We start from the raw sequence: 62,673 nt of genomic DNA, 5'->3' as shown, positions 1-62,673 counted from the left end.
CACACTGTTATAAACTGTCCTTGGAGATTACTGACAAGCACGGGGTATCAGCCCCAGAAAGTTGCAGCCTCGCATCTTTCCCAGAAAGGAGGAAGGGCCGGGAGATCCGCATCAGCCTTCTTTCTTGGAGGACGAGCTTACTGTCTCATTGGTGTGGCGTAGCAGAAAGAACATGGCTCCTAGAACAGAAAGACACCTTTCCTCACTCCCCTGGGCCCTTTACTAAAGTTCTCTGGTCCTTGGTTTGCTCATCTGAAAAATAGGGATCATTCTAATTACCTCTCAAGGCTGTTGTCAGGCCCCAAAACCATAGTTTATAGGAACATGTTTTGGAAACTAAGTATCATGCAAATAATAGAGTATTTCCATTATCTCTTTGAAAGGCAGAGAGAGGCCGACCACAGGGGAGCTTTGGGGAGGGGACAGTTAGCTCTGATGACCCTAGTGGGAGTCCAGGGGCATTCTAGACCTGGGTGTCGAGGGTCATCAGGAGAGCCCCGAATTAGGATGGGTAGGGCACGCTTCATCCCGTACCCATGAGGGAGTGAGATGGCACTCAACAAATGGTTGACTTTGAAGATTTCCTTCAAGCTAATCCTATATGTGACAAGATGATTTTTGTTAAGAGGCCCAAAGCACACATGCAGGTTGGCAGTCTCTGGACAATGTTGCCCCAAGACATGCCTTTACATTGACCTTCTGTGCTTCCCAAAAGGGTCCAGTGCCTCTTCTGGAGTCCCGGACGTGACTCAGCCCCTGGCACACACAGCCCAGTGGGCATATATTGGGCCTCTGTTGCCCAACAGTGTAAGGAGGACCATCAGAGGCCCAGGCCTGCTCTACGACCCCAGGTGCCTTCAGAACCCTCCTGCAGGTGGGGACCCCCTGGAGCTCAACTTCCAGCTGTGACTACTTCAGGGCCCTTCGAGCTCAGGTCCCAGAGGATGAAAGTCTGGGGAAGTGGGAGAGCCTGTGATGAGTGGGTCCCCATGGGAGGCCTGCTCTGAGCACTGTCTCCCCAGCATCAAATGGGCCCAGGTGGCAGACTTCAGGTGCCCCTCCTTCCAGGAGCAGAAGCATCGCTCACAGGCTACCTGCTCCTCTGGAGGCTTATTGCAAACGATCCCTTATCTCTGCCGGTGTCAAGCAGTGGCCAAGAGGCGAGAATGGAATTGCCCCCTGGGCCAGACCTGTGACATAGCCCCCCACCCCAGTACCCCCATCCGTGGTACTGAAGGAGGTGACGATGAAGCCCCTGATTACTTCCCATTTACCAACCTCACCACCCCATCTTTCCTTATGTCCTGGTAGACAGATGTCTAAGTCTATCCTCTGGCACATTCTAGAGAGGAAACAATTTTCATGACTCTATTCTTCCTGAATATGGAGCAGACAGAAAAAGAAAGAAGAAAAGATGGGCACGATTACTAAAGCCCGCCCTGTGCCAGACCCCTGTTACTTGTCTCCAAATACTATTTTCCCATGTGGGCTGTGTGTGGTCTACATACAGGCATCTTGTCTATTTTTAGAATAATGCTCTAGACACCTATTCTTTCTGTTTCACCTGTAAACTTTGAGATGAAGAGTTGAAAGGTCATGAGTGTTCCCCCTGCAAGAATGGGCCAAGGATGGGGGTTACTCAACTCCGTTCCCACCCCAGGGTTTTTATTTTTTAATGCAGAGCCAAGTCCCAAAGGAAGTATGCTTGTGACTATTAGAAACTAAATAGAACAAACCCAGGAGTCCAGGAAAAAAAAAAAAAAAAAGGCTTTTTCTCAGCATGAAAAGAAACAGGAATTGATTGGGCAAGTCCTGGGCAGACTGCTGTCACAGCCCACTTCCCAGGATCCAGGGATGACTCTGGGCCCCGCCTTCTTGGAAACTAATTTTAATGGGTACCATCCTGGGTCCTCCATCCTGCCAAGTAGCCCCAACCTCCAGCAGTGGTGGCAAGAGGCGTCTGATTTTGATTCACTGAGGAATTTCGTACATCCCTTTACTGCTTTTCTGGAACTGTGAGCGCTTCCCATGCCCAGAGGCGCTCTGTTCACAGCTGTCCTGGTCAGGGCAATCCTGACGGGATGGCCAGCTGGGCTGATGAGTGACAGTTGGCCTCCAAGCTCCTGCTCCTCCCCAGCAGCCCGCCAGCTTCTCCTGAGGCTTGATCACCACCTGGTGGTCATTAGAGGAAGCGCCTCCCTGAGCCCCTTGACAGACCCTCAAAGGTGTGCAGCTACTGTGGGCCCGTGGATGAGAGCCTGGAGGGCAGCGTGCAGAGGACAAGTAACTCGGGACTATGAACAGAATGACAGAAACCAGGCACGAAAGAATCACTCTCTGTCCCCACCTCCTAACACTTCTATATCAATATTATGGGGCTTCCCTGGTGGCGCAGTGGTTGAGAGTCCGCCTGCCGATGCAGGGGACACGGGTTCGTGCCCCGGTCCGGGAAGATCCCACATGCTGCGGAGCGGCTGGGCCCGTGAGCCATGGCCGCTGAGCCTGCGCGTCCGGAGCCTGTGCTCCGCAACGGGAGAGGCCACAACAGTGAGAGGCCCACGTACCGCAACAACAACAACAACAAAAATTATGATCCTTGCAGGAGGAAAAGAAATGATGTAGAAAGAGATGTCAAGGTATGGGGAGAGCCAGCATTCCAGGCACATAGTTCCAGTAGGTGTGATGGGTTTTACTGGCAGGTGTACATTTCTGCGAGATACTAGCCATGATAGCTCCCTCCTTCTGTTTTTTCTCCTTCCTCATGGACAGAATCTTACTTATAGACCTAAAGGCAAAGCTAAAAGCAGCCCCAGAAATCACCCAGTCCCCCCATTCCAGACAGGAGTGTGGAAGGTAGTTTGAGAAATAAACATGGGTGTCTTCCATGTTTCACAGGACCTTCACACATGCCCATCAATGCACCTTCAAGAGGATGAGTCAGAATGGTCTTATTCCCTGTTCTCATTCACCCACAGTAGGCAGAAACCTACTGGCGGGCTGGGCTTTCATTTTCAATCTGTGGTGAATCCACAGCTGTCCTAGGGCTAAGTGACACACCAGCCAGCAGCTGGTAAGTTTCTAGTCTAGTCTCCAGACACACGATGAAGAGGAGACTGCTGGCTCTGCCAGCTGAAGTGTGATCCAAGAAGATTCAGGAGAAGTAAACAGTACCACTGCCAAAAGGGCTGGCCCTTAGGGCAGAGGGACAAGCTGACCTGGCCTTGCATAAGAGGCATATGACTTCTGACTGCGGGAGAGTGTCATATGCCTGGGATATTACTCATACCCTCAGGATAGCTCTCAGCCCTTCTCACTTACATGGGACACCCCTCTAACAGAAAACAAAATCACAAGGAGAGATGAGGCTTAACATGTGCCAGGCTCCAGGAGAGGGACACAGCAAATGACATGAAATTTACCCTCCACTGAAAATGGCTGTTAACTATCTATGTTAACTAACATTTATTGAGTTCTTACCATGTGTTCGGTGCTGTCCTAGAATCTCATTCAAGCCTGACAACAACCCCTTCTAGGGTTGAGTAAATATTCTTTTTCTCTTTATTTTACAGATGAATAAACTAAGCACAGAGAGGTTAATCACTTGCCCAAGGTCACACAGTTCAAGAATGGTAGAGTCGGGCTTCCCTGGTGGCACAGTGGTTGAGAGTCCGCCTGCCGATGCAGGGGGCGCGGGTTTGTGCCCCGGTCTGGGAGGATCCCACGTGCCGCAGAGCGGCTGGGCCCGTGAGCCATGGCCACTGAGCCTGCGTGTCCGGAGCCTGTGCTCCGCGACAGGAGAGGCCACAGCAGTGAGAGGCCTGCGTACCGGAAAAAAAAAAAAAAAAAAAGAATGGTAGAGTCAGGTGTTGAATGCAGAATGTCTGACCTAGAATGTGTGCACGTCACCACCACACTGCTGCTTCCCTGTGATGCACGCAGACTCCCATGGCAGGGAGAGCTCTGAGCACAGAAAATGAGAGAGGGACAACGTGGTGACAGAAAGGATGGAGACGTTAAGGCATCTCCAGCCTTAATCCTGCTTAATAATTTCATCTCACGGCAGCCCAGAGCATAATGACCAGTGTTCTGGGCAAACATGGAACTACTTCCTTTCCTGGTCTCTGATGGAGCATGAAAGGATGCCAGCTATGTTGCTTTATTGAAAGTAGAGTTGCTCCACCATGGGAAATAGCTACATTGACCCTGGATGAAGCCATGAAATGGAGCTTTTGACTTTGCCACATCTTGCCGTCAGTAACCCAACTCCTAAGTGTTCATGGCCCACCGTCTGCCCTTACCTGTCTGGGGAATCTATCAAAGCACCTCCATACCATCCAGACATTTTTAGCCTGTGTCCCAGTGTTCTCAGGACGACATTAGCTGGCAGATATTTTAGGGCAATAATTAATTTTAATTCATCCACAAATAACTTACCTAAATTTCATAAAGACCTCTCAGACACACAAACACAAAGTTATGTTAGCAATTTGGGGGCAGTTATGCCTTCTGGCTCTCTTCAAATTACATGCCATAAGACATGGCTAATAATTTGCAGTTCTACTTTGTTTCTTATATTTATCTCTTTCAGATTTCATAATAACTCTCAAATAAGAAGCCAATGCTTGGAAATGATAAAAGATTTATCTAAAGACACAGAGAACTAGAACCAATTTAAGAAAAAAGAAAGTAGATCCCCCATTAGCCAACTGGTCGACTCCCCAAAGGGAGCAGCTTGACCACACCTGCCATTTTAATCTTTACTCTTCATGCAAAAGAGTTTCCATGGGGTTCCACTGACCAGTGGTAGTATTTTTATTCTTGCCACAGAAAGAGCAAGCATTCCCAGAATGCTGGATGCCATTTAGACACATAGGAGGAAAATACGATTTCCTAGGGATGAAGTGTATTCCCGAGGCTGTGTCTGAACACACGTGGACCAACTGACATTGGTCCTAATCAACTTGGCTACATCGTGATTTCCCACGTGATGGGCAGACTGAAGCAGCAGCTGATTTGCTACTTGGATTATTTGAATGCTCGGCTTCAGTCTGCAGCGTGAACACATTGTGTTGTTCGTCAGTGTTGACTGACAGCCGATTTGGTTGTGTAAGTGATGGGGAAGAGCTTGCGTTCTGGAGCCAGACCCTGTGCTTTCCAATGGTCAGCCCAGCATGTCTTAGCTTTGCGACCTTGGGTAAAGTCTCTTGTGACTCTATTTCCACAACACAAAAGGGGATAATAACTGGACAGGTCTAACAGATGGTTGTGAAGAGTTGCTTCTTATAAAGCCCCCAGCAGAGTATCTGGCACACAGTGACTGTTGAATGAATTTAGCCATGATTATTTTGTATCAAACTGTATGTATATGTTTAGAAATTATACACACACAGGAGAGAGAACCCAGATTTAGGTACAGTCTCTACTCAAGATCAAAATACATACACCCTCTACATTTTTGCATTTAATTCACCATTAGGAGTTTTTGAAAGTAACCCTGAAGATACATGACATCCACAATCATCCTTTTGCCAAGGTTTGACTTTAAAATCATGCCCATTATGAAGCCATAAAGGAAGAATAAGTCACTGAGCAAAATAAGGGAGGCTGATTAACTCACCAGCATATGCATCTCAATTCAAGTTTATAATCTTATGTAATATAAGATTTTATTTAATCCTTAGACTCATCCCAGTTGCTTCCTCTCTTTACAGATGAGCCAATTATGTGCTGCAGCAGTTGAGTCACTTAAAGATCTCTCTGTTACAAATAATGAAATCACAACTCAAACTAGTTGAAGCAGGCATGGACATTTATTAGCTCCTGTAACTGGAGAAGATACTGGATTGGTACACCTTCAGGCTCAGCTGGATTCAGGGGCTCAAACAATGCTCTCAGAGTTCTTTTTCTCCCTTTGTGGCTTTGTCTCCCTCTGTGTGTTTATTTCATTCCAAGACAGATCTTCAAGGAAAAAAATCTATGGGGCCTATGAACCAGAGTCTCAGATCTAAAAGGAAGAGAAACTCTTTTCTTCCCCAACAGTACATGTGTCTACAGCAGAACAAGGAAGTGTGATTGACTTAGCCTGAGTCATGTGCCTACCCCACAGAAGCCATCTTAACAGTGAGGACTACGTTTTCTGTGAGCAACACAGATTCAAAATAATGGCCACTTAAAATTCAAGTGTATTTCTCTAGCCAAAAAAGCATGTAGGTAAGCAGTCCAAGACTGGTATGGCAGGCTCGGATCCACGTAGTTCTCAGGGATTCAGTACTTCCTGTCTTTTTTTCTGCCCTTTCCAGGGTACCACATAGCCCCACATGGCAGGATAAAGAATAGGGTGGGGGAAGCATGAGACATTTTCAGACTTTCAAATTACTCTGATTCAGCCCCACTACATAAGACCAAGGAATCCAAGTAACCGCATACAGAGAGGGCTTCCCAGTTTTTCACATTGCTTAGCTAAATCCCAAGTCCCACACTGCCTAAGGATGTTGAAATGCTTATTTCTCTATCCACCTCCCCATGACAGATGCCTACTCATCCATCAACTCCTCAAAAGAATAAAGTATCTGCTAATCCTCCTGGTATGATGGAGAACTTCAGGCTCAGAGAAAAGCTAAATACACTGTTTGATCTAAGATGAGCCAGGTTCCTAATCAATCATGCAATCAACAGGTGACCATACATCATACATACATTGATGACCATACATCATCAATGGAGATGAATCAAGATGGTGGGTATGGTGCTGGTGCTGAGAAATATCAAAATGCTTTACCCTCAGCCTGATACCTCCTTGTCATTGTTTTAGCAGTTTTCATTTCTAATACTAGATCAAAATTCTAAGTTACCCTTGAAAGTTTGGCTTCTGCTTCCTTCAGAGAGAACTCAGGTGTACAGGAAATGTTGTCCTCTGTTTAGGATGGGGCTTCTCCTCTGAGCTGGACCAGATCTAAGCCAGGCATGGCCCAGAGCACATTTCCTTCTAATAAAAGAAAAACAATAGCAGCAACCACAGTGCCTGGAGCTCCCTTCTAAGGAGAGACACAGGGGTGGGGAGGGAACACCTTCTCCAAGCCCAGCCTTAAGGTCAGTTGTGGATTTGCAGGGCTGTGAAGCATGTAGAGAAGCAAAGCTGGAGGTTATTTCCAATTTGGTTTTTGGAGATGAAGACTGGCTGGGTGGCCGGGTAGCTTCTCATCTACTCTGAAAATTAAACAGCACACTTTGCATATACTTTTAACTCCACCTTCTTATCCATGTCCCATTTTATTACTCTGTAACCCTGTAGATGTTAAAGTGGGCTGGGAGGAGGTAGTCAACTATCACTTTCATTTGACAGATTAGGAAACAAAGACCAAGAGCATGTGTGATTTTATGATAATTGCAGAGCTGGTTAGATGGCCCATCCAAGCCTGCAGCCAGGGAGCCTGATGTCCAGACCTCTTTTCTATCCACTAAAGCAGCAGTTCTCAGCATCAGCATCACCTGGGAACCTGCTAGAAGTGCAAATTCTTAGACCCTACCCCAGATCTACTGAATCTGAAATTCTAGGGTGGTGCCTACGATCTGTGTCTTAACCAGCCTTCCAGGGGATACTGATGCACCTCAGGCTGGAGAGTCAGTGCTGGGACTGGAGGTTGCACGTGCTCCAAACTCTTCTCACACCTTTGCATTAAAGGGACTCTTCTTAACCCCTCGCATTTGTTTCCAGAGTGGTCATGAAGTATGTACTTAGAAAGCTGGTAACCGAAAGCCTGGACCATTCAGGCTCCTTGAAATATTTTCTTTTAGTAAACTTCGAGAGCCAGCTCTCTGTGGGGCTTGTGCTGATTGGGGATGGAAACCTTAGCTTTCCTTCTTACTTGATCTCTCTTGGAACTTTCTTGCCTCGGGTAGTTTTGTCTCCTAGGAACCATGGAAAGAAAGTGTGTCTACAAATACTTCCTTTAAATTCTCTTCTACCTGATACTTTCAATTTGTTAATAATTTTATACATGAACAGTATATAAATATACTTTATTTTTTAATATTTTATTTACTTATTAATTAATTAATTAATTAATTTCTATTTTTGTCTCCGTTGGGTCTTAGTTGAGGCACGCGGAATCTTCGTTGCAGTGCGCGGGCTTCTCTCTAGTTGTAGCGCATGGGCTCCAGAGTGCGTGGGCTCTGTAGCTGTAGCGCGTGGGTTCAGCAGTTGCAGCCAGGCTTAGTTGCCCCGCAGCATGTGGGATCTTAGCTCCCTGACCAGGGATCGCACCTGCATCCCCCACATTGGAAGGCGGATTCTTTACCACTGGACATGGACTTTAAAATTTGAAAAGATCGGATAAAGAGCTTTTGGTTGATTCTCCGCCTCCATCACACACACACACACACACACACACACACACACACACACACACACAAATTCACATGCAATTCTGGACCCTTTGAGGGTACTGACGAAATAGTTATTGAATTTATTAAAGACTTTCCCTTAGAATCAGAGGAGGAAAGCAAATGCTGCTGCTAGGAGGAAGCTTTATTTGAAATTCTTTAACACACAAGACCCTAAAAGAATAATAAACCTATTGTGTCTGATGGAAAACAGGTATTTGAGTGTTTGATTCTAGTACAAAAAACATATGTGTTTCATTGTATACATCTTACTTGCAGTAGAAAGGAGAGAGTTTCTATATCTTAGTCATTCATTCAATTACTGGCTCATTTATTCATTTTTACCGAGTGACCATGCATGCCGGGCCAGGCAGACTCCCAGGCACTGGGCTAACACAATAAAGGTGGGTCTGCCTGCATAGAGCTTACGGTCTATGGGAAAGACAGTCTATTAAACAAGGGATTTACAACTAAGGGATAAAAGCATCATCACAGGACACACTAGATACATTTGGAGCACAGAGCAGGGTAACAGAACCATGTGAGGGTGGGGACAGGAAAGCCAGAAGGGTCACACAAGAGGCTGGAGGCAAAGCAAGGTCGATAGAAGCTGCCCCAAACTGCAATGAGCACTGGAAGGAAAGGGAGGGCCAAGGGCAGGAGGTACTTCTGCAGTCTAGTTGATGTCAGCGGGCATCACTACCTGGCCTTTGGCGAAGGATGGAGATGATGGTGAAGGTCAAGAAAACCATGCTGGCTGCGCCTCCGATCATCAGGCCCAGGAGGCTGCCGTGCACCTGCATGGCCTGACATCGCTCCCCAGTGTAGAAGAAGGCGTGACCAGAGACGCATCTGGGGAGACAGGACACAGGGGCGTGTGGGAACCACCTGAGCCCCAAGGGCTTCCTGACAACAAGACCAACACAGCAACAATGGCAGAGGACACTCAGCAGTTACACGCACCTGGCCTCGTTCAAAGTGCTTTATGGAAGTCAATTAATTTAATCCTGGAACAACCCTTTGAGGTGGTCGTTATTACCAGGCCATTCTCATCATCCTTATCTTTCAGAAAAGTTAGATAACTTGCTCAAGGCCACGCAGTTAGTAAGTGTCTCACTCTTGAAGTCTAATCTCTGAAGGTCTGTCTCCAGACCCTGTCCTCTTGGCTACCACGTGCAAAGTTCAGGAGGAAGGTTTGAGACACTTAAAGAATGTGTTTCCTGACACACAGTAGTGATGGTTCAGCAAACTCCACCAACAGATGCTGAAATTAGTGGGTGAGGGTTTGAGGAAAGGCAAGATGTCTGCATGGTCTCTGAGTGTCTCTCCCAAGACATGTGTTAATTAAAGAGTGAGGAATGGTAACTTCTCAGGAGACAGGGCTGGCAGACACCCTCTTGTCCAGATGTCAAGGTTAACATCACCGGTAATAACACATATTGACATCCGGTACCCCTCACAGGACACACTGAGAAGGTCATATCACGTCTTGGTTCTTACCCAAAATGTACAACCTCAATATAATCATGAGAAGACATCAGATAAACTCAAATTGAGGAACAATTTGTAAAATAACTGATCAACGCTCTTCAAAAGTATCAAGGTAATGAAAGACAAGACCAAGGACCCGCTCAGGATTGAAGGAGCTAAGGAGACATGAAAACTAAATGGAACAAGGGGTCCTGAATTGGATCCTGGAACAGAAAAAGTGTACTGGTGGAAAAACTGGGGAAATCTGGATAAGGTGTGTCGTTTAGTTAATACTATTTTTAATAGTATTTACCTTTGTTAATGCTCACTTCTTGCCTTTGCTAATGTACGATGGTTATGTAAGATGTTGACTTTAGGGTATGGGGAACTCTGCTGCATTTTTGAAATGTATCTGTAAATCTAAAATTATTTCAAAATAAAAGTTTTAAAAAGAAAGAACAGGGACTTCCCTGGTGGCGCAGTGGTTGAGAGTCCACCTGCCGATGCAGGGGACACGCGTTCGTGCCCCGGTCTGGGAAGATCCCACATGCCGTGGAGCAGCGGGGCCCGTGAGCCATGGCCGCTGAGCCTGCACATCTGGAGACTGTGCTCCGCAACGGGAGAGGCAACAAGAGTGAGAGGCCCGCGTACCGCAAAAAAAAAAAAAAAAAAAAAAAGAACAGTTGGGGGCTTCCCTGGTGGCGCAGTTGTTGAGAGTCCGCCTGCCGATGCAGGGGACATGCTTTCGTGCCCCGGTCCGGGAAGATTCCACATGCCGTGGAGCGGCTGGGCCCGTGAGCCATGGCCGCTAAGCCTGCGCGTCCGAAGCCTGTGCTCCGCAAAGGAGAGGCCACAACAGCGAGAGGCCCGCATACCGCAAATAAAAAAAAAAAAAAAAAAAGAAAGAAAGAGCAAAGCGGAGATCAAAAAGAGCTGAGAAGAAATGTAGGTGTTTTGAGCCAAGCAGACCGGCTCCCACATCTGCTACTATTTTATCAAATGAAACTGATGCTTCTGTCATCACATACACCCTTTTATGAAATATTTTATGCAATAACAAACATTATAAAAAGAACTATTAAATATAGCAAACTGTGCAGACAGACAGACCTGGATTGCAAGTCTAAGCTCCAGAATTTACCATCTGGATAATTTCAGACAAATTACTTACTTCTGTAAGCTTCAAATTTCTTATGCCCTAAACGGGGATAAGAAGGACCTTTATGTCACAGGGTGGCTGTGAGGAATAATTTAGATCATGAATGCAAACTGCTCGGGGGAGCACATGACACATAGCAAGCAGCCCCCAAATATCAGATATTCTTCTTATTATTATTGAAAACATAAATATGATAATAGTACAATTGAACTAATGGACAATAGAAATAATAATTAATAACAATAATAACACTTGGAGTCAGGAAAGGTTTAAGCTTTGTCCTGAGTCCCTGTGGTGGAGCCTTGATGCTAAAAGCTCTGGGTCGGGACTTCCCTGGTGGTGCAGTGGATAAGACTCCGCGCTCCCATTGCAGGGGGCCCAGGTTTGGGCCCACATGCATGCCACTAGGAGTTCTTATGCCATAACTAAGGAGCCTACAAGCTTCAACTAAGGAGCCCACCTTCCACAACTAAGACCCGGTACAACCAAATAAATATGTAAATGAATAAATATTAAAAAAAAAAAGCTCTGGGTCATTTTTGAGCCCTGCAGTGGAGTTCAAAATTCCAACAACATTCAAGATGATGTTGACAATGTCCCAGAGGTAGCTAAGGGATACATGTGAAGAGACAGGGGATTTGGGACTCTTCTGCTCTGGCAGGACCCCTGCTCTGCCCTCTGATTCCAGGCACGGCTTTTTGGAGTCAAGGACCGACACGGTTGACCATCTGATGGCGTGGATGCCCTGACCTGAAAACTGTGTCTTTTAGCAGAGTAAGCAGACATAGGGCTCCCCTCTGCCGACCCACACCTGCCGCCCCAGGCCACAGAGCCTACCTGCAGCTCGCCATCCCCTTCACGTTCACACAGATGCCTTCGTTTTGACAAGGGTTCGGGTCACATGGGTCTCTGAAGTACTGTGGCCAGTTGTGGTCCTCCATGGGGCCCGTGTTATCCACCGACCGCTTCTGTCGGCTGTGCTGCTCCTGGTCCAGGCTGCCCAGTAGGGCTTTCTCTAAGGAGGCCTTTCCCGAACCTCCTTCTGAAGCCGGCTGCTCCTGGCCTTGGAAAACGAGGCTTTGGGGGATCAGCCTGCTGTCTTTAATGTGAACTTCAGTGTGGTTAAGGTGGGTGATATCTCGAGGAAAGAGACAAAGGGTGGTGAGGAAGATATATGATTAAATCTGACAACAATTCACTTCCACTCCTGGAGAAAGCTCCCTGGGCTGCCTCTACCCTTCTTGGTCTTCACCTTTAGTGACGTAGAAAAGTGGCTTTGAATCCAGCAGATTTTCATAATGCCAACTATTTTACAGATTGATTATTTTTTATTGAAGTATAGTTGACTTAAAATATTATACTAGTTTTAAGGTGTATAAATAGTAATTTGACATTTTTATAGATTACACTTCATACAAAGTTATTATAAAATATTGACTATATTCACCGTGCTGTACATTACATCTTTGTAACTTATTTCATACATAGTAGTTTGTACCTCTTAATTCCCTGCCCCTATTTTGTCCCTACCCCTAACCCTACCCCTACCCCTTTCCCCTCTGGTTTGTTCTCTGTATCCGTGAGTCTGTTTTGTTATATTTGTTCATTTGCTTTGTTTTTCAGATTCCACATGTAAGCAAAAACATACAATATTTGCCTTTATCTATCTGACTTATTTCATGAAGCACAATGCCCCTCAGGTCCATCCATGTTGTTGCACATGGCAAGATTTCATTCTTTTTTTGCTATGTTTATGTTTAAAGTAGTCCAATCACGATTTTATTTATTTAACTTGAGAAGAGAAGCATAAAGTGAGTATGGATAGACTGATTGAAACTAAATTGAAGTCAGCCAACTGTCACATTTGATAAGTTATACAAAAAGGTGACACTAAAATTTTAGTTTCTCCCCAGGACAATTAAAATCGAGATGGGAGTCCTTGAATAAAAGAGTACAACGTGGTTCTCTTAGAGCACATCTTTTTTTTTTTTTAACCTAGTCACCCCAAAAGATCCCCACCTTCCATGAGATGCTTTAAAATATCCATGTAAAGTCAATAGAACACCCAGAACATAGGATTATTTATTCAGGAAAACCAGCAAAATACCTTCAAAGTCCACAAACATTATAAGGTCGTCATTTTTAAGGAAACTCCTCCTTTTCAGCATTTGGTGGGAGATGATAGCACCCCAGCCCCAGTCGATGCTTCTAAAACAGGCACAGCTCTTGTCATAGGACCCCGTGACAGACGGCCTGTCCCAGATGACGGAGCCTTTTATTGCTGCAAAGTTACAGATTACAGAAAATCACATTATCGCTTTATTTTTCACTTTCCATTTGTCTTTAATGAGTACAGAGAGCTTTTTTTAATTGAAGTATAGTTGATTTACAATGTGTTAATTTCTGCTGTACGGCAAAGTGATTCAGTTATATGAATAAATACATTTTTTTTACTATTCTTTTCCATTATGGTTTGTCATAGGATATTGAATATAGTTCTTTGTGCTGTACAGTAGGACCTTGTTGTTTACCCATAAGAGCTTTGTTAATCAGAAAAAATGTGTTGAAAAAAATCAGGTTATTTACTCTTTCCAGGAGAATTATGCTGGAGAGGATGTGGAGAAAAGGGAACCCTCTTGCACTGTTGGTGGGAATGTAAATTGATACAGCCACTATGGAGAACAGTATGGAGGTTCCTTAAAAAACTAAAAATAGAATTACCATATGATCCAGCAATCCCACTGCTGGGCATATACCCTGAGAAAACCATAATTCAAAAAGACGCATGCACCCCAATGTTAAGTGCAGCACTATTTACAATAGTCAGGTCATGGAAGCAATCTAAATGCCCATTGACAGATGAATGGGTAAAGAAGATGTGGTACATATATACAATGGAATATTACTCAGCCATAAAAAGGCACGAAATTGGGTCATTTGTTGAGACGTGGATGGATCTAGAGACTGTCATAAACAGTGAAGTAAGTCAGAAAGAGAAAAACAAGTATCGTATATTAACGCATGTATGTGGAACCTAGAAAAATGGTACAGATGAACCGGTTTGCAGGGCAGAAGTTGAGACACAGATGTAGAGAACAAACATACGGACACCAATGGGGGAAAACCACGGGGGTGGGGGTGGGGATGGTGGTGTGCTGAATTGGGCAATTGGGATTGACATGTATACACTGATGTGTATAAAATTGATGATAAATAAGAACCTGCAGTATAAAAAAACAAACAAACAAACCAAAAACACAACTAATACTAAACTCCCTTTGGGTTATTTGTATGGAAATATGTTAATATAAATGTTTCAGACATTACATGAAATTTCTAAAAATCTTATATGTTCTGGTGTAATAAGTCATAATTCTAGTTATTACTTTAAAATGTATATCTCAGAAATAACTAAATTTCCTTGTCAATTGCATTAGTATGAACTTTCGTCAAATCTTTAACCATGGTCATTTTTAAGTCTTTTGTCATTTATAGACAATTCTGGGTGTACTCTGATGCTTTTGCTAAAATGTTCCTATAAAAGGTTTTCATCTTCAAGGAATTCATGGAAAAGACTCTGACAAGTACAGGTTTCTGGTAACTGACTATACTGCTGAACTGAATGAATAAGCATTTTCAGAACTCTAATGGAAAACTGATGAATTCATAAAAGTGTTAACAGAAGATCAAGATAAAAAAATTAATTACATTGGACTGAGTGAACTGATGAGGATGATTATAATTTTTGTGACTTTCTGTTTGAATAATAACCCCCCCCCAAAAAAACCCCAAAAAACCCCTGAGAATTGGAAGGGGGTGGAGCAGAGAACCACCCCTGTGAAGGGTCATTGTCCACTACTGAGTGACTTCTCAATGAAGGGGAAGAGAGAGTTATAGCTTCTTCCTTTTAAGGCTTAAGTCTCTTCTTTTGAAAAAAAAATAGTTTGCCCATTCCTTTGTTCATGCAAGTTTGTTTCATGGACCTACTGACAATGAGTAATATTTTAGGACTCAGTGCGTTAGTTTTGCACAGAGCCTTGCAAATTCTGAGTATTTGATAAATGATTACCTGGATCTGTCTTCTCGGACTGAGCTCAGTGAGGCAGGGACTGGCTGGTTTGCTTGTACCCTAAGGAACTGGCAGAGAGCTTGGCACCTTGCAAGCCTTTACTTAGATGCTTGATGGATGAATTCAGGAAAGAGAGAGAGATAAGATGACACTGAAAATTTTCACTTACATAGAAAACAAACTTCTGGTTACCAAAGCGGAAAGGGGGTGGGAGGGATAAATTAAGAGTTTGGGATCAGCAGATACAAACTACTGTATATAAAATAGATAAACAACAAAGTCCTACTGAATGGCACAAGAAACTGTATTCAATAGCCTGTAATAAACCATAATGGAAAAGAATGTGAAAAAGAATATATATGTATATCTGAATCACTTTGCTGTACAGCAGAAATTAACACAACATTGTAAATCAACTACACTTCAATGAAAGAAAAAAGAAACAAGGACATTTTAACTTAATGCTCCAACATTGCTGTAGATGTGCCCAAGGAGGAAATGTGAGGAGAAAGTTACTCTCTCCTATACAGATGAGAACTGTGTCTGTTGGCCCTTCCAGGTGGAGGGGCAGGTCTTCTAACCACCTACCTGTATATGTCTGGGACTTGGAGGTAGTGAACACCATGCTGGAGGACATTCTCTTCCTGACATCGGGTTCCTGGTCAAGTATTGTCATTATCACCTGTCTGTTCTCCACTGGCCACTCCAGGACAGCATCATTCTCTCCACTACACAGATGAAAGGCAAGTCCCAAGTACTCAGAGCTCCTGGAGCTCGTTCTGCCATGAGGGTACAAGGTCAACCCCAAACCGTAGCCCTCTGAATTGTAGAATCGAGGGCTCTGAAGTTTGTCCCCTTTAACCGTGTTCTGCAGGACTTGAGAGAAATTCCGGACCGTCCAAACCCCTGCGGGGCATGGGGTTTCTGTCAAAGTGATGTCATCCAGGTAAATTCCCCCATTCGAGTTCTGGGGGTCACCCTTTGTGCCCTCGAAAAGGTAGCGAAACTTCTTTTCCTCTCTTAGTGTAACATGGGCAATTTTCCAATTTTGGTCAGAATCTCCTGAGGACAGAGAATAAAATTGGTGACAACTGTGACCAACATTTTTGGAGAACTTACTTGGAGCCTCGTACTGTGGCAGGTGCTTTGCATGAACGATCTCATGTAATCTTCACAACAAACACAGGAGAGAACTGCTATAAACTTGTTAAGGAACTTTTCCAAAGTCACATATCTAGTATGGGAAAATAGCTAAAAAAGAAAAATTAAAAAAGACACACTCTGATTTATCATAAGAGTCTTAATCACAAATTTGTTTTCCATTATTCCATTCTGCAGGTTCTGGGCTTTCCCCTGGGTTTGTTGGTATAAATGCACCCCACCCCCTTAATGTTAGCACTGAATGCACAAGTATTGGGCTGAACCATATAAAACAGACCTTTGATAAGTCAAAAGTCAAACAATGGCAATTTCATATGTCCATATTTACAGTCCTTGGTGACACAGCAAATTCTCAACTCTTAAAGGGCACCTAGCTGTCATCCCTCTATTTGAAAAAGATGCTCTGTAAATTTCAGCCAGAAAAGTGAACCCCTCAAAACCATTATTTGTAGCATTTTCTACCCACAGAGTGACCTGGGTAGAGACAATTTGGGCTCCCGTCCTTCTGAGTAGGCTTCACTAAGGAAGTCTTCACCCTTCAAGAGCAGCAGCTTCTTCTAGAAGTACACAAAGAATGCTTTCCTTTATCTCATTTTAATTGAGAAATTCTTTGTTGAATGGAAAACTAGAAAAATACGTCTCTCCTTTTCTGTTTATGAACAAACTACCACCACAATAAAAGAATGCAAGCGCTTAGCTTTTATAACCCTGGATCTTGATTTTCAGTCAGATTACTCTCACAACCAACTAACTACCTTAGCATTTTAAGGTTTTCATGATCTTCTTATAGAAATACGTAAAGTATCACTAAGGAATATATAAGTGACTTTAGTGAAGTTAATGTATACAAGTCACTTGCTTGCCACCAACTTCACAAGTAGGTTTCAAGTTACCTCAGTGTATTAAATAATGGCATCACTCATTTTGCTGAAACAGATGCAGAAACACTTGTGGTCCACTATTTAACCACTTCTCTCCAGCAGCATCAATCCCTGCTTCCCTTTTCCCTTCCAATCTCCACCTTTGAATCACCAATTTTCTCTATTCTGGCTTTCTCCAAAGCTCTGGTGAAAACTAGATTTTTATATTCTGATTGGCCTTCTTTTTTCTTTCCCTGATTGGCCTCTTTCAATTGTATATTTCAGCCTCACCTGAGCCCGCAATTTCTGAATGGTTAAAACATCCATTGAGTGGTTAAAACATGCCAGGCGTTATGCATTTCAAAGAGGCAGAAGGGAGGTGGAGGAAAGGAAGGAAGAGGAGACAGAGGAGGAGGAGGGGGAGGAATGATGAGAGGGAGGAGGGCGAAAAGGGAGAGGGAGGGGAAGGAGGAGAAACAGCACAATCCCAAATATGAAGCCCAATCAGTCCTCGCAGGATGCTTTTAAGTACCTTGAAAGGTCTTCACCTTGACCAGCTTGCGAACGTTGCCCGTACTGTCATCCCTCCTGACCCAGACGACGAGTCTGTCTGAAGGGCTTCCTGTCATTTTATAGAAAAACTGCAGGCATTGCTGCTTCCTCTTTGGGTAAAGAATCCGAGACTCCAACAGGGCTGCCTCCTCTGCTATCCCCAAGCTGGTACTGAAGTACATGGAGTAGCCGGCACCTACGGAGAGAGGAACTTAAAGTCCCACCTCTGGCCACAAATACCCCAGGGTGCCCTCAGCCCAGGCAAAGTGAAACTGAGCAACAGCCATCCTCCAGGCAACAAAGGCTAGAACTCTTCTGGGGAAAATAAAAAGGTTGTTTGTCAGTAAATATTCTGTCTGTCTCCACGGACAGAAATGCTGGTCAAAGTCACAGCTCTCCACTGCCTCTTTTGATTGCCTTTGTTCCCAAGGTTGTGAAATGTACACCTCTGACTTAAGGAAATACAGGCTTTAAGCAAAGTTGATGGAATCTAATGTCTGTGAGACGAATTCCATTTTCTACATTAACTTTGTTGTTTAGAGATTCATTCCAAGGAAAAGAGCTGACCTCCTAGCTGTATAAGAAACTGTGGGATTCAAAGTTTTAGGAATTGGATTTTAAATATTCACAATGAGAAGGGTTCAGTTTCACCCTTTTGTAGCCTAATAACTGGGTGTACTATCAGTGGTAAAGAATCACCTTTACTGTGTTCTAAGAAGGGGCATTCGAGGCATATTAGGGACCAACTGAGGATTTCTCCTGAATGTAAAGAAAGCCTTGGAAGAACACTAAGAAAGAGGGGATAAAGGGTCTACATTTATGCCAGAGGCTGGGTTTACCCAACTCATGTATCTCAAAATTCTCTCCCCCAAAACAAGAGCAGGTGGCTAAACAAATACATCACTTGGAAAGCCAGCACACTTTTTCAAAGGCAAGGGCAATGAACAATTCTTGCATATAAAGAAGTCATCTAAACTTACTCCAATACTCAACCTCTTACCAAATGCTCCACTCAAAGCATTTCATCAAGTAAAAATGAAGTGAGCATCTACAGTTCCAGGTACTTTGACAGCATGAGTCCTTGCCTCATCCTGCCTCACATATGGGGCATGAGGAAGGATGTTTAAATAAGCTTTCCACAAAGCTGAAAAATACCATATGTCTTTAATATATCATCAGGATAAATTATATTTGCCGGTATGTTCTTCTCAATACTTTATCTTACTAGCCTTAGACTTTTGTGTCGTGAATTGCTGAGGGCTTCGGTTAAGGTAAACAAGAGCTCACAGGGCTAAGAAGCTCTCCTGGTTATCCTTGCTCAGGAATTCCACCAGTTGAGGTCAGAAGTATGAAGTGCAAGTCCAATAACTCAAGCTGAGGAGTCAGGAGACCTGAATTCTTGCCCTAGAGCTGCCACTAACTGGGTATTCATTCATCTCTCTGGGATTCAAGTGGGAAGTGGCTTCTATCCTTCGAGCTCTTTGAGTCTATGCATCTACCTGAATAAGGCAGTGCTCTCTAGCAGAGGAAACCCCATCCCATTATGTGCCTCCTGTGGAAGAAGCATAATGGCTGGTCAAGTTAACCTGAGAAAGCTTTTCTAGTTACCTCTCTGGGCTGTGGTCCTTTCCTTTCCTACTAAAATGCTAGAATATTCTTTCAGCAGATTCCTCTCACACGGAGATCACCTTTCTGTTTAGCTGGAACTTGCACATTAGCCTAGCAGCAAACCCACAGGAGAGATTAGATTAGAGGCTATGATGGAAATTTAAAGAGAGCTTCAGGCGTAGATCACCCTTTGGACACTGGAGATTATATGTTTAATAATCTGATGTGTAACAGAGACTTTCGCTCTTTGCCAAGGCGTGAGAAAGAGTGGCAATTGTTGACAACCTCTGACATTCTCCCTGGTGGCCTGGCATCTGGATGATAAGCTGGGTCTCTTCTGTGAAGGAACTCTTACCAACTCTCCCACAGGCAGAGACTAAGGGACTTGATGATAGTTCAATCTTTAAAACGCTATTATAATCTATAACCCCACCTGCTTCCAAATAGGGTTGGTACAATTTCAATGACAAGCACATATTAAAAGGGTGTTAAGATAGGAATTGAAAAATAAATACAACCTCTGGAGAGAAAGGGACGATGGGGGAAATAAGTAGGGAGTAAGGCTGCTGGTCTGCCTTTGAAGATTCTATATGCATTATCTCTTTCCAAGCTCGCTGTGAAGGATCAATAGCTTGATGGTCAGAGAGGCTTACAAAAAGCCAAAAGACTTAAACAGCAACAACGACAAAAACAATTTCCTGGAGTCACAATTAGCAAGTGGTGGAGCCAGATTTTAAACCCGGGTCTCTCCTGACTTTATGGCTTTTTCACTGCACAAACCATGTACAGGAACTATCTGAAGCTGTTATCCAATATGGCAGCTACCAAACATATATGGTGATTGAGCACTTGAACTGTGGCCAGTCCAAAGTGAGATTTGCTGTAAGGATAAAATATACACCAGATTTCAAATACCTACTGTAAAAAAGTGTGAAGTATCTCATTAATAGTTTTTATATTGATTGCATATTGAAATGTTAAGATTTTGGATATATTGGGTTAAGTATATTACTAAAGAGAATTTCCCTTCTTTTTTTTTTTTTTTTTTTTTTTTTTTTTTTGCGGTACGCGGGCCTCTCACTGTTGTGGCCTCTGCTTTCCGGAGCACAGGCTCCGGACGTGCAGGCTCAGTAGCCATGGCTCACGGGCCCAGCCGCTCCACGGCATGTGGGATCTTCCTGGACTGGGGCACGAACCCATGTCCCCTGCATCGGCAGGTGGACTCTCAACCACTGCGCCACCAGGGAAGCCCTCTCTTGTTTCTTTTTTATGTGACTGTTAGAAATTTTTACATTACATATGTGGTGCACACTGTAGTTCCACCGGAGGACACTGCTGTTAGAGACATTGCCCTAATTTACAAAGTCATATATATATATATTTGGCTGCACTGGGTCTGCGTTGATGCCCGCAGACTTTCTCTAGTTGTGGCGAGTGGGGGTATTCTTTGTTACAGTGTGCAGGCTTCTCATTGCAGTGGCCCCTCTTGTTGAGGAGCAAGGGGTCTATGCATGCGGACTTCAGTAGTTGTGGCTCGTGGGCTCTAGAGCGCAGGCTCAGTAGTTGTGGCACACGGGCTTAGTTGCTCCATGGCATGTGAAATTTCCCCAGACCAGGGATCGAACCCGTGTCCCCTGCATTGGCAGACTGATTCCTAACCACTGCACCACCAGGGAAGTCCCACAAAGTCATATATTTTTTAAAATTAAAAAAATTTTTTATTGAAGTATAGTTGATTTACAGTGTCGTTGTTAGTTTTAGGTATACAGCACAGAGATTCAGATAGATAGATAGATAGATAGATAGATAGATATAGATATTCCTTTTCAGACTCTTTTCCCTTATAGGTTATTACAAAATATTGAGTACAGTTTCCTGTGTTACACACACTCTTTATAAACTAGATAACCAACAAGTACAAAGTCATATCAACCATTATGTCTGTATCAGATTTGTCATCGCTTAAATGAAACTTTCTTTTGCATGCCCAGAATGTGGATGCTTTTTATTGCGTTAATAATAAAGATATGTTGGGCTTCCCTGGTGGCGCAGGGGTTGAGAGTCCACCTGTCAATGCAGGGGACACGGGTTCGTGCCCCGGTCTGGGAAGATCCCACATGCCGCGGAGCGGCTGGGCCCGTGAGCCATGGCCGCTAAGCCTGCGCGTCTGGAGCCTGTGCTCCACAACGGGAGAGGCCACAACAATGAGAGGCCCGCGTACCAAAATAATAATAATAATAATAATAATAAAATGAAATAAATATATGAGAAATGGTTTTTGTCCTCATTCAGAGTTCCAGGTTTTATAACTAGCATTCCAGCTGAGGCCAAACATGCTGGCTGCCATTTCCCTTTGAACCTGGAGAACCTCCTTAATGTACTTCCCTGCTGCCTTCACTGACCTGTGCATTTTCCCTCCAAGGTGTGATCCGCTTGTCCAGGTGGAATGCTGTCCTCATGGACCCAGTCAGCATCATCTCTGGTACTCTGAATCATCCCACAGATGTTTGCCTTCTCAAAATCACAGTGGTCCAAAAAGGTGTGAGTTGTGGCTGCAAATGATATTTTTGTCACCTGGTTAAAAATTTAAGGCCTCTCATGTCAAATGCCTAATGACTTAGTCTACTAAGATGTCATTGTTTTAGCAAGATTATGAGCCTTTCGTTGTCTTGATTTTTCTCAATTGTAAGTTCTACCGTCATGCATTAGAGAGCAGAACCTGCCAACACAGATGCAGCCCTACACACTTCACAGAGTCAAACTATAAAAAGGCTTACCATCATGCCTTTCTGTAAATGCCAACTGTCGACTCCTTTAGATCAAGAATGAGGTACCTATTATGCTAGGCTTTGTTCTTAGTAGATCTTCTCTACATACATATTGAACAGGATTAAAGAATGTGTCTTTGAAAACCAGTGGGGCCATTTTAGAAAACATCCCATCTCTGAGCATTAGAGGACTCCAGGAACCACTAACCTGGACAAAGAATTTAAGATACAAAATACTTTCAAGCCTATAACTATCTTGGGCTTTACATAAGGAGGCACTCTTCAAAGGGAAGCTGAAGAAGTTGGACAATTCCAGCTCCTTACATTGGCCCAATATTTTCACTTTACAGAACAAAAACACATAATTGTGTAATGACCATCTTGTGAGGTAGGTGTTACAATTTTTTCTAAGGATAGGGAAACTAATGTCCTTAATGAAATGGACAAATTAACAAAATTAACAAATTAACACAAAGGAAAATGTACAGGAAACCCATAAGGTCAGGGTGTTTACCCAGTCCTCAGACCCAGAGGTACTCACTGCAGTTGTACATTCGGTTCAGCCTCTCCAAATCGATAGCACTGAAATCCAGGCGCTGCCCAATGATGGAGTTAAACTCAGGGATCTTGGCTGTGATGGTGGGGACACTAGCATTCTTGTTAAATGAGAAAGGCTCGTAGTGCATCAAAGACTCATAATCATAGGGTGTGTTGAGGTCTGTGATGAAGTTGTCATCATAGGTGTTAAAGTTGTGCTGATAACCTGTCAGGGAGGGAATCCACAGGTCCTGATCAGTCATGTCATTTCCCCATCCTACCCTCTTTGACTAGATACTCAAGCAGAGACCAAAATAAGGGAGGGGGGCAGAATAATTCATCTTTGATTTAAATATATATACATATTTAACATATTTTATAATTTGCACAATGTATATAAAATTAATATATATTAATTTTTACTAATAACATTGTAATGTACTAATATATTATATAATAGTACATACAATTATTTTAATGGATATTAAATAGAGAAAGCCTGTGTGCAGCAACAAAGACTCAACACGGCCAAAAATAAATAAATTTTTTAAAAAGTAAGAGGAAGCTGGTTTGAGTGGGAAAGAGTCATGAGCTGGGGCCACCTTTCCCCAGGTCAGGAGAACTGATTCTGAGAATCTTTCCCTAACTCCTTGTTCAGTAAAATTGTGTGGTAGTTTGAAACTGGCATAGTAATTAAATAAATGGGTAAATACTCCCAAAGAGAAAAAAAAATACGTTATAATTAATAATAAATATATACATATTGTTAAATATATGCATAATATATACATATATTATAATGCAAATGTAATGTAAATATGCAATGCATGTTATTAAATGTATATTTAAATCAAAGATTCATTTTTATACATATAAATAAATAAATAAATGTGTGTGTGTATGTATGAGGATTTAAGAAAGAGAAGAGAAGATATCAAAGTGGAGACAGGTATTCCTCATGGTAGGAAAAGGAATTTTTGAACTCAGGAAAATATTCAGGACTGATGCATCTTGCTAACAGCCAAGTACCTCATCCACCAAGAGCTGTACCTGGCCAGCTCTCCAACAATTTAGGGAAAAGAAATCTAAGGGCAGAAGGAAAGTTTAGCACCTGGAGAGAAAGTGGCATCCTGTCAATCAAGGCTCACACTCTCCTGTTCTAGAAATTGCCCCATGGTGAGAAAAACAAAATAGGAAGAAAACTGATTTTCCTTTCAAAATAGAAAATGAAAATATTTTAAATGAGATTAGCATAAGTAAGAGAATATGCCCTGCAATGTGAAATGCTGAAATGAGAAACCACCCAGATACTCTTTTAATCCAGCAGCCATCAGGAATTTACTGGTTCAGCTGCAATAATGGGAAGTTCACAGGTTTTTAATTCCCTTCTTAGGGAGTGATAGAAAAACTGAATGAGAATACTCATAACTCTCCCAGTCAAAACTTCCCACCTTCATCATCTCCTTCTCCCTTTCTAGCTTCCCATCCAACTGTTTTTAATAATTAGAAGAAAATGTGACCAACTTTCAAAGACATCAACTCAGGTACACTCAGGATTGGAGAAGTGTGGTACAGCCTGGCAGTGGTCCCCAGATGCTTTTGGAAAAGCCCATGAACCCCTTTGATCAAGCAGCTGCATAGCACAGGGAGATCAGCTCGGTGCTTTGTGACCACCTAGAGGGGTGGGACAGGGAGCGTGGGAGGGAGGGAGACGCAAGAGGGAAGAGATATGGGAACATAAGTATATGTATAACTGATTCACTTTGTTATAAAGCAGAAATTAACACACCGTTGTAAAGCAATTATAATCCAATAAAGATGTAAAAAAAAATCAGTCTCCTAAGATAAACATAATGAGCTAACAAAAATTTCCACTGTATTCTAATAAATGTATAGTCTCAAGTTTATATTCCAATATCCATAGAACTATTAAATAAAATTTTGAACATCAAAAAAAAAAACTTGTTTTAACTATAAACCGACAATACTGATGTTACATCCTCCGAACTCACAGGGGTTTTATGGGGACTAAATCCAAGAGGGATCGAAGCATTTTCAAAGGTGGGATAGAACTGCAAGAAATAAATAACCCCAACAGGGAAGGAGGAAAGTCATTCCTTCCAGAGCACGTGGTCCAGGGATGGCCGTTAAGGGGGCAAAATTATAAAAAGCATCAAGGTAGTGTGAGGACTTGGGCGTGGGTCTGGGATCTCCTGGTAACTCTCAGTGGTATCTTAAGCAAGGCACTTTCAAGTCACTGGCTGTTTTCCTTAACTTGCAATAAAATCATCAGGTTAGAATAGATCGTTTTATTCTTTATTATCCAATGATACTTATCAGAATGCTTTACCAAATAAATGTTTTTAATACATTTTAAAATTTAACTCAACACATTTTTGTCATGCCTACTATTTACTGGGATGTGTGCTAGGTGAGTGGTAGCCCCTGGCAGTGACTAGGACAGGCATGGTCCTTCAGGGAACTCACAGCCGAGAGCTTGAAGAGGAAGTGATCTTGTAAACCAGAGCTCATGGGCAAACCTTTTGTGTAAAGGGTCAGATAGAAAATACTTTTGGCTTTGCAAGATGTATGGTCTCTGTCACAACTACTCAACTCTGCTGTTATAGCACAAAACCAGCCATAGGCAGTATGTAAACAAATGGGCATGGCTATGTTCCAATAAAACTTTATTTACAAAAGCAAACAGATATGGCCCACAGACTGTAATTTGTAGACCCCTGCTAGACCTCAGAAGTGTTTTGCTTAATAAAAGGAAACAGATCCAGAAAACACAATTCTGACTTTAAAAACAGAGATGGATTTGGGGAGAGAACTATATTGCCAATAGAGTATCTTCCTAGATTAAATAATAAGATTGCCATCAACTGAAGATGAGATGCAATAAAGTCATAAATTACCCTGAACAATAATACTGCCCTTGCTTATGATCTAAATTGGATTTGATGTCTCATTTGAGAAGAGTTCTCCAGTGATTGCAAGCAGTTTAGATACATGAAATTACACCTAATGAAAACACAGACAGGAGATGAGCAAAGATGGTGAGTCATTCATGCTCAACCCAAAGCTGAGCATGTCTGCAAATTATCCTTGTAAGTGTACAGGAGACCTCATATGAAAGTGAAAGGAGACCTCATATGGCCTAAAACTATCTTAAAAGCACCTAGCATTGTGTTCTTCAAGACTTAAAAATGCGAATGTTTTCTGCTTCCTCATGTCATTTTCAGCAGAGTTAAGTATATAAGAGAAAGTAAGAAATTCAGGCCTCTAGCAAATTCAGACGAAGTCTAATAGTGCCCGGAGCCTCCCAAGCAGAGATTCGGTCCTTTGATCTTCATTCTCCTGTCGCATCTACACAGACCCAGATATAAGGCAATTACCCCTGGGAGACAAATGTACTGTCTTTGATCTATTATTTCATACTTGGGTGAATACTGTCTAGAACTTCTCTAGATTGTACCGGGGAACAAAGAAGAATATTACTTGGCCTCTAGCTCAGTGGTTGAATGGTAGGATGAGTGGGAGTATATGTGTGGGTCCAATCCTGGTAACAGATTAGGCTTTTACAAACCACATAGTTTCCCCTCCTCCCACCACTACTCCACATTCATGAAATATCAGAATAGGAGGTGCCGGGAGGGACACAGATTTAGAAACCCCAGAGGTGATTTTGATGGGATTAGCCATCTGTACCCCTGCCTCCTGTGAGATCCATGGTTACAGCTTACTCCAAAACGAGCTAGTTCTGGCAGGAGTCTTTTGGAGACCGATATTTAATGTTAAAGTATGGCCAGTTCCTCCAAGTCCCTAAAATTATTAGAGATGCACTGCAATCTGTGAACTCATATGTTAAATTGGGATCTAAATGAAACATAATTACAAGGCAATGATTTGCTTCATGAAAACCATGTGTGGTCATAGTTAAGGCACTTCCAATACATTAAAGTTTCATTAAGCTATCACTGCCCAAAATAATGCTTTTCCACTTCCTGAACTAATTCCTAATCAAAAATGAGGTGTTGGGACTTCCCTGGTGGTCCTGTGGTTAAGATTTCACCTTCCAATGCAGGGGGTGCAGGTTTGATCCCTGGTCAGGGAGCTAAGACCCCACATGCCTCACGGCCAAAAAAAACCAAAACATAAAAGAGAGGCAATATTGTAACAAATTCAATAAAGACTTTAAAATCAAAAGAATCTTTTTTAAAAAACTAGGTGTTTTCAGAAACACAGCATGGAATTTTTTCCCCCACCCATTGGGAAACTGAGTTATAACATTTTCATCAGAATTGTTAGAATAACTACATAATAATATGTGAAATAAAACTGTGTTATCCTTTACTGTGTTATCCTTTATGAGCTGGGGGCAGAAGGAAAGAGGTGCTTAGAAAGGAGAAAGAAAAGACTTGTACATTTTGATTAATCAGAAAAACTATTAGCTAGAATTAACACAATTGGGAGTGCAAATTCAGATAAAAGTTGGTTTTGTTTTGTTTTTTGCTGTAGTTGTTGTTTTGTTTTTAAGCACCTATTGTTGATTTCGTAAAGCACCAAAAAAAAATTCTGGAGCATGTCTTAGGATTATCATACAGTCAACTAGACCTCATGTAGTTTTCTAGAGCTACACAAGATTTCACATGCAGAAAAAGGACCCTGCCATCCTCAGAGACCTAATTCATTTTACTCACTAAGACAGGAGAATAGAATTTTAGATAGATTTTCAACAAAAACATTGAAACAAAGCAAGAGGTTTTGATTATCAGTTAACCCTACATTTAGTTAACCACCATTCACCTTTCCCTGAGACACTTACATGGGATCAGTTGTGACCAGATGAGCACAGCCTACAGGAGAGGTCATATTTTGTGTTCCTTCTGGAGAAATTGAAGCTCCCATTCATACATAGGTTTGGCTTGGTCATCCCAGGGTTGGGCTGAGCAAGTGATAAAGATAATAGTACCTTGGGTTCATACACACCTGGAAGAATTTCATCCCACCAGATGGTCACATAATCATCCCGGTCCGTCCTTGACTGCTCATGGTAGAACCCCAGAGCATGCAGGATCTCATGTTCAATGATGGCCTTATAGTCACATCCCTGGCCAATGGAAAGGTTCTGTCCTACGTGTTGGTCGCCAACCTCAGACCAGCACCTTTAAAGAGAAGAAAGAAATTTTCTTCTAGAGAATTCTTAAACAGCTGTAATTCATAGGATTCCAAAACACAAATTAGGTTAGGTTTGCAGAAATTTAGGTTTGATTTCCAAAAGAAACTATTAATAGCATTCTCATCAACATAGGGCACTGGTGAAAAAAGCAACATTCCCTGGAGAGAATATTATGCAGGCTTTAAAAGTGATAGGCCATTATAAAAGTGGCCATTTTTTTAACTGATAGGCCATTATAAAAGTATGCCTACATACTCAGAGGCAAATCAATCCTAATAATGCATCAGGTAAAAAGAAGTAAAAATTGGCATTTTTCTTCACCTTCACAAACCCATGGGGCATTCCAAAGAACAACACTATTGCTTTTATACCACAAAGCTGTCTCTGAGCAGTGGCTGTGGTTGATTTACATCTTCTCCTTTACATTTTCATGACTTTTCAAATTTCCTGTAATCAGCAGGCATATATTTTATGATCATAAAAAAGAACCTCATTAAAAATGCAAGTTAGTCAAGTTCATTTCTTGGGGTATTACCCAATCTGCAGCATTATGACAACACACAGCAGGTGGCCTAACTTATGTCTGAAGAGCTCCAGGCAAGAAGGACCCATAAATTCCCTCAGAAAATGGTGGACTCAGGAACTGCTAGCAGATACTCTAAATTCCTCATGTGCAGCCTCTTTCCCTCTTTTTCCCAATTATTTTTGTCTTTTCTCATAAATCTGATTTTCCACCTCAACAAGGATCTATACCTTAACCAATGCTCAACAGAATAAGAGATCTGACAATAGTTTAAATGCTACCAGTGAATTGTGAGTTCCTTGGTGACAATCACATTAAATTACCTGCCACTGTTTTCCCAAGATTGCTAACATCATAAAAGTTCAAAGGCTAATAGGCTTGATTTCTACTCAGAGAAAAACCTTAGTTATTTTCTAACAACTTTATTAAGGTATACTTTACATACCATAAAATTCACCAATCTTAAGTGTACAATTCAATGATCTTTAGTTAATGTACTGAGTTGTGTAAACATCACCATTATCACATTGCCTGATGGTAGCATTTTGTTACCAATTCAGAGTTTACTCTGCAAAATATCCACAATCCAGAGGAAGCATTTATTATTTATCTTTTTTTAACATCCCTCCCCAAAAGAAAGGTGTAAGTTGCAAAATACCATAACTCCACCACTCTGTAAATCTTTGACCTTGTCCTTCTGAAAGAGTCCAGTTAACCTCCAGCTTCAGAGGAGCAGGATCCTGAAGGGTTTGGGGCACTTTGGGCCAGCCCCTTCCCTGGACCCTCTTCCTCCCTTTTCCCCTCCCCTAACTTAAATGTAATAGAGACATCTCCCGACTGCAGTCAATGAGTCCCTCAAATTCGGGTTTTCCCTCTCTTTCCACCTCCCATTTGTCCTTCCCTCTCCTCTGCCTCTACATCCTTCTCCTTTCTTCATCTCTCTGACACTCAGTTTGGCTCTGCCTGATGCTTCACTTCACACTATGTTAGAGGTCCTGCTTCTGCGGTCACCATAGCATACTAGAACTATTCACTTGTTATTACTCCACCACCCCTACTTGCCAAGCTTACACCTTTTGAGGTCTAAGACTCTTCTCGAGAAGCTAAAACGTGCTAACTTCCTTCTTTACGTCTGTTATCCATCCATGATTAACAAAATCCCCACCTTCGGAACTAGATAACGAAATCCAGGCAACACCTAGAGGCCATGTTGGGAACTGCAGTGTGAAGAGATACCTCCAGCTGGGTCTTGAAGACACAGACCTACAGAGTCATGGCAGATGGTGGCTTTGCTTCCCAACTTCATCTAGCTCAGACTGGTTGACATAAACACCGCTGAAGACAAAGGTCTTCTTTCTTGATATACCATTTATTTCTTCTTAGAAATAAGTAACTCTGAAAAGCAAATCTACATCTAGAACTTTTCAAAGAGGTCCAGCCATCAGAGTACTATAATTTAAAACAGAGCCATCAAAAGGATGCATTTTATACTTTAATAAACCTGACTTTAAAAAAAAAAGGACTGTAATTTAAAGCATAACCTCAACTCAGGAAAAGAACTGAGATGAGTCTCCCTGGTTCCCCATGGTATCCAAACAATTCATTCTCTACAGAGCTCATTAAAAATGTGATGCCACTTTAAAAAATTCACAGTGAAAGATTTGATTTTGCTTTTAGTTTCTTTCCAATTTATTCTTTTAGCCTTTGAAAGAGATGTGTCACTTTTTATAATCAAAGGATGTGTGATTTTCACACTCTGTAAAATTTCATACTAACCCATCAAACTTCTGAAAGATGATGTATGAGCTCTCTCCTTCATAGGGCTTGAAATCCACACAGGACTTGAGGCGGAACATTTCAAAGGCATAGAGAATAGCTCCTTTCGCATTCAGTGCTGCAGAAAGCAATAAAAATATCAATGAGCCTTAGCTAGCTCTTGGATAATATATATAACCTATAAATATAGAAATCACGCCACCACATGAAATCCACTGGGGTCCATGACAGTTTTTTTTTTATAGTAAATAAATTCCTTGAAAACTAAAACTGACAGATTATTTGTGGATATAAACACTAAGTGCATATGTTAAATACATAATGTATATATATCTACAAAATAAGAATACAGTTACGTATGTGTGGCTGAACAAAATCATAGCTTCCCCACTTTCTCCCTTTCCTTATCCCCCATTTAAGCAGAAGTTCTGAGTACCTTCCCTCAGGACAGCTGCATGGCAGAGCACAAGACAGAAGTAATTCAAGCCATTTCTGTCTTCTGGATAAAGTGCTTTGGAGAGCATTGAGAAAGGGATTCCTTCCCCCAATCTAAAAAGTCACCCCCTCTTGCTAGAGGAAGAGAGCAGAGCTTACAGAGGTTTATGGCTTCTGAAAGCATAAGAAGTACATGTAATATTTATGCTGCTTCCCTGTAGGACCCCCAATAGATGGCAAGCCTAGACAGGCAGCTCTGCAGGCAGCCTTAGAAAAGATTTCTGTAACCCAAGTTTGGAACCAAAGCAGCAGAAGCCTTATGGACCTATAGATGCCTGTTAGTAACCTTTGTGGATCAATGACCAAAGATCAAATATCATTCCTTTTCCCTAATCTGCACGTGTACATACCTTGGTATTGCATAAGACAAGGATGGGTGGGGTAGAAAGATACTCCAAAGGAAAGGTGATTGTTTCTTACCGTGTGTGTGTGTGTGTGTGTGTGTGTGTGTGTAGTTTTTAATCCCATCAACTTGTTGGAGGTAGGTCTCTAAGTTACAACTTAAGCTAAGTTCTATAAAATTAAATTATATTCTTGCACATTTGATTTTCAGCATTCTTTCAAAGAGTTTATAATTCTTGGCAGTTTACCACATACTTATCTCATATTTTTCTGGCCCTTATTTAATAAACTACTGAGTTGGAGACTCCACCACTCAGATGTCATAAAATCATATTCAGGTCATTAAAGAAAGTCATTGGAACAATTAGTAAATTAATTGTGGAAACAGCACACACAGCAACAGCAAGAGCATGCATTAAAACTATTGGACAATGTTCACGGACTTTTACCTATTCTTACTGAGAAACATCTATAATTTGAAGATATGTACCTAAGACAGCTTGGTTGTTACAAAAATATAAGGAAAAATGTTTGATTATAATGAAAGTCATACTTTCTATAAGATTGTGTTGCTTTTGTTATCTTCAAGCCAAATAGTGGAAACACTGAGAGTGGTTGATTTAAAAATCACATCTATTCTGCCTTCCCTAGATCTGGGTAGGTTGTGAAAGGGGAATTAAGCAACTCTGTAATAATTTTGTAAAAACTGTCCTGACATCATTCAAAAGAAAAAAACCGAAATAAAGCCCACCTGAAGTCTCCTTCTTCACCATAAAGCCAACCCTGAGTGCACTTCCTCTGAAAACCACACTTGATGTTTTGTGTGTTGTCTTTACATAGGTGATTTCCTCTCCTTAAGACACTGTTAACTCCTTGAGAGAAAGGACCTTATCTTTTGCCTCATTGTTTCCTAGCTCCCAGTTCTTTACTCTGCCCTGACCTGGTAGGTTTTACATGGATCTGTCTTGAACAATCATGTTAGTTTTGAAAACCACTAGTCTTTTTTATACCTGGATCAAATAATATGAGAAGAGTTCAGTTCAGATACCAATGACTACATATTGGAGGATTAGCGTAGGAAAGCTAACTATATTTGGTTTAAGAATCCTTTGAGAGGGGAAAAGTGGGGTGAAGGAATAAATTAGGAATTTGGGAGTAACATATACACACTACTGTAAATAAAAATAAACAACAAGGACCTACTGTATAGCACAGGGAACTATACTCAATATTTTGTAATAACCTATATGGGAAAAGAATCTGAAAAAGATTCTTTTTACATATATATATAAAATGAAATCACTTTTCTGTACAACTGAAACTAACACAACATTGTAAATCAACTGTACTTCAATAAAAATAAATAAATTTTTTAAAAAAGAATGCTTTGAGAGAGTTTTTCATTCTGATAATAGGGGAGGAATTTGAATCTGACTAACCCTCCCACAGTTAACAATTATTAAATTTAGGAAAAATTAAGAAAGGAAACTCTTTGAAAGGATACACATTAGGCACTGGAAAATGCCTAAAATGGGCAGAAACTGAAGGAGGGTTTATTCTTGAAAGAAGGAAATGTCATTGGTTAAGATTCCCATTGATACAACTTTGTACATGAGAGCACAGCTTAATATAAATATTTATAAATATACATACATAAGTATTTGAACAACACCAACAATCACCTTGACCTATTTGACACTGATAGGCTAATATGACCTAAAACTGTAGAATACAGGTTCTTTTCAAGTGCACATGCAATATCACCAAGCTAGATCATAAAGTAGATCACAAAACATATCTCAGTAAATTTCAAAAGACTGAAATCTTAGGGAACTGGTTCTCTGACCTCAGAAAAATAAACTTGAAATCAATAATAGAATATCTAGAAAAATTCCAAATATTTGGAAAATTTTAAACACACTTTTAATTGACCCATGGTTTTAAAAAATCATAACTGAAATTAGAAAATATCTAAACTAAATTTGAATAAAGATACAACATATCAAAATATGAAGAAAGTAGTCAAAACAGTGCTTCAAATAAAATTTATGGCTTTAGATGTCATATTATAGCATTGTATTTTATGAGGAAAACAAAGACTTAAAAATATGATACAAATTTCCACCTTAAATGTAAAAAAAGAAGGGCAAATTAAACCTGAAAAAAGTAGAAGAAAGGAAATCATAAAGACAAGAGCAGAAAGCAAGAAAATAAAGAGTAGAGAAGCAAGAGAAAATTAATAAGTCAAAAATTGGTTCTTTGAAAGGATTAAGAAAATCAATACACTGCTTTTTAAAAAGAAGGCAAGTCACAGACTGGGAGAAAATATTCATCATATATACCTGACATAATTTATCCATAAAATATATAAGCTCTACAAATAATGAAAAGACCAACAATATAATTTTAAAAATCATGAAAGAGTTGGACAGACACTTCATAAAAGAAGATATGTAAAGAGTCAATAGCACATGAAAATGTGCTAAATATTATTAGTCATTAGGGAAACTCAACTTAAAATCACAGTGAGATACCATTTCACAACCACTAGAATGGCAACAATTAAAAAGATTAACTCCACCTATGTTAGTGATAAGGTGGACCAAAGGGGACACAGACATTGCTGCTGAGAATGAAAAATGTCACAGCCAATTTGAAAGATTGTTTGGCATTATCCTATAAAGTTAAACATATATTATTTACCATAGGATCAAGCAATGCTATTCCTAGACATTTATTTACCCAAGATAAATAAAAAACACATATCCACGCAGACTTGTACAAGAATGATCACAGCAGCTTTCTTCACAATAGACTCCAAACTTGAAACAGCCCCACATCCATCAACAGAAAAATGGATAAACAGTTGCAATATATTCAGACAAAGGAATACTAATGAGTAATGAAAAAGAATTAACTACTGGCCCACCACAATACAGAAATATTTAAACATGGTAAGCAAAATAAGCCAGATACAAAAGAGGACATACTATGAGATTCCAGTTATCTGCAAATCAGTTGTAAATCAGGTAAAACTAATCTATAGGGGAAAAAATTAGAATGGTAGTTGTCTCTTGGGGAGTGGAGGTGGGGATTGGCTGGAAAAGAGCACAGGGGAACTTTCTAGAGTATTGGAAGTGTGGGTTGCATAAGTCTATGCATTTCTCAAAAGCCTGGTTTGTGTATTTCACCCTATGTAAATTTAACTTTAATAAAGGAATTTATACAAATGTCAAACTCTAATTAGAATGTTTTGCTTTTTGCAATGGTATGAGCCCAGGCACCTGAACTCCTTTTTTAACTTGAAGGTGATTCTCATGTGATGCTACTTGAGAGTCACCACTCTATCCTCACAGCTGCTACCTTATTTCAGGCCACCTGTCTTCAGTTTTTGTGTCTATTCATCTGTCACCTACCTTGCAGCTAAGGAGACCTTGCTACTCAAGGTGTGACCAGGGGACACACCTTGAGTAGCTGAATCTGGCACGGAAGAGATTCAGTAAGTACACTTATGTCTTAATGGGAAGGTGGTGGCACGGGTGAGACAAATAGGAAGAAAAATCATCATGGGGAAGAAAATCCATTTTAAAATTAATGTTTCTTAAATCATGTCCCAGTAAATAGGGATGCTCCTTGAATTTCCAAGTGCACTGTCAAACACTGGGGAAAAACAACTCAGCTCAATTTTCCATAAAATAACTGAGAACAACAGCACTTGTTACTATGTAGCTTTTCTCCAGAAAAGGCATGGGAGGCAGCACTGATAAAGAGTGATGGAAAATTCTTGAAACATAATCTATGTCTCCTGAGAAGGGGAGCAGTGCAGCAGCTCATTAAGACTGAGCAACATTGTCCTAGCTTCCCCTCTCCTCTTGAATCTTCCCCATCCACAGAGGATGGGCCTCCCAGACAGGCATTGCATCATGGTGGCTGCTGAGCTGTCAGTCAGCTGCTTGATGTCAGCCAGTGTCCACGCGTGGCTTCTAATATTTATTTAATTCCACCAATTACTATTTTCAACAATGAACAAAATGCAACTGATTTCAGTCCTTTATATTAAGAGAGAGAAAAGAATAGAAAATTTTAATACAGAGGAACAAGGACAATGAACATGTGAAATATAGTCTTTTCTATTTCTCAAAAGTGTGACATGTTTGTCTTGCAACAGAAAGGGAAGAAATCAACATGTTGAAACTAGTATCCTGGTACCATATTTAGATTCACCTAAACAAACTGTTATTGCAAGTGCACATTTTTCATTGCTATGAATGTCAAATTATATTTCATTTTTGTTCTTTGTGTTGCTCCTGGTCTGATTAACATGTTAGTGTGTTCTGCATTTTAAAAATCATTATTTGATACTCTGTATCTCAGACTGGCCAAGCAGCATGGGTTCAGATGTAATGTCATGCCTCTCATACCATGAGGTAAAGAACTGTCAGAGCTTAGAAACCCTCTTATACGTTGGCAGTTACCCCAAGTCTGAAGCTGACGATCAGGAGGAGAGGTGAGAGAGAAGAATTCAACTCAAAACTCCTAATGAAGAACAATTAATCTTACCCAGATTGTCGGCCAGGATGTAAGGGATGGGGAACTTCCACCTGGTGTTGGGGTCTCTCAGGCCATTTCTGGAATTCTGCAGAAACAAAGGCAAAGGTGACTGGACAGCTGGTCCCCTTGGCTTCCCCCTTCTCTAAACTCTCACACCACAAACAATCTGTCACACAATTCAAACGGTTTAGTCAATTTGTCTTCTGATTATATTGTAAAAACAATAGAAGTTCATTATAGACATTTTAGAAAATTCCAGAGAAATTTTTTAAGAACCAAATAAAGGTGACCTACAATTCCTCAAAGCTGAAATAGCCACTTTCAATATGGTGGTGGATTTCCTTCTCTCTCATGCTTCACTTATTAGGAAAATTGGATGGACAAGCAATTTAATAATTATAGACTCTTTTGTACTGTTCGCTAATGTTTTCATCAGTTTTTGTTTACCAGCAACCACAGTGGAAGTCTTTGTGGGTACAGATTATAGATGAGATTCTTTCATCTCAGTGGCTGGACACAGAGTAGAAGCTCACCATCCTATGACACAGCCAGTCCTGGGGGGAATGTTATTGTGTTCCTAGCAGGTACTCACCTGTAGAAAAATGTCCCCCTGAAAGAGGTCCAAGCCTGCAGCTAGACATGGATTTTAAAAAAAGAAATATTTGAATGAGAATTACTAAAAGGGATCTCTCAAAATAAAATGAATCTTTTCTATTGTACGTCTTTAGTTGTTAATCTTTATGTGGTGAAACTCTTTTGAAACAATGCAAAAATTTCTTCTAATTGAACAAATGTAAATAGCCAATAAATATCAGATATAGTCACATTCTCTATCGTCATTTTTGGAACAAGAAACCTAGAGGGCATTATGCTTAGTGAAATAAGTCAGACAGAGAAAGACAAGTACTCTATGCTATCACTTATATATGGAATCTAAACAATAAAACAAACGAGTGAATATAACAAAACAGAAATAGATATAGAGAACAAACTAGTGGTTACCAGTGGCAATAGGGAAGGGGGTTGGGAAGGGCAAGATAGGGGTAGAAAGATTAAGAGGTACAAGCTACTATGTATAAAATAAATAAACTACTAGGATATATTATACAGCACAGAGAATATAGTCAATATTTTATAATAACTGTAAATGGAGTATATCTTTGAAAATATTGAATCACTCTGTTGTACAACTGAAACTAATATTATGGTGTAAATCAACTATACTTCAATAAAAAAAGAAAAGAAATCTTGTCCAAGAATCTTAAAAGTAAGAGACAAGTTAGAAGGAATCTTTTTGGTCATTGACTTCATTGACTTCAAAACTCTCACACGTTGGGGGTCAAAATGGGATTTCCTGAGACAGGAAATGAGGTACCAGGTGGTCAGCAGCTGAGTGAGCTATAGAATTTCCGACTTCCCGTCCAGGGTCCTTTCTGCTATTGTACTATCCTTCTTCCCCACCCTAGCTAAATGGGTTGATTTTGCTCTTCCCCATGAAAAAACAATGGTGCCCTCCAAAGCCAAGCTCAGGGTGCTGCCCTGATAATAAAGAAGACCTGGCAAATATGGGTAGATCCATTCAAAACCATGGCTCCAAACATCTGCTGTCAGGACCTTAGCAGAATACACTTTCTCCCTGATGGCATTGGCCTCAGAGTGTTTCTGAAAGTAAGATCCTTAAAAGGGAAGATCCTGGTGGGATAACTAAGGTCATTTAAAAGAATGTCACTTCTTATTACAGCCCTAAAATTTGACAAGCAGCCTTCCCTTGAAAACACAGACTACTTCAGACAGAATCATCAGATCATACTTCATTCTGAGAACAGCCCCTGATTTACAGCTGGAAAATCAAACTAGAGGACAGTCACCACAACTTCACATGGAAACAGGGATCTTATTTGGCAAAGCTTACAGCTCATTCGGGAGCTAGGTTCAGGCTCTGTAATGACACTGTGGAGGTGTTATTATGATGAGGCTTCCTGGTTGTGCTTGTTAATGACAACTAAGGCTGTCCCCGAATCACTCCCTTCCTCACGCACATATTTCCTAGATTTGCTTAACCTCAGGACCCTAACCTAGTCATATAACAGCACAATTAAACAACAACAAACAGCAGTGATGCCACTGCCTCACAGGCAGCAGGACCCAGGTTTTGAATTGCCTTTTCAGTAGGGCTACTATGGGCTGGTCCATCCATACTCTTGCCTAGGCCAGTCCTGGGCAAAATTATGCATTTCTTGACCCCTGGCCTGGATGAGGGTAGGGCTCTCCCAGAGCAATGTAAAGAAGCCTACTGGGACCTTGGCTCCAAGGGCTGGTCAGCATGGATGGGGTCACAGAGGAGTGAGGGAGTGCAGTAGGAGAATTTCACCAAGAAGTACAGATCCATTGAAAGCAAGCCCCAGCCTGTTCACTACCCAATTTTTTCATGTAGCATATACTTATTAAGTGCCTAATGTGTCCTACACCTTGTTCTAGATGCTGGGGATATAGTGGAGAACAAAACAAAGCACTCAGGGAGATGACATTCTTGATTGGAGAGGAAGGGGATACAAATAAATAAATAAATGTAAAGTATGGCTGATGATGAAAAGCATAATTGAAACCCCCCCCCCCCATAAAACAGAGTAAGAAGGAAAAGAGTGCTGAGGTGAAGGAGGGTTGATATTCATAAATGGTGATCAGGGAAGGCCTGCCTGAGGAGGTGGCATTTAAGCAGAAATCTAGTGGAGTGGGGAGTGAAGGAAGGGAATTGAAGGCAGAGGTAACAGCAAATAGAAACATCCTGAGGCAGGAAAGCCTTGATGGTTAGAGCAGCCTTAATAAGTGGGAAATAAATCTAATCTCATTGGTGTTGAATCCTCTGGGGGATTCTGATGCTAAAGTTTGAGAAGCACTGTGCTAAAACCTCAAGGCTTTCCTGCCTCAGGATCTTTAAGATACAGCAGATCCTCTGAATTACATACACCTTGACTGCCTGACTTTAAAGAGAGGTCGCTTGATGCCTGGCTCTGAAGTCTTGAGACCCATTCACCCATTTACTTTCCTAAGTGATTTCTACTTTGCCCCTGCAATCATTCTCAAGGTTTTCCAACTAAATATCACCTAGACTGGCTTCTCTGTAAATGGGACAAAGCCAGAGGAATTTATCCCTAAGGTACGGGATTTTTTAGTTTTACATTCTTCATATAGGACTGAGCTATTAAGCTATGAGTCAAAGGACCTGGAGGTGAGCTCTACCACTGCCATCTGTGATCTTCGGTGAGTCAACTTGACCCAAAGGAGCCTCCTGTTCCCTCCTGCAAAATGAAAATAGCACTCACCCCATTACAGAATTTTTTTTTTTTTTTTTGGTACGCGGGCCTCTCACTGCTGTGGCCTCTCCCACTGCGGAGCACAGGCTCCGGACGCGCAGGCTCAGCAGCCATGGCTCACAGGCCCAGCAGCTCTGCGGCACGTGGGATCCTCCCGGACCGGGGCACAAACCCGTGTCGCCTGCATCGGCACTTGGACTCTCAACCACTGCGCCACCAGGGAAGCCCCCCATTACAGAATTTGACAAATAAATATGCAATTGGATATGAAAGCTTTTGTAAACTATAAGGTACTTATGATCATGAATATGGAACCTCTGTTTCCCACCAATTCTAACCAAAAATACCCAGAATATCGCGGCTTCTCCCTCATTTTAGAGACAGGACGAGAAAGAAAAGAGAGGCGATTACTTGGCATCTCTCTCCTCTCAGTAATGGATGAGACCAATCGATTTCTTCAAGGAATGTTTTTGTGGACAAGATGTCGAAACAGAGACACTTTACACTCTTCTCCAAGTCCCAAGCAAACAGTTGTTAGTGAATATGACAGGCCAGTAAAGGGACTCGGGTTTTTTCCCCACTAAATATAACCAAAGGCATATTCCTTACATTTTTCTTTAGCAAGCAAAATAATCATCCATTTTCCCTTCTTTTTTCTTTTTTCAAAATGAAAACTGGAAGAATAAATTTTTTACCAACAAAAATCTTGTTATATATTTCTAGATCCACTGAGCACTCACTAGTTCTAGAAAATTTGGTCTAACCATTATTCTCTTCCCACATTTCTATTTTCAGAAACTCTGCAAATTCTAATGAGGCACGAATGAACAGTTCTCTCCTAAAGTTACCCAATACCATACTATGAAGGTTAAGAGATTTTCAGCAATTCTATCACAGGATTTTAAATTACTTAAAGGCATTAATGATGGCAGAAATTACACCCACCTAAATTGATTTCTGAAATATCCTTCTGTTCATCAAACTCTCCATCATGTACTGTTAAAAGTGGGGGAAAAAATTGTTACCAGTCTTGCTGAAAAATGAGAGAAAGTTCAGAAAACACTCTATACATTTCAATTAGTTCTTACCATTTCCTTTAGAAAGATGCTTAATCTGAAAAGAAATAAAGATACAGTAAATGGATAACATATACTACGATGAATATTTCTAAATACCATGAAGAGCAGAACCTACTTACCGATACAGCTGCTATGTGGGCAAAAAACAATATGAAAGAGAGAATGCAAGCAGATCTCTTCCAAATCATTTTTGCAAGTGAACAGATTTTAGCAAAGACACCTTGTGATAAATACTTGGACCTTGCTCTGGCTGTCATATTAGAAACTTTGACCCTTATATATGTTCTGTAGCAATGAAGTCGTCAAAGAAAATGTCTTTGCCCCATTTGAGGACAGGTGCTAAGTTTAACAGAAAAGCTCAGGTTCCAGAGACCAGGGAAAAGTTTGAAAAAGTTAATATTGAAATAAGCATTTAAAAATAAATGACATTCCTATACACTAGCAATAACTGTCCATACAATATATTAGGTAAAAAATCCATTTCACAATAGAAATAAAAATAATCTATAAAATGATCATAAATTACTTAAATCTAATAAAAATGAACTAGAGTTATAGGTAAATGTTATAAAGCAATCAACAAAAAATAAAAGAGCTATCTATACACACATATATATATATATTTATATATATGAGATATTTTGATGGGAAGACAGTATAATAAAGATGGTCATTATTTTGATATTAGTCTATATATTCAATGTTATTTTAATAAAAATCTTTAAAAAAATTTTTAATTTGGCGTATAGTTGATTTACAATGTCATGTTAGTTTCAAGTGTACAGCACAGTGATTCAGTTACACACATATATGTATTTTTAGATTCTTTTCCGATATAGGTTATTACAAAATATTGAGTATAGACCCTATGCTATACAGTAGATCCTTGTTGCTTATCTATTTTATATATAGTAATGTGTATATGTAAATCCCAACCTCCTAACTTTCCCTCCTTCCCCTTTCCCCTTTGGTAACCGTAAGTTTGTTTTCTATGTCTGTGAGTCTCTTTCTGTTTTGTAAATAAGTTCAATGTATCTTTTTTGTTTTAGATTCCACATATAAGCAATATCATATGATATTTGTCTTTCTCTGTCTGGCTTATTTCACTTAGTATGATAATCTCTAGGTGCATCCATGTTGCTGCAAATAGCATTATTTCATTCTTTTTTATGGCTGAGTAATATTCCATTATACACACACACACACACACACACACACACACACACACACACACACACCACATCTTCTTTATCCATTCATCTGTCGATGGATATTTAGGTTGCTTCCATCCAGATGAGCTTTTATCTCTCCCTTCCTTCTTAGTCTTATCTGCACAATATACTCTAATGGTGACTTTGGAATCTGATGGATAAGAAATAGAGTTCCACATCTACCACCAACCAGGTGTGGCATTTTGAGCATCCACTTTCCACGTGTAAAAAAAAAAAGAGTGATACCTACTTCACAGGTCGAATGTAGGGATTCAATGAGACAACAAGTGTAAACCACAGGTACCAGAAACATAGGAAACACTTAGTAAACTATAGCTCTTTCTATCCACATACACAGCCTCCTGGCAAAAGCCAGTCAGTAAGGACACAGCTCAGCACCTGCTTTGCTCAGTGGAACCTCGGAGTGGGAGCATAGGTCTTCAGCAGATATATTTGTCCCTGGTAAGTTTCTTTTTATGATCTTGATTGGAGGTGTTAATTAGTTACCAGTTACCTGCAACCCCAGGCACTTCTTGCCCCAGGGTGTCAAGTGAGCAAGGCTGAAGCCTCAAGCCTTAGGTTTAAAGGGCTTATGGCTTTGCAGTTAAAAAATAGATTATGCACTCCATGGGGGCAAGGTCCATGTTTTATTTTCTGTATCTGCTGGTGCCTGGCATATAGTAGACAATTGGTGATCGCTTTGGGTGAAATACAGTAAAATAGCACTTTTCGAAGGTATTGTATGTAGTGATGTGTTTTGAGCTCAGTGAGGGCATTTTACAAATTGACCAGTTGGGAAAGCAGAGTGAAGACTGGAAGAAGAAAGCCATCGGCAGGTGGAAAGAGGGAAAACCCTCCCCTAAGCGTTGTCAGACTCACTCCAGCCTCCTGAAGTCCAGGCCAGACTTGCTCGGGACTGAGGTAGGAGGCTGGCAGTGTCCTCTCACCCCAACCCCTTCTCAGGAGTGTCCTTTGCCCTCTGCTTCCTCCACTTTCTACCCGCTTTCTAGATGCCTGTTCCTTCTGCTTCACTCACAGAACTCTGCCCTCGGCTGCTAACCTCTAACACAACTGCCTTTGCTCTTCCTCCAGGCAATCAGCCTATTCACCGGGTCTCAAAGAAGAGGAAGAGTTGGCAAATTTTTTTCTGAAAAGGTCAAAGAATAAATATTTTAGGCTTTGCAGGCCAAGTGGTCTCTGTAGTGACTATTAAACTCTGCTGTTGCAGCTGGAAAGCAGCCACAGACATTAGCGTAAAGGAATGAGCCTGGCTGCAACCCAATAAAATTTATTGACAAAAACAGGTAAAGGGGCATAACTTACTGACCCCTGAGTTTTAGAGAATTGACTGCCCCCCAAGATGGTGGAGATGGAGACGGTGATAACACTTATAAAAGAAGCAGCAGTAGCAGCAGCTGACATGCACACAAGTGTTTACCGTGGGCTGGGTACCCTTCCAAGGATCGAAAGTGCAATTACTCACTTAATCTTGACAATAATTCTATGAAGTAGGCAGTATGTATCCCATTTTATAGATTGAGAAACTATATATATACAATAGAATATTACTCAGCCACAAAAAGAATGAAATAATGCCATTTGCAGCAACATGGATGGACCTAGAGATTATCATACTAAGTGAAGTAAGCCAGACAGAGAAAGACAAATACCATATGATATTGCTCATATGTGAAATCTAAGAAAAATAAAGATACAAATGAACTTATTTACAAAACAGAAATAGACCCGCAGACATAGAAAATAGACTTACGGTTACCAAAGGGAAAAGGGGTTGGGAGGCATAAATTAGGAGTTTGGGATTAATAGATATACACTACTATATATAAAATAAACTACAAGGACCTACTGTATAGCACAGGGAACTATACTCAATATTTTGTAATAACCTATAAGGGAAAATAATCTGAAAAAGAATATATGTATATGTATAACTGAATCACTGTACTGTATACCTGAAATGAACACAACATTGTAAATCAACTATACTTCAATGAAAAAAATTAAGAAATCTGCCCAACATCACACACCTCCTAGAGATGCTTCTGAAATTCCACCTGAATTTTTTAGAGAGCTTTCCCTACCTCGGCCTGAGTCCTGGCAGCTCAGGGTTGAGGCCTTCATCATCAAGTTGCAGCAGACCCAGCCCCATATACCCCAGAGCTCCATCTCCAACAGTTTATTAAGAAGACTTTGCTTTTTAGGGAAGCAGTTCCCAAGCTAGAGTTTTTCAAAAATCCCCTGGAAAGCTCGTTAAAGTACAGATTCCTGGGCCTGGGATAGGGAAATTCTGATGCAGGTCAGAGGGTGAGAAGCAGGAATCTGCATTGTTATTATGCACTTCCATGATTCTGATGCAGGTAGTCTGTGGAATACACTTTGATAAACAGGGGTCTAGGGAATTTCTGTTAACTGGATGCTTCCACTCAGAGTGTGGTTATTAGGTAGCTTCCTCTGGTTCCCTTTATATAAGAAAATTCAAAAGATCATAGCAGCCTCCAATTTTCTAGTGGGGACATATCAGATATTAAGATTTAGAGATTTTCAAAGCAGAAAGAAATCCACTTCAAGAACACCCACAGGGACAACCTCTCTGGGGTATAGCTCAAGAACCCACATTTTTTTTTTTTTGCAGTACGTGGGCCTCTCACTGTTGTGGCCTCTCCCGTTGTGGAGCACAGCCTCCGGACGCGCAGGCTCAGCGGCCATGGCTCACGGGCCCAGCCGCTCCATGGCATGTGGGATCTTCCCGGACCGGGGCACGAACCCGCGTCCCTTACATCGGCAGGTGGACTCTCAACCACTGTGCCACCAGGGAAGCCCAAGAACTCACATTTTTAACAAGCATGAAGGTGAACCCTGTATGGAAAATGTGAGACCCACTGACGTTTACAGCAGCTCTGTTTGGGGCTGTACGGAGACCAATCCGAGCGGACCTCTTTGGAGAACCAAGCAGAGACTTCTTCCTCTCATGGGCACTGAGATCCCTGATAAGTTACTCTCCATGTCCAGGTGGACATTCATTGGGCTTTGATTTCAGCTTTTTCTCCTCTATAGGATCTAAAGGATGGATCGTCACCCATCTTTTATGGGGTGGGGAAGAATCAGACAAGAGGCTTACTCCATTTTTTCCCTAATTCTCTTCTTATTTTTTGAGCCCTCATAGAGTACTTGAAACTGAAGCAGACTCAGATGAGAGCTCCAAGAGTGCCCGCTGATTTCAGGAAAAGTCTCTAACCTCTGCCAATTACAAGGGTTATCACCATCCAAGATGCCAAGTTGGACCATGGCATCTGGGAGGAGAGACTAAACATTGAAGTGTTTAATCAACAATTCCCTTGAATTGTTAATTCAAGGGAAGATACAAAGCAGGGAGGGATAAATCGGGAGATTGGAATGGACATATACACACTACTATATATAAAACAGATAACTAATAAGAACCTACTGTACCACACAGGGAACTCTATTCAATACTCTGTAATGACCTACATGGGAAAAGAATCTAAAAAGGAGTGGATATATGTATATGTATAACTGATTCACTTTGCTGTACAGCGGAAAGTAACAAAACATTGTAAATCAACTACACTCCAAAAAAAATTTATTTTAATAAAAATAAAGGGAAGGCGCAATTGGGATGGGCTTTTCTCTGAAAGGAGACATGATTCTAAAGAGGAAGAGGTCTAGCCGTTATCTACTGTCAAAAGACAAAACTAAAACAATATGTAATGAGTTTGATGCCCTTTATTGAAGGGGAAATAATCCCTGGGCTGTGGGAGTAGAAAGCCTCACAAGCAGTGAGGCACTTTTCCCAAGGGATTTGGGGCAGGAGCAAGTTTTATAAAGAGTTCGAAGAAGCAGTTAGGAAACAGGGCATGACGGGCTGGGGTTGCATATCTGACCTAATTTAGAAAGATCAAGGGACGAACAAATAAGTGTAGACCCCAGAGTTGGCTTGGCACTTGGGCTTTGGCTGAGTGGATTTTCCGCGTTTATGATCAAGCAGAGAACTTACAAGAACACAGAAGTCTGGTTTGCTGACATGTCACCCTGGGCAGCAACGGCTCCATCTTGAGCCTAGAAATTTATTTCAACGCCACTGTCCCTGAAGTTAGGGTACAAGAAAACAGGCTAAAATTGCAAAAAAGGGCACAATTGTCGGATGCAAAGTCCTTCCTGATCATCTGAGGATTCCGAAGTGTTTCAAGGAGGCAGACAGTGTTAGTCACAGAGAATAATGCCAGAGCTACAAGCTAGGGGGGAGGCAAGCGTGGACAGATGAAATTAGTCAGAAAGAGATGATGTTGGAGAAGAAATAGGTGGCGCCTGGCTTGGGGATTTTTCTTTGTCCTGGGAAGTCATTCCGTTTTGAGGTCATCTAATGGAAGCAAGATGATGGTAAGTCTTATGTTTAACTTGATCCAGAGAACAAGGGGCTCAGCCCTGTGAGAAAGCAAATGGGAATTGTAATTCCATTTCCCTTTGAAAACCACAAAATTGTTTTCGGTACAGCTGATTCCTTTATGCAAGTGGCCAGCAGATCCATTCAGGCCCAACTGCATTATCTGCCACTTCAACTGGAATCTGATTTAGCACCAGGGGAAGGTAAGAGGAGGGCCTGTGTGGGAGGTGTCACTGGAAACTCCAAGGATGATTGGTCAAAGTCAATCAGGAGGCTTCCTGAATTAGGAACAGGTCTGTTTATATTCATGGGCTGAATCAAAATTTTAAACATAAGTTTATATTCTCATTACTAATGGAGAAGATTACAGTGGCAGCCATTTTCCAAAGCAATGACAACTAATGAGAACAGCTTTGCATAGACACGCCAGCAAGAATGTCAGCCACTGATGCCCTGTAATTAAGTGGGCTAAAGGACCACACACCAGGAAAGGAAGATAACTAGCCACACCTCGGTTTTACAGTTGAATTTCTGGGAAGAGGAATTTGTAATACCCTACAAAGTTCCCCACCTTGAATGGCATTTCTTGTTATTCAAGTAATACCGATGATTATGATAACAACCAGATGACTTTTTACACACTTATTACTTGGCAGGCACTGTGTAAAATGCTTTACATAGGCTATTTCATTTAATTATCATAACTATCCCATAAGGCAAGAATTGTTGCCCTCATTTTATAAAAGGTTGAGTTCAGAGAGGTTATATATAGTACCCAGAACCTGAAAAACCTCAAAATAGAGAAATTAGTTTAATGATGTGTTTGTCTTTCTAGGGCAGTTTCTATTCTCAGTTGCTTAGTTAAACACCAACATATTGTGTTCATTCATTCATTTGTTCATCTATGCATTCACCCTTGAAGTTATTACTGGGTGCATCCTCTGTGCCAGGCATTGTGTCAGGCATTGAGGAAACAGTTGTGAACCAGACAGACACTGTCCTTACCCTCAAGGAGCTTAGACACAGGTGAACACCCTGGGGAGGCAAGCATTTACCAGCATTTTACTAGGTCCCCAAGTAAAGGTGGATCAATGGGTAAGCAGATAAACAAATTGTGACATATTCACAGATCACAATAGGACACTGTCACCAAGGAATGTTACTGCACAATTAAAAAGAATTGTAGGGGCTTCCTTGGTGGCACAGTGGTTAAGAATCCACCTGCCAATGCAGGGGACACGGGTTTGAGCCCTGGTCCGGGAAGATCCCACATACCATGGAGCAACTAAGTCCGTGCACCACAACTACTGAGCCTGTGCTCTAGAGCCCATGAGCCACAACTACTGAGCCAACACGCTGCAACTACTGGAGCCTGCGTGCTTAGAGCCTGTGCTCCATAACAAGAGAAGCCACCGCAGTGAGAAGCTCGCGCACCGCAACAAAGAGTAGCCCCCGCTCACCACAACTAGAGAAAGCCCTTGGGCAGCAACAAAGACACAACACAGCCACAAATAAATAAATAAATAAATTTATTAAAAAAAAAAAAAGAATTGTACTACGGGTGCATACAGCAACATGAATAAATCTCCAAAGCATTATGCTAAGAGAAAGATGTCAGATATGAACCATATGCTGTGGGATTCCACTTATATAAAATACTAGAAAAGGCAAAACTATCGTAAAAGGATCCAAATCAGCAGTTGCCAGGGGCCAAAGGTTGGGAATAGAAAGAGACTGACTACAAAGGGCAAAAGGGAATATTTTGGGGTAACAAAAATATTCTATAACTTGATTATGTTGGTGGTTATGCAGCTTTGTAAATTTGTCAAAACTCAAGAAATTGTGCTCTAAAATTGGTGAATTTTATTGCAGACAAGTTACATCTCAGTAAAGCTGACTTAAAACAATCAGGGACATGGGTCCTCTTCCCACCCCTTCCACTTACATACCAGAAGACATCAGGCAAAACACTGAAACTGTGTTCGGTTTATTCTTTTATAATATGGGGCTCATGTGAGCTGTTCTGCCTCTTTTATTACTAAGTCAAGAGAATTTCAAATGTGCAGGAGAAAGGCTTTACGGTGTATCAAATCCCATGTAAGTATGAAATTTAATTGTTCTTGTTCCCTCACTGAAAACTATTCTATCTGGATTCTCAGAGGCCTAGAGTAAGTTTAATTTGATAGGTTTCATGACATTTTGGGTTTTCATCTTCTTATAAGAAGGGAAGCCTCAGAGGCTGTGACAGGGCTTTAGAGTCCTGGGTCAGCACGTTTCAGTGGAGAACCCGCCATCTGTTTTGGATTTGGACCATCAAGTGGCTGAGCTGATGGAAATCTTCTGAAGCTTTTTGCCAATGACCACACATCCCTACATCATGAGAAAATCCATGTCCCCTGCCTAGCTAGATGAGAGACAAATGCTGAGGGTGGATCCATGGAGCCTGGTCACAGAACAAAACAAGCAGTTGATGGTTGGCTGTATGGTCAGAAAAGCTCCTTGATCCTCATCCAGGGATTTATATCTTTAGTGCTATTTTCCTAAGAAGCAGAAACATTCTCTTTCCAATTCTGAATGCAGCTCTCATGCCACCAATTTTTATTTTATTTTATTTTACTTTATTTAGTTTACACTATTCACACTAAGAAGGAACATGAGTAGCACAGAACATCCAGCTTTGGCATATGACCCATCCAGCTGGTATTCAATCCAGTTACCAAAATTCTCTTGGTCTCATGCTGGATGCTGAGGAGAAAACAAGAAGAATATTGCATATTCCTTGTCCTCAAGGCCTTTAAATGTAACTTTTCCTGACAGTTAAGCCTCTTCATTTAGTGGGTAAGGAAAACAAAAACATTTGTAACATGAAAAGATGTCCATTATGAAACATTTAATAATTAAACTATTTTAAAATATGAAAAAGAAAAAAAATCACCACTGATCGCACTCTTGACATATAGTCTGTTTCCTTCCAGTTTCTTACTATTTATATATGCATATTTTATAATAACATAAAATTTTATCCACTGAAATATTGGCCACCAGGGCTCTCAAGGAGTCACTGAGTTGGAATGACATTGATATTTTCTAAATTATTCTTCTCTAGAATGTTCATTTGTGCTCAATCCTCCCCCAGCAGATATTCACCAATGCAGAGCCCCACCAAAAACACGGGGGTCCTTGGATGCCTCAGCTTTTTAAAGGATCATGACTATTAAGTTTTTCTATATTCATAATTAATACTTATTCAATGCAGAAAGTTGAAAGACACAGTAGGAAAATGCTAACTTTAATCCCACTACCAAATATAACCACTGCTAGCATCTTGGTATATGTCTTAGATTTTCCCCCATGCTTATTTTTCTTTATAAGAATGTTAGTTACATTAGGTTTATAGACTGGCTTATAAATGTTTCCCCATGTCAATAGATATTCCACAACAACACACTTCTCAGTGGCTCCTTATAATTCCATTGAATGAATGGATAGGATGTAACCAGCCAAGCCTGTGCTTTGTGTGGAGGTTATTTTCAGTTGATTATTCTTATCACAGGCAATGTGGCAATAAATATCCTTGCATTTGCGATTGCATGTACTTTCAGCTATTGCCTTAGAACAAATTCCAATAAGTAGAATTGCTGAGTCAAAGTGTACTGAGTAGTTTTACGTTTTTAAAGGAAAGTAATTACTAAAGATCTCCAATTTTCCCACCCTCTAAAAGCATGTCACAGAAACGTGAAGGTAGTTTGAACTCCTTTAGCCAAAGACTCTGAGAATGCAGGAGTTAACTCTTTAAGAGGGAAGCAAAGTAATTGTGCTATGGTTTGGAGGCTTAACAAAAAGCAACACGAAAGTGAGGGATATGAGGACTCATAACATGGGAAAAGCAATGTCCATTCTTATTCTTTGTTAAATGCTGTGATACAAGTAATAATACATTTACCAAGAGCAGAAAATGTGTTTCCTGTAGTAGACCCTTCCAATGAGATAATGGCTATGAACACAATAGACATGGCAGGTATCTTAAGGGACAAAGAAATTCACCTTGTGTTACCTGTAGCTGCAACCAGAACAGAGCCAGTTTTTAGCATCATTAAATCACTTAATCTTCACTCAAGCTCTTTGATGTATGTTAGGGTTGACTGTGCCTGGCCCCCTCATCAAATTCATGTGGTGAAGCCCTAACCTCCAGTGTGGCTGTATTTGAGGATGGGGTCACTATGGAAGTCATTAAGGTTAAATAAGGTCCTAGGAGTGGGGCCCTGATCCTATAAGAAGAAACACCACGGAGCCCACCTTCTTGCTCTCTGTATGCATGCATTAAGGGAAGGCCAGGTGAGGAGAGAGCAGGAAGACAGCCATCTACAAGCCAGGAAGAGGCCTCTCACCAGAAATGGAATTTGTTAGAACAGTGATCTTAGACTTTCCAGCCTCCATTATTGTGAGAAAATAAATTTCTGTTCTTTAAGCCACCCAGTCTGCGGTATTTTACTATAGCAGCCCAAGTAGGCTAGTACCCCATGGAGACTATCATCAGCACCTATGCTATAGATGAGAAAACTTCAAGAAAAATTAATAAGTTGTACAAGGTCACACAGTAAGCAGTAACCAGCTTTTAAATTCACCTCTGTCTGATGCCCATGTTCTATCTGCTTTATCCCTTTGACTCTCCAGTAGGAAAAATTGGTGACTATCCTTCAAGTGTGATTTGAGACACTCTATTCAGCCCTTTTAGGATCCAAAACACGCCTTTAACCATGTGTTTCCGTTCCTGAAAAGCCACCATTGTTCCAAAGTCTCCTCTCTTTTTTGCCCCCCTCCTATGAAATTCTGAAACACCTAAATAGAATAATATTTTAACCAAGAAATCTGACGTGTAGCCCCCTCTCCAAAGGTACAGCCCACCTGAAATTTTGGAACATGCATCCAATTATCTAGACTCAATAAAGAGACCAACCAGGCCTGACCAGTTTGCCCACCAGTGCAATTGTATTACAAACAAACATCAAACAAGGAGGCTTGAATCAATAAGTTGTCGTCATTAAAACTAAATGTAATTATTATATAATTTAGAGCTACTTAATTCTGTTGTAACTACATCTTAAAATTCTGTTGTCATTACAGGCATGATGAAAGTTTACTAACAAAGATAAAACAAAGAACAAAGTCTCCATCAGGTCCTTGACTTTTTCTTCTTTGAGTCTCATCAACACTAGCAAGCCAGGCACAGACCTTCTCAAATGTCCTTGTTGTCAATTAAATATCCATGCGGACATACACACTCACACAAGATTTCAGACTATGCGTCCTGGTCCTAAAAACATGTAGACAACTCATCTATTAACTTTTTCAGCCATTCTTTACTCAAAGAAACCCCTACCTCAGTTACAATACACACAACTGCCCCAAAGTAGAAACTTGGGAACCATCTTTGCCTCTTCTACCTTATAGCAATCAATTTCAGTAAGTTCTGTGGATTCAGCCTCATAAGCAACACTTGAAACCATCCACTTCACACTTTTCCCAATTATCCCCACCCCACCACAGGTCAGCATCACTAATCCCTTCTAAACTGGATCAGCCTCCTAAGTCTCCCCCTGACCCAATTCACTTAATCTAGGGTGAGAAACTTCAACAATGTTTAAGGAGTGCAGAACAGTAAGACATTACTAAAAATTTTCTGTTTTTATATTTGCCATATTACAAGTGTCTCTATGTGGTCTTTTATGTTAATGCTCTCTTCATGGAGTGTCTTAAATTCTTAGCAGGACCTCAGATTTGTGATGCTTTATGATTTGAGGACAAGTCACTAACTTCTTGGAGTTTTGGTTTCCTTATCCGTAATATGATGTCACACCTTGAGGATTAACATCTCAAATTCTAAGGTTCTATGATGTCTTGAAGAAACTTACTATCCACTTCTAAGATGTTTTTTGCTTTCATAGGGATTCAGTGTGTACATTTGTGGGGCTAGTGCAGGGTCCCCAACCCCCAGTGACCGGTCCCTGTTAGGAACAGGGCCGCACAGCAGGAGGTGAGCGGTGGGCGAGTGAGTGAAGCTTCATCTGCCGCTCCCCATCGCTGGCATCACCGCCTGAACCATCCCCCCCCGGCCCCCCAGCCCCCATCCATGGAAACATTGTTTTCCACGAAAACGATCCCTGGTGCCAAAAATGTTGGGGACCGCTGAGCTAGTGTGTTTAGACTGTTTTGTACTTCCTGACTGAAATCTGTCTCTTTGGTATTACATGGCCCACAAGAGGGCGCCCACTTTCTAGCAAACTGGACATTATAGCCTTGGTTTCACAGAAATCTTTCTCTTAAATCTCACAGAAATTCCAGCAAGCACAAGATGATAAGCAATTTACAATGCACTGGTAACTTATTTAGATATTTCAAATGATAATTGTTAGTACAAATAGATTTCAATTTAAAAAAATGAATGTCCTCACAAATGGGATGAATCTGTGATTTTACCCATGATGTTGGAGTGATGAAACATGTAAAAGTCGTATGAAGCCAGGCTTGAAGTTCTATTCAATGCTATAGAGAATCCCCAGTTCCTTCACTTACCAACTTCTTACTCAATCATTGTGCCTCCCAGTTACTTTTGCTTGATCTACCTCAGAGGGTTGTTGTGGAGATTAACTCAAAGCAGAGTGAAGTAAGTCAGAAAGAGAAAGACAAATACCGTATGCTAACACATATATATGGAATTTAAAAAAATGTCATGAAGAACCTAGGGGTAAAACGGGAATAAAGACACAGACCTACTTGAGAATGGACTTGAGGATATGGGGAGGGGGAAGGGTAAGCTGTGACAAAGCGAAAGAGAGGCATGGACATATATACACTACCAAACGTAAGGTAGATAGCTAGTGGGAAGCAGCCGCATAGCACAGGGAGATCAGCTCAGTGCTTTGTGACCGCCTGGAGGGGTGGGATGGGGAGGGCGGGAGGGAGGGAGATGCATGAGGGAAGGGATGTGGGAACAGATGTATATGTATAACTGATTCACTTTGTTATAAAGCAGAAACTAATAAAAAAAAAAAAGAAAATCAGCAAAAATAAAAAAAAAAAAAAACATGCACCAAGATGTATATAGCAACTTTAATCATAATAGCCCCAAACTAGAGAAAACTGTATGTCCAGCAATAGTAACAGTGATTAATAAACTTTGGCCTATTTTAACAATAAAAAAAAAAAAGCATGTGAAAATAACTTGAACTAGTACCTAAATGTAGGCTACTGTTTTTAGACAGGAGTTTATTGCTGAAAAATCAGGACTTGGGATGTGTGTTAATTATCTTAATTATAATTAGATATCTGTAGGAGAAAAAAGGCCAAATGATATCATAAAAGATCCAGTTTTTCTTCTTGAAATGTATTTATTTGAAATTCTCATCAAATAGAAGAAAGATGCTCACGTAAATAACATGTTAGCTGTCAACAACGTCATCCTTTTTATGCTTTTTATGGTGATTATCAATATAAGGCCATTGGGTCAAACATTCTCATTATAAAAATGATTCAAGGCAAAATTCTTTATAAAAACAGCACAATCGTTTGGAGAGCAACTAAGTAGTTTTGAAGGAAGACTCTTTCAAACATTTAGAGAAGTTGATTCAAAGATGCTCACTTATGGAGTTTAGGTAAATTATAATGGGGTTTGGTGATGGAGAGTGGTGATGATGAAGGGAGTGGGGTAAAACTGACAGGGAAAAGTCAGGGGAAGAGAAAGAAGTTGGGGGATTTAGTGGAGGGGGTTGGGCAGAGGATGGACAAATTGATAATCAAAGGGACCCTGCAGGCAGGCAGACATTAGGTCGGCACCCCAGACACCAAAAAGCAGCTGCCAGGCAAACCAGACACGAGAAGGACTTAAAATATCTCATCAAAGGCAAAGCAGCCACTCAGGAGGCTGGTCAGGGCATCAGGAGAAGATGTGAGAGAGGACATTCACAAGGACTTCTTATGTGAGGTTGTAGAATTAGTAGAAAGAACATGGGCTTCTTCCATATGGGTTTGAGTGACTTTGAGAACATGAATTAATGTCTCTGAGGCTGTTTCTTCAACTGTAAAATGAGGATAATGATTCCTACCTCTCAGTGTTGCTGTAAGGATTTAATGAATTAATACAGAGAAAGCCACACATGGTAAGTACTACAAAAGCATCATCAGGATGCTCCTACCTTCTCTTCATCGTCATTTTTATATTCATTATTATCACTATCATTACCATCAATATCATTGTCATCACAGTTTTTCTTCTAAGGCTTGATGATGGAAGCCCTGAGGTAGATGTACCTAGTTAAGGCTTATATGCCGTCCCATGCATGAAAACAAAATTAAAACCAAAACTCTGGTAAAGTACAATAACATACACCAACCCTGTGGCCAAGCAATTCTACTCTTATTTACCAAAAAGAAATGAAAATATGAGTAAATAAAAAGTCATGTACCCAATATTTATTGCAGGTTTGTTTTTCTTTTTGTCTTTTTTTTTTTTTTTTGTAGTAGGAACATTTAACATTAGGTCTATCCTTTTCACAAAATTTTAAGTGCACAAAACAGTATTGTTAACCACAGGCATGACGTTATGCAGTAGATCTCTGGAACTTAATCATCTTGCATAAATAAAATTTAATTCCCATCAAATAGCAACTTCTGATTTCCCCCTTCCCCCAGTTCCTAACAACTACCAATCCACTTTCCACTTCTACGAGTTTGACTATTTTATATACCTCATATAAGTGTAATCATGCATTATTTGTCCTTCTGTGATGGGTTTATTTCATATAGCATTATGTGCTCCAGTTTCATCCATTTTGGTGCATATTGCAGGATTTCCTTCCTGTTTAAGGCTGAATAATATTCCACTGTGTGTATACACTACAGTTTCTTTATCCATTCATCTGTCGATGGACATTTAGGTTGTTTCCATATCTTTAGTTATTGTGAATAATGGTGCACTGCAGTTTTAATCATAATGGTCTCAAACTGGAAGCAACTCAAATGTCCATCAAGTGGTGAATTAATTTAAAAATTGTGCTATATTCCTCCAGGGAACAAACTACAGATGCAATCAATAACATAGATGAACCTCAAGCACATTGTACTGAATGAAAGAAGCCAGACACTAAGGAATGAATACTAATGATTTACTTAGATGAAGTTCAGGAATAGGCCAAACTAATTCATGGTAAACAGGAGTCAGAACAGAGGTCGGGGGGGTGGGGGGAAGGGGATGGTAGAGATTGACTGGAAAGGGGTCTGGGGGAACTATCTTAGGTTATAGGAATATTCTAGTCCTATTTGGGGTGGACATTTCACAGGTATACACGTTAAAGTGCTCTTGTCAGCTTTGTGCATTAGATGTATGTAAATTAAACCCCAATAACATTTTAGTTCTTTGGAAAAATAAGACAAAACAAATCAAAACAAACAAGACTATGATATTTAACGCGCCCAAATGAGCTCACAAAACAAAGCCAAGCTACCAAGATATAGTGGAGACCGCACACACAGAGATAGCTTCCCTGGCAAAGAGACAGAAGCAGAGAGCGATGAATAAAGCTAGAGCAACTTTCCAGAAGAGCAGTCACATGCAAAGCCATTCAGAAAAATAATCAGCGGACAGAGGCCACCCGGCAAAGGCTTCCCTCTGTGACAGCTGAATTGTCATCAGGCATAATCAAGGTCTGTGAAAAGGGTTGGAGGGGCACATCCTGAGAATCTGTGTATTTTCTATTAAAGTGTCTATTAACTTGTCTATTCACCCTGCAACAAGGTCCTCTTCTCGCCCTGCAAAGTATGTCCACAATCTGCCCACTTTTCATGGCCTTTGCTGTGGCCACTGCAACCCAAGCCACCATCCTCTCTAGCTGGTTATGACAATAAGCTCAGTTAATGTGTCCCAGCTTCCACCCTCCCCCTCTGCAGCCTGTTCTCAGCACAGTAGCCAGAGAGACGTGGTTCATACTCCCCAGTGGTTTTCCATGATCCTTTAAGAGAAGTGCCCGATTTTCACCTTGGCCCCCAAGGTCTATGTGAACCTGCTGCTGCGCACCTCTCCAACCACAGCTCCTTGCCTGGGGGCCCCCCACCCCACTCCATGCTCCAGACACAGTGGCTTCTTACCATAGCTTCGACATTCTCATCTTGTCCCAGGCACAGGGTTTTCTAGTTGTGCCTGGAATGATCCTTCTCCACAGCTTCTTGCTTTGACTTCACTGAGGTCGCTGTTCTGATGGCCTCTACTTGGAGGTACCTTGCCTGACTCCCCTTTACAAAATGATACCTCCAGTTACCACCTTTCCTATTAACCCAGATGATGACTCATTTTATGTGTCAACTTGTTTAGGCCAAGGGGGTGCTGAGAGATTTGGTCAAGCATTATTCTGGGTCTTTCTGTGAGGGTGTTTTGGGATGAGATTGACATTTAAATCCCTATATTGAGTAAAGCAGACTGCCCTCCCTAATATGGGTGGGCATCATCCAATCAGTTGAAGGCCTGAACAGATTAAAAGGCTGAGTCTCCGCCAGGTAAGAGAGGATTCTCATGCCTATTGACAGAGAGAGAGGGAGAGAGAGGGAGAGAAAGGGAGAGGGAAAGAGAAATCTTCTATCAGTTCTGTTTCTGCGGAAAACCCTGACTAATACAACTTGCTTAGTTTTTCCCACAGCACCTATCACCATCTGATACACTGTCTATTTCTGAGTTTATTTGTTTATTGCCTATCCCCCTCATGTAAGTTCATGAGGGCAGGAACTTTGTTTTATTCTCTGCTGTATTTCTACTGCCCAGCACATAGTAGGTGCTCAGTAAACGCTGAACAAATTGTTCTATTTGAAAGGCTGTCTAAGAATACGCAAAAGGCTTTCTCTCACAACACCAGACAACTACAGTGGGGCTCCTCCACTTTTGTTACTCATGAGAATCCATAGGGACCTTTTAGAGATTTGATTTTGTGCTTTTAAAATATGATTTTGAGAAGAGGTCTGTAAGCATCACCAGGCAACCAAAGGAGTCCATGGTACGAAAAGGTTAAGAACTTACCCTGCTCAAGGAAAATGGCTTGAGTGCAGGAATGACATCTTCCTCATCAGTCACAGCACTTAACACAGTTCAGAGACTCAATACATATTTATTGAGCAGAGGGAGGGACGGGGCTCCTGGGTGAGCCCAGCAGTTCACAGTGGCTGAGCACGGCCTTCGCGCCAGACGCCCTGTGAAACGCTGCCCACGCCTCTGGCACTTAATTGTCACAGTAACAATCTTTTGAAGACAGAATATTATTCTTCTCAGCTCACAGATGAGAAGTTTAGAGACGTTAAGTTTCCAAGGTTAAACACCTCACAGATCCATCTGACCGGGAATCCAAGTTCTTATCCCCTGGGCTCCTCTCCCCTGGGCTAGGCCAGCACTTGCCCAGCTGGTCTTCCTGTCTGTGTTCTTGCCCTGCTCCAATCCATTTGCAGTGCCACTAGGTCACCCCACCCCGGCCTGAAGTCCCTCTGAGGCTTCTTGACATCATCCAGGTGCCATCCCACGGCCAACTGTGAGCTGCCTTCATTTACCCTCCAGGGAGCCCCCTTCCCCACCCCATGGTCACCCCTTTCACAGCCCATCTTCACTTGTGATTGTTTTGGGTTAACTTCCTGCCTTCCCAGCTGGACAGGATCTAGACTGTTTTGCTCATTTAAGGCCAGCACCTCGCATAGTGCCTGGGCCATGTTGATCATTAAATGATGGATCCAATCTATGAGTAATAAAGATATGATTATCTACTGTGAAGAATCCATCTATCTATTTTCTATGAAATGTCTAGAAAAGGTAAATCTATAGAGAAAGAGGGTCATGTTTGCTGGGAGTGGGAATGTGGAGTGACAGCCTATTGAGTAGGAGGGATCTCTTGGGTGTGATGAAAATATTCTAAATGTTCTAAAATTCCTAAAATCATTGAATTTTACATTTATAGTGAGAGCACTTTATGACATGTACTTTATACCTCAATAAAATTGTTAACAATAACAACAAAAACACCTAGTGTTGGCTAGCAAAGAATCAGCCAGTTCCAGAGATTTCTCTGATGGCAGGAAAGATACCCCCAAATTGTATGCAGCTTAACATTTTTGTAAAAGCAATATGCAGCATCAAAGTTCACTCTTTCATAGGAAACCTTAACTTCTTAGTGGAAGGTATCTCACTGCTTTGGATTCTTCAGGGTCTGTGATCAAGTTTCATGGTGACAGATAAAGAAGCCCACAGTCACATGATCATGAGAAGTCCAGGACTGAACATTGAAAAAGAAATCTTTGTGGCTTAGTTTGCTCGAAAAGCAGCATGACGTGCAGAAGTAGGACGATGAGAGTAGAAGTTGTTTCTCCGATTTCTGAGCCCTTGGGGCCAAGTTGTTAAACAGTCACATGGTTCTTAAGAGGGTAGAAGGTCTCTGATTTCTCTTCTGCAAATTTAGCAAGAGTTTGGAGTTTGGTAGGCTAACATGGAAGAACATAGGTGGAAATAGGCGGGCCTGGACCCCAGTCATATTCCAGGAAGGAGCCGCTTCTTTGCCCTGATCTGGTCAAATGAGATGGGGCAAGAGATAGCTTGCCCAGGGGCTGTGGCTGGATGTAGGGTTGCCACACGCCATGCTCTGGTCCACAAACAGAAAAATCACAGTACTTCTCAGGCTCAAGGTCCATGGAGAGCTCAAGGCTGGCTGTCGCAAAGCCCCTTGATCCTATGGAATCTAGGACTGCCTCAGGGTGGAGGGTCAGAGCAGCAAAGCCAGCGGGGGAGAAAGTTCCACTGCTCCAGCTCTGGGTTGTCTCTTGCTGGGTGTTTGCTCTTTTGCCCTGGAATCATTGGTGATACCTGATGGCCATGTAGTTGGTCTGCATCATTTTATAAGATGGAAGAAACAAGCCTTCTCAGGAGGAAGACTGATGCAATGACAGAGTACTAGACTGGAACACGGAAGACCTGAATTCAAAGGCTAGTGCTACAACTAATCAGCTGTGTGACCCTGGGAAAATGAGTTTTCCTCTCTGAGCACCTGATTGTCCATCTGTAAAATGAGGGGTTTGGGTTAGATGGATTTGAAGGTCCTTTTGACTCTGCTACTAAGAATATTAATGACTCGAATTTCCTAATCATGGTGCCAGGGATACTTGCATTTATTCCTAAGAGGCAGGCATAGTTTTCACTGTTTATGAATAAGGAAACTAGGGATAAGGCAGGCTAATGGAATTGCTCGAGTTCAAAGTGCTTGGAAGCTGAATTGCTTGGACTTGCCCAGCTCTGTCTACACTGGGTCCTAAACCCCAACTACACAGCAGAGTGTGAGGGAATGTTCCTCATTCCCTGGCTTGGGGGCACCACAGACACTTCCAGAGGCCACTCGCTGCTACAGAAAAGCTGTAGTTTTTTCCTTCAATGTTATATCTAGAAAACTTTTAATATACAGAAAATTAAAAGAAATTTACAGAGAACACTGTTATACCTATTTCCTGCTAGTTCTTACTGCTCATTTTGTCACCTCTCCAGCCATCTAGTCATCCCTTTGTCCTTCCATCTTATTTTTTGTGGAATCCTTTGGTTTTGATTAATTTTGAGAAAGGTTGCTCCTGTCAAGTTTTCTCAGTTCTTTCTTCCTGGTCATATACCATTTAATCATTACAAGAGCTAATGCAAAAGAAATTGGAGAGAACAGCTTCTATTCTCTACATCATCTTCCTGTTTCTGCACATCATGCTAGTCTTCGAGCAAACTAAGCCACAAAGATTTCTTTTTTAATGTTTTGTACTGGGATTCCCATGACCATGTGGCTCTGGGCTCCTTTATCCTGCCTTACAGATGAAGAAACAGGCTCATAAAAGTTAGCAGCTGGCTGAGTGTCACTTAGCTGGGAAGCACTGGAGCCCAAGGCTCTCTGGGGCTAAAGCCTTGACTCTTACCCCTATGCTCTCATACCCTCTGACATGGCATTTTTCCAAAACATAGGCATTATGCTTTCACTTTAAGCAATCTTCATTTATTTCCACTGGGGATTTTCTCCATAGGCAATTAACAGCTTTTATAGCCAAACGAGACAAAACAAAAACAACTCAGGGTTCATTCACTCAGTTATGACATGATATTCAAACATGGTATCTTAAAAGAGAATAATAAATTGTGTGGCCCTTATCTCATAAAGTTTAATATTTATAGTTTGGTTTTGTGTGTGTGTGTGTGTGTGTGTGTGTGTGTGTATGTGTGTGTGTACTTGTGTGTATTCCGTAATATCTGTTGCTTTTACAAACCAATGCCTTTGGGACTCAGTTCACAAGCTTGGCTGTTTCTTTTTTATTTCTTTTTGTTTGCTCATCATGCTCTCGAAATGGAAAAAGAAGTTTCAGCAGGGTGCATCGGGGTAAGTGTCAGCACTGGTGTGATATGGGATTGTTCAGATTACTCAGCGTGGCTCTCAAGACCCAAGCTTATTATCCTCAACTTATCAGCTCAGCTCAAACAAGTACACAAATTCTGTTGCCAACCTGATTGAGTAGTGGGGTGACATGATGCTATGTGAAATAAGCCAGTCACAGAAGGACAAATACTGCATGATTCCATTTATATTCCATTTATAAAACAGCTCAACTCACAGAAGTGGAGGGTGTCTAGCAGAGGCAGCAGGTACCAGGGCCCAGTGTGCAGAGGCAGCGTAGCACCATGGATGTGTGGCCAGGCTGTGGACCTGGATTAAGTCCAAGGCCCAGCTCTGGCCTCTGCTAGTTATATGACTTGGGCAAATTACCTAACCCCCCTCAACCCCTATGTTCTCACTTATAGCAACATCTGCCTCACAGAATTATTGACTGGGACATAGTAACATGCCTGGCACACGTGGTATATATTACCAGGCAGTGAGCAGCCCAGCTTGACAGGCACCAGGGGTCTCTAAGGATGAGAATTCAGAAGTGAGCTTAGATTACAGGCTTGGGATCAGATAACAAACATTCTATTCTTCTTCATAATTTTGATTTCTGTATTAACTCCATTTTAAAAGTCTGTCTTTTCTCTGAATATGGTAGCCCCATATAAATAGTATTATTCTTGATCAAGTGACTTTAAGAGTCTCCTTATTGAGAGATTTTTTAATCCACAGTTTAGTCACTTTACCTTCTGAATTTGCCATCTCTTTACTTAATTACAAAAACATTTGTGGGGGGAGGGATTTAGGAGTCAAGATATTATTGTCTCCTAAGGCAATATTGCAATAATTAAAGAAGAGGAACTGAATGATCATTTTAAGTATTATGGGATGATTCAGTGTGAAATATGGGATCTGGTTAACTCATTTTTTGTTGTTGGATGTTTTGGTCTTCACCCACGAAGTTCCTCTTTTCAGGGCTTTTAAGTGAACGTTGCCTGCCAACAGAGTATACAGGACAGAAACAGAAAACAAAGTGTTGGCCTGAATTCATAAGGTCAAGGATGAAAGTCAGAACACCGGTAAGAAAAAACTTTAGTAATGTTTTTGGCTGAACCCAAGCTGTTTGGGAACTTCTCTCTCAAGCAATGCCAAATAATTGATGTTACAAAGAAAAATAAATCCCACAAACCTCTTTGATATCATAACTACCACACAATAGGATTGTTGACTGCATTTTTCCTGTTTTCTTTCATGAAGATACACCCTAAGTGCTCTGTTCTGTGGTACAGTTTTTGGAATCTGTTCAGTAAATACTGATTTTAAAAAAATAAGATATAAAAATTTTCCATGGCCAAGAAAAGATTTCTGTGTAATTTAAAGACCCTGAAACGTGGAAAGCATTGTACTAAGCACTTGACGTGAGTTATCGCATTTAATTCTCCCCACGATGCTATGGTATAGACACTCTATCCTCCCCCAAGTTACGAACGGGGAATCCAGAGAAGTTAAGCAACCTGTCCAACATCTCTAACCCTGAAGGGTTAAAGCTCCATTCAATCCAGGCAGGCTTTAAAGGTTTTATGAGCATCAGCCATGTGGTTTAGGGCAACTCACTCAACCTCTCAGAATTTTAGTTTGTGATGTCAGCTGGGTACAATGATACCTGCCTTGCAGGTGTGTCGTAGAGATTAGATATAATATGGTACATGTAAAGTGCTTAGCACAGAATCTGCATCGCAACAAATTCTTTGTACAAGGACATTATTTTGGTGTCCTCTTTCTGTTGTTCATATAAGCTATACAAAAACTAATGGGACAAGAAATATATTCCTTCTCCTAATGCCTCGATGAGGATAACAGTGAAAAGAGGACTCAGAGGACACTGGGAGGCCGTGGGTTATGGATCACGTGAAGGACCCTAAGAACACTTACTGCAGTTTGGCCCAGGTCTGTCCAGCCAATGGAAGATGGGCTATTCTCTGTGCCATGACACTAGGCAGAGGGGGTATTTATGGACTGAACACTGGAGAGCCTCACTCAACCTATAAAAGGCATCCTTCCTGGATGCCTTTGGGATTCTCAGGGAAAAACTGAGCTCACGCCTATAGTAATACAATAGCCATTACATGGACCAGGTACAGAGTGCTGATGCCAGCATGTTACACATTGTCTCATCCACACAGAAACCAGGAAGTAAGGATTATTTTGTTTATTGCATAGGTGAGGATACAAACCCAAGTCTATTTGACTCATAAGCCCATGATCTTAAAATACTGTGTTTATGAAGAAAGACTGTTTGTAAGGGAAAAACAACCAGTTCAACGTGCTGTAAGCAAAAGGGGAAATCTCATTATGAAAGTGGTATCTCACAGATTTCCTGAGAAAGGAGCCAGAACTGGAAACTAGAAAGTTGTGGGCTTGCGCGCTCTCTCCCTCCCTCCCTCCCTCCCTCCCAATCTCTCTCTCTCTCTCTCTCTGTATCTTTTTCTTCTCTTTCTAGAACACCCCTCAACCCTTCCTCAGCCCTATTATAGAACTAGCTACTCCACACTTCTGAGGCTATACACTATTGGTCCCTGCTCTCATGAAGACTTCAAGTTCCCAGGAGAAGAATATTTTTTTTAATTCTTTTTCTTTTTTTATTATCCATGTGGGGTGTGAAAGCTGATGAAGGGCCACAGAAATTCCTGAGTTCAGCCTACTCTTACGTCGGAGTCTTGTGTACCCCTGGAAGTTGCTTAGGCGACTGTTTAGACACCTCAGGGCAGCCAGCTTTACTGTGGGAGTCCTG

General features: G+C 41.2%; 1 protein-coding gene across 1 annotated transcript; it reads right to left on the bottom strand.

Annotated features, from left to right (window-relative positions):
- Positions 1 to 1,971: 1,971 nt before the first annotated feature.
- Positions 1,972 to 40,016, bottom strand: MEP1A (meprin A subunit alpha; the record flags this gene model as incomplete). The annotated part of the gene is made up of 16 exons (XM_079712651.1): positions 1,972 to 2,258; positions 4,970 to 5,212; positions 9,086 to 9,234; positions 11,849 to 12,149; positions 13,119 to 13,292; positions 15,669 to 16,142; positions 17,634 to 17,849; positions 21,664 to 21,813; positions 22,571 to 22,792; positions 27,559 to 27,734; positions 30,048 to 30,165; positions 35,445 to 35,520; positions 36,028 to 36,068; positions 39,695 to 39,745; positions 39,838 to 39,862; positions 39,948 to 40,016. 16 exons carry the CDS (start codon positions 40,014 to 40,016, stop codon positions 1,972 to 1,974), a joined length of 2,772 nt encoding a protein of 923 aa, XP_079568777.1.
- Between the last annotated feature and the right edge of the window lie 22,657 nt (positions 40,017 to 62,673).

This window comes from Hyperoodon ampullatus (genome assembly GCF_949752795.1).
Source record: "Hyperoodon ampullatus genome assembly, chromosome: 10".
In the NCBI taxonomy this organism is placed as follows: Eukaryota; Metazoa; Chordata; class Mammalia; order Artiodactyla; family Ziphiidae; genus Hyperoodon; species Hyperoodon ampullatus.
Note: the sequence above shows the minus strand (reverse complement) of the source record. Positions and strands in the feature narration are given on the sequence as shown.